At 45.9% G+C, this 68,914-nt stretch overlaps 7 protein-coding genes across 17 annotated transcripts; 5 read left to right on the top strand and 2 right to left on the bottom strand.

Annotated features, from left to right (window-relative positions):
* Positions 1-9,067: 9,067 nt before the first annotated feature.
* LOC112241830 (zinc finger matrin-type protein 4-like) lies at positions 9,068-25,977 on the top strand. The gene is made up of 4 exons (XM_042316239.1): positions 9,068-9,111; positions 9,293-9,522; positions 13,299-13,395; positions 25,563-25,977. Exons 1-4 carry the CDS (start codon positions 9,068-9,070, stop codon positions 25,570-25,572), a joined length of 381 nt encoding a protein of 126 aa, XP_042172173.1. The 3' UTR covers positions 25,573-25,977.
* A 4,049-nt stretch (positions 25,978-30,026) lies between these two features.
* On the top strand, positions 30,027-33,630 carry avpi1 (arginine vasopressin induced 1). The gene is made up of 3 exons (XM_042316229.1): positions 30,027-30,250; positions 31,390-31,887; positions 32,673-33,630. The coding sequence occupies exons 2-3, from the start codon at positions 31,517-31,519 to the stop codon at positions 32,899-32,901; spliced, it is 600 nt and encodes a 199-aa protein (XP_042172163.1). The 5' UTR covers positions 30,027-30,250; positions 31,390-31,516; the 3' UTR covers positions 32,902-33,630.
* Positions 33,631-33,835: 205 nt separating this feature from the next.
* On the bottom strand, positions 33,836-41,778 carry pi4k2a (phosphatidylinositol 4-kinase type 2 alpha). 3 transcript variants are annotated; one of them, XM_042316228.1, is made up of 10 exons: positions 41,279-41,778; positions 38,780-38,980; positions 38,240-38,371; positions 36,898-37,051; positions 36,710-36,768; positions 36,409-36,508; positions 36,083-36,216; positions 35,922-35,981; positions 35,187-35,284; positions 33,836-34,047 (listed from the first exon to the last, which is right to left on the bottom strand). In XM_042316228.1, exons 1-10 carry the CDS (start codon positions 41,615-41,617, stop codon positions 33,984-33,986), a joined length of 1,341 nt encoding a protein of 446 aa, XP_042172162.1. In that variant the 5' UTR covers positions 41,618-41,778; the 3' UTR covers positions 33,836-33,983. The 3 variants fall into 3 exon arrangements, with proteins under 3 accessions (XP_042172162.1, XP_042172161.1, XP_042172160.1); XM_042316227.1 differs by lacking the exon at positions 33,836-34,047 and adding an exon at positions 38,675-38,716 and having other exon boundaries at positions 34,189-35,284; positions 38,822-38,980; positions 41,279-41,776; XM_042316226.1 differs by lacking the exon at positions 33,836-34,047 and having other exon boundaries at positions 34,189-35,284; positions 41,279-41,775.
* Positions 41,779-42,154: 376 nt separating this feature from the next.
* Positions 42,155-49,319, top strand: cdc25d (cell division cycle 25 homolog d). The gene is given in 13 exon segments (XM_042316225.1): positions 42,155-43,576; positions 43,775-43,956; positions 44,171-44,292; positions 44,696-44,738; positions 45,021-45,054; positions 45,195-45,353; positions 45,530-45,637; positions 45,844-45,906; positions 46,252-46,350; positions 47,547-47,839; positions 47,998-48,077; positions 48,080-48,114; positions 49,042-49,319. Coding segments are annotated over 13 exon segments (1,404 nt in total). The 5' UTR covers positions 42,155-43,516; the 3' UTR covers positions 49,168-49,319.
* A 326-nt stretch (positions 49,320-49,645) lies between these two features.
* Positions 49,646-52,520, top strand: pgam1b (phosphoglycerate mutase 1b). Of its 2 annotated transcripts, none has more exons than XM_042316223.1 (4): positions 49,646-49,985; positions 50,600-50,874; positions 51,116-51,296; positions 51,481-51,566. In XM_042316223.1, the coding sequence occupies exons 1-4, from the start codon at positions 49,847-49,849 to the stop codon at positions 51,525-51,527; spliced, it is 642 nt and encodes a 213-aa protein (XP_042172157.1). In that variant the 5' UTR covers positions 49,646-49,846; the 3' UTR covers positions 51,528-51,566. The 2 variants fall into 2 exon arrangements, with proteins under 2 accessions (XP_042172157.1, XP_024295289.2); XM_024439521.2 differs by lacking the exon at positions 51,481-51,566 and adding an exon at positions 51,573-52,520 and having other exon boundaries at positions 49,647-49,985.
* A 465-nt stretch (positions 52,521-52,985) lies between these two features.
* On the top strand, positions 52,986-59,075 carry exosc1 (exosome component 1). 2 transcript variants are annotated; one of them, XM_024439509.2, is made up of 8 exons: positions 52,986-53,180; positions 54,022-54,137; positions 55,023-55,097; positions 55,333-55,421; positions 56,260-56,293; positions 57,085-57,135; positions 57,415-57,499; positions 57,932-59,075. In XM_024439509.2, exons 1-8 carry the CDS (start codon positions 53,153-53,155, stop codon positions 58,036-58,038), a joined length of 585 nt encoding a protein of 194 aa, XP_024295277.2. In that variant the 5' UTR covers positions 52,986-53,152; the 3' UTR covers positions 58,039-59,075. The 2 variants fall into 2 exon arrangements, with proteins under 2 accessions (XP_024295277.2, XP_042172158.1); XM_042316224.1 differs by lacking the exon at positions 52,986-53,180 and adding an exon at positions 53,584-53,688.
* A 1,582-nt stretch (positions 59,076-60,657) lies between these two features.
* On the bottom strand, positions 60,658-66,528 carry knop1 (lysine-rich nucleolar protein 1). 7 transcript variants are annotated; one of them, XM_042316236.1, is made up of 8 exons: positions 66,246-66,528; positions 65,845-65,925; positions 65,531-65,599; positions 64,273-65,267; positions 63,775-64,152; positions 62,588-62,656; positions 61,551-61,628; positions 60,658-61,425 (listed from the first exon to the last, which is right to left on the bottom strand). In XM_042316236.1, exons 4-8 carry the CDS (start codon positions 65,071-65,073, stop codon positions 61,111-61,113), a joined length of 1,641 nt encoding a protein of 546 aa, XP_042172170.1. In that variant the 5' UTR covers positions 65,074-65,267; positions 65,531-65,599; positions 65,845-65,925; positions 66,246-66,528; the 3' UTR covers positions 60,658-61,110. The 7 variants fall into 7 exon arrangements, with proteins under 7 accessions (XP_042172170.1, XP_042172168.1, XP_042172167.1 ...); XM_042316234.1 differs by having other exon boundaries at positions 64,213-65,267; positions 66,246-66,526; XM_042316233.1 differs by having other exon boundaries at positions 63,775-64,212; positions 66,246-66,524.
* Between the last annotated feature and the right edge of the window lie 2,386 nt (positions 66,529-68,914).

Below are 68,914 nucleotides of genomic sequence, written 5' to 3'. Positions count from 1 at the left end.
AACTCAGACTAGAGGGAAGAGGGGATACAACTCAGACTAGAGGGAAGAGGGGATACAACTCAGACTAGAGGAGATACAACTCAGACTAGAGGGAAGAGGGGATACAACTCAGACTAGAGGAAGATACAACTCAGACTAGAGGGAAGAGGGATACAACTCAGACTAGAGGGGGGATACAACTCAGACTAGAGGGAAGAGGGGACACAACTCAGACTAGAGGGGATACATCTCAGACTAGAGGGGATACAACTCAGACTAGAGGAGATACAACTCAGACTAGAGGAGATACAACTCAGACTAGAGGAGATACATCTCAGACTAGAGAGAAGAGGGGATACAACTCAGACTAGAGGGAAGAGGGGATACATCTCAGACTAGAGGGAAGAGGGGATACATCTCAGACTAGAGGGAAGAGGGGATACAACTCAGACTAGAGGGAAGAGGGGATACAACTCAGACTAGAGGGGATACAACTCAGACTAGAGGGAAGAGGGGATACAACTCAGACTAGAGGGAAGAGGGGATACAACTCAGACTAGAGGGAAGAGGGGATACAACTCAGACTAGAGGGAAGAGGGGATACAACTCAGACTAGAGGGAGATACAACTCAGACTAGAGGAGATACAACTCAGACTAGAGAGAAGAGGGATACAACTCAGACTAGAGGGGATACAACTCAGACTAGAGGGAAGAGGGGATACAACTCAGACTAGGGAGAAGAGGGGATACAACTCAGACTAGAGGGGATACAACTCAGACTAGAGAGAAGAGGGGATACATCTCAGACTAGAGAGAAGAGGGGATACAACTCAGACTAGAGGGGATACAACTCAGACTAGAGGGGATACAACTCAGACTAGAGGGAAGAGGGGATACATCTCAGACTAGAGGGAAGAGGGGATACATCTCAGACTAGAGGGAAGAGGGGATACAACTCAGACTAGAGGGAAGAGGGGATACAACTCAGACTAGAGAGAAGAGGGGATACAACTCAGACTAGAGGTGAGAGGGGATACAACTCAGAGTAGAGGGATACAACTCAGACTAGAGGGAGAGGGGATACAACTCAGACTAGAGGGGATACAACTCAGACTAGAGGAGATACAACTCAGACTAGAGGAGATACAACTCAGACTAGAGGAAGAGGGGATACAACTCAGACTAGAGGGAAGATACAACTCAGACTAGAGGGGATACAACTCAGACTAGAGGATACAACTCAGACTAGAGGGGATACAACTCAGACTAGAGACAAGAGGGGATACAACTCAGACTAGAGGAGATACAACTCAGACTAGAGGGGATACAACTCAGACTAGAGGGATACAACTCAGACTAGAGGAAGAGGGGATACAACTCAGACTAGAGAGAAGAGGGGATACAACTCAGACTAGAGGGAAGAGGGGATACAACTCAGACTAGAGGGATACAACTCAGACAGGGGAGATACAACTCAGACTAGAGGAAGAGGGGATACAACTCAGACTAGAGAGAAGAGGGGATACAACTCAGACTAGAGGGGATACAGCTCAGACTAGAGGGGCTACAACTCAGACTAGAGGGGATACAACTCAGACTAGAGGGAAGAGGGATACAACTCAGACTAGAGGGGATACAACTCAGACTAGAGGGGATACAACTCAGACTAGAGGGGATACAACTCAGACTAGAGGGAAGAGGGATACAACTCAGACTAGAGGGGATACAACTCAGACTAGAGGGAAGAGGGGATACAACTCAGACTAGAGGGAAGAGGGGATACATCTCAGACTAGAGGGAAGAGGGGATACAACTCAGACTAGAGGGAAGAGGGGATACAACTCAGACTAGGAGATACAACTCAGACTAGAGAGAAGAGGGGATACAACTCAGACTAGAGAGAAGAGGGGATACAACTCAGACTAGAGGAAGAGGGAATACAACTCAGACTAGAGGGATACAACTCAGACTAGAGGGGATACAACTCAGACTAGAGGAAGGGGGACACAACTCAGACTAGAGGGATACATCTCAGACTAGAGGGGATACAACTCAGACTAGAGGAGATACAACTCAGACTAGAGGAGATACAACTCAGACTAGAGGGGATACAACTCAGACTAGAGAGAAGAGGGGATACAACTCAGACTAGAGGGAAGAGGGGATACATCTCAGACTAGAGGGAAGAGGGGATACAACTCAGACTAGAGGAAGAGGGGATACAACTCAGACTAGAGGGGATACAACTCAGACTAGAGGAAGAGGGGATACAACTCAGACTAGAGGAAGAGGGGATACAACTCAGACTAGAGGAAGAGGGATACAACTCAGACTAGAGAGAAGGGGATACAACTCAGACTAGAGGGGATACAACTCAGACTAGAGGAGATACAACTCAGACTAGAGAAGAGGGGATACAACTCAGACTAGAGGGGATACAACTCAGACTAGAGGGAAGAGGGGATACAACTCAGACTAGGGAGAAGAGGGGATACAACTCAGACTAGAGGGGATACAACTCAGACTAGAGAGAAGAGGGGATACATCTCAGACTAGAGAGAAGAGGGGATACAACTCAGACTAGAGGGGATACAACTCAGACTAGAGGGAAGAGGGGATACATCTCAGACCAGAGGGGATACAACTCAGACTAGAGGGGATACAACTCAGACTAGAGGGAAGAGGGGATACATCTCAGACTAGAGGGAAGAGGGGATACATCTCAGACTAGAGGGAAGAGGGGATACAACTCAGACTAGAGGGAAGAGGGGATACAACTCAGACTAGAGAGAAGAGGGATACAACTCAGACTAGAGGTGAGAGGGGATACAACTCAGACTAGAGGGATACAACTCAGACTAGAGGGGAAGAGGGGATACAACTCAGACTAGAGGGGATACAACTCAGACTAGAGGAGATACAACTCAGACTAGAGGAGATACAACTCAGACTAGAGAGAAGAGGGATACAACTCAGACTAGAGGGAAGAGGGGATACAACTCAGACTAGAGGGGATACAACTCAGACAAGTGGAGATACAACTCAGACTAGAGGGGATACAACTCAGACTAGAGGGGATACAACTCAGACTAGAGGGAAGAGGGGATACATCTCAGACTAGAGAGAAGAGGGGATACAACTCAGACTAGAGGGAAGAGGGGACAACTCAGACTAGAGGGGATACAACTCAGACAGAGTGGAGATACAACTCAGACTAGAGAGAAGAGGGATACAACTCAGACTAGAGAGAAGAGGGGATACAGCTCAGACTAGAGGGGATACAGCTCAGACTAGTGGGGCTACAACTCAGACTAGAGGGGATACAACTCAGACTAGAGGGGAGAGGGATACAACTCAGACTAGAGGGGATACAACTCAGACTAGAGGGGAGAGGGGATACAACTCAGACTAGAGGGGATACAACTCAGACTAGAGGGAAGAGGGGATACAACTCAGACTAGAGGGGATACAACTCAGACTAGAGGGAAGAGGGGATACAACTCAGACTAGAGGGAAGAGGGGATACATCTCAGACCAGAGGGAAGAGGGGATACAACTCAGATTAGAGGGAAGAGGGGATACAACTCAGACTAGAGGAGATACAACTCAGACTAGAGAGAAGAGGGGATACAACTCAGACTAGAGAGAAGAGGGGATACAACTCAGACTAGAGAGAAGAGGGGATACAACTCAGACTAGAGGGGATACAACTCAGACTAGAGGGGATACAACTCAGACTAGAGAGAAGAGGGGACACAACTCAGACTAGAGGGGATACATCTCAGACTAGAGGGGATACAACTCAGACTAGAGGAGATACAACTCAGACTAGAGGAGATACAACTCAGACTAGAGGAGATACATCTCAGACTAGAGAGAAGAGGGGATACAACTCAGACTAGAGGGAAGAGGGGATACATCTCAGACTAGAGGGAAGAGGGGATACATCTCAGACTAGAGGGAAGAGGGGATACAACTCAGACTAGAGGGGATACAACTCAGACTAGAGGGAAGAGGGGATACAACTCAGACTAGAGGGAAGAGGGGATACAACTCAGACTAGAGGGAAGAGGGGATACAACTCAGACTAGAGAGAAGAGGGATACAACTCAGACTAGAGGAGATACAACTCAGACTAGAGGAGATACAACTCAGACTAGAGAGAAGAGGGGATACAACTCAGACTAGAGGGGATACAACTCAGACTAGAGGGAAGAGGGGATACAACTCAGACTAGGGAGAAGAGGGGATACAACTCAGACTAGAGGGGATACAACTCAGACTAGAGAGAAGAGGGATACATCTCAGACTAGAGGAGATACAACTCAGACTAGAGGGAAGAGGGGATACAACTCAGACTAGGGAGAAGAGGGGATACAACTCAGACTAGAGGGGATACAACTCAGACTAGAGGGGATACAACTCAGACTAGAGGGAAGAGGGGATACATCTCAGACTAGAGGAAGAGGGGATACATCTCAGACTAGAGGGAAGAGGGATACAACTCAGACTAGAGGGAAGAGGGGATACAACTCAGACTAGAGAGAAGAGGGGATACAACTCAGACTAGAGGTGAGAGGGGATACAACTCAGAGTAGAGGGGATACAACTCAGACTAGAGGGAGAGGGGATACAACTCAGACTAGAGGGATACAACTCAGACTAGAGGAGATACAACTCAGACTAGAGGAGATACAACTCAGACTAGAGAGAAGAGGGGATACAACTCAGACTAGAGAGAAGAGGGGATACAACTCAGACTAGAGGAGATACAACTCAGACTAGAGGGGATACAACTCAGACTAGAGGGGATACAACTCAGACTAGAGGGGATACAACTCAGACTAGAGAGAAGAGGGGACACAACTCAGACTAGAGGAGATACAACTCAGACTAGAGGGGATACAACTCAGACTAGAGGGGATACAACTCAGACTAGAGGGAAGAGGGGATACAACTCAGACTAGACGGGATACAACTCAGACTAGAGGGGATACAACTCAGACTAGAGGGAAGAGGGGATACATCTCAGACTAGAGAGAAGAGGGGATACAACTCAGACTAGAGGGAAGAGGGAGACAACTCAGACTAGAGGGGATACAACTCAGACAAGTGGAGATACAACTCAGACTAGAGAGAAGAGGGGATACAACTCAGACTAGAGAGAAGAGGGGATACAGCTCAGACTAGTGGGGATACAGCTCAGACTAGTGGGGATACAACTCAGACTAGAGAGAAGAGGGGCTACAACTCAGACTAGAGGAGAGGGGATACAACTCAGACTAGAGGGGAGAGGGGATACAACTCAGACTAGACGGGATACAACTCAGACTAGAGGGGATACAACTCAGACTAGAGGGAAGAGGGGATACAACTCAGACTAGAGGGAAGAGGGGATACAACTCAGACTAGAGGGGATACAACTCAGACTAGAGGGAAGAGGGGATACAACTCAGACTAGAGGGAAGAGGGGATACAACTCAGACTAGAGGGAAGAGGGGATACAACTCAGACTAGAGAGAAGAGGGGATACAACTCAGACTAGAGGGGATACAACTCAGACTAGAGGAGATACAACTCAGACTAGAGGGAAGAGGAGATACAACTCAGACTAGAGGGGATACAACTCAGACTAGAGGGAAGAGGGATACAACTCAGACTAGGGAGAAGAGGGATACAACTCAGACTAGAGGGGATACAACTCAGACTAGAGAGAAGAGGGATACATCTCAGACTAGAGGAGATACAACTCAGACTAGAGGGAAGAGGGGATACAACTCAGACTAGGGAGAAGAGGGGATACAACTCAGACTAGAGGGGATACAACTCAGACTAGAGGGGATACAACTCAGACTAGAGGGAAGAGGGGATACATCTCAGACTAGAGGGAAGAGGGATACATCTCAGACTAGAGGAAGAGGGGATACAACTCAGACTAGAGGGAAGAGGGGATACAACTCAGACTAGAGAGAAGAGGGGATACAACTCAGACTAGAGGTGAGAGGGGATACAACTCAGAGTAGAGGGGATACAACTCAGACTAGAGGGGAGGGGATACAACTCAGACTAGAGGGGATACAACTCAGACTAGAGGAGATACAACTCAGACTAGAGGAGATACAACTCAGACTAGAGAGAAGAGGGGATACAACTCAGACTAGAGGGAAGAGGGGAGACAACTCAGACTAGAGGGGATACAACTCAGACAAGTGGAGATACAACTCAGACTAGAGGGGATACAACTCAGACTAGAGGGGATACAACTCAGACTAGAGGGAAGAGGGGATACATCTCAGACTAGAGAGAAGAGGGGATACAACTCAGACTAGAGGGAAGAGGGGAGACAACTCAGACTAGAGGGGATACAACTCAGACAAGTGGAGATACAACTCAGACTAGAGAGAAGAGGGGATACAACTCAGACTAGAGAGAAGAGGGGATACAGCTCAGACTAGTGGGGATACAGCTCAGACTAGTGGGGCTACAACTCAGACTAGAGGGATACAACTCAGACTAGAGGGGAGAGGGGATACAACTCAGACTAGAGGGGATACAACTCAGACTAGAGGGGAGAGGGGGATACAACTCAGACTAGAGGGGATACAACTCAGACTAGAGGGAAGAGGGGATACAACTCAGACTAGAGGGGATACAACTCAGACTAGAGGAAGAGGGGATACAACTCAGACTAGAGGGAAGAGGGATACATCTCAGACCAGAGGGAAGAGGGGATACAACTCAGATTAGAGGGAAGAGGGGATACAACTCAGACTAGAGGAGATACAACTCAGACTAGAGAGAAGAGGGGATACAACTCAGACTAGAGAGAAGAGGGGATACAACTCAGACTAGAGAGAAGAGGGGATACAACTCAGACTAGAGGGGATACAACTCAGACTAGAGGGGATACAACTCAGACTAGAGAGAAGAGGGGACACAACTCAGACTAGAGGGGATACATCTCAGACTAGAGGGGATACAACTCAGACTAGAGGAGATACAACTCAGACTAGAGGAGATACAACTCAGACTAGAGGAGATACATCTCAGACTAGAGAGAAGAGGGGATACAACTCAGACTAGAGGGAAGAGGGGATACATCTCAGACTAGAGGGAAGAGGGGATACAACTCAGACTAGAGGGAAGAGGGGATACAACTCATACTAGAGAGAAGAGGGGATACAACTCAGACTAGAGGGGATACAACTCAGACTAGAGGAGATACAACTCAGACTAGAGGGAAGAGGAGATACAACTCAGACTAGAGAGAAGAGGGGATACAACTCAGACTAGAGGAGATACAACTCAGACTAGAGAGAAGAGGGGATACAACTCAGACTAGAGGGGATACAACTCAGACTAGAGGGAAGAGGGGATACAACTCAGACTAGGGAGAAGAGGGGATACAACTCAGACTAGAGGGGATACAACTCAGACTAGAGAGAAGAGGGGATACAACTCAGACTAGAGGAGATACAACTCAGACTAGAGGGAAGAGGGGATACAACTCAGACTAGGGAGAAGAGGGGATACATCTCAGACCAGAGGGGATACAACTCAGACTAGAGGGGATACAACTCAGACTAGAGGGAAGAGGGGATACATCTCAGACTAGAGGGAAGAGGGGATACATCTCAGACTAGAGGGAAGAGGGGATACAACTCAGACTAGAGGGAAGAGGGGATACAACTCAGACTAGAGAGAAGAGGGGATACAACTCAGACTAGAGGTGAGAGGGGATACAACTCAGAGTAGAGGGGATACAACTCAGACTAGAGGGGAGAGGGGATACAACTCAGACTAGAGGGGATACAACTCAGACTAGAGGAGATACAACTCAGACTAGAGGAGATACAACTCAGACTAGAGAGAAGAGGGGATACAACTCAGACTAGAGAGAAGAGGGGATACAACTCAGACTAGAGGAGATACAACTCAGACTAGAGGGGATACAACTCAGACTAGAGGGGATACAACTCAGACTGGAGAGAAGAGGGGACACAACTCAGACTAGAGGAGATACAACTCAGACTAGAGGGGATACAACTCAGACTAGAGGGGATACAACTCAGACTAGAGGGAAGAGGGGATACAACTCAGACTAGACGGGATACAACTCAGACTAGAGGGGATACAACTCAGACTAGAGGGAAGAGGGGATACATCTCAGACTAGAGAGAAGAGGGGATACAACTCAGACTAGAGGGAAGAGGGGAGACAACTCAGACTAGAGGGGATACAACTCAGACAAGTGGAGATACAACTCAGACTAGAGAGAAGAGGGGATACAACTCAGACTAGAGAGAAGAGGGGATACAGCTCAGACTAGTGGGGATACAGCTCAGACTAGTGGGGATACAACTCAGACTAGAGAGAAGAGGGGCTACAACTCAGACTAGAGGGGAGAGGGGATACAACTCAGACTAGAGGGGAGAGGGGATACAACTCAGACTAGAGGGGATACAACTCAGACTAGAGGGGAGAGGGGATACAACTCAGACTAGAGGGGATACAACTCAGACTAGAGGGGAGAGGGGATACAACTCAGACTAGAGGGGATACAACTCAGACTAGAGGGAAGAGGGGATACAACTCAGACTAGAGGAGATACAACTCAGACTAGAGAGAAGAGGGGATACAACTCAGACTAGAGGGAAGAGGGGATACAACTCAGACTAGAGGGAAGAGGGGATACAACTCAGACTAGAGGGAAGAGGGGATACAACTCAGACTAGAGGGGATACAACTCAGACTAGAGGGAAGAGGGGATACAACTCAGACTAGAGGGGATACAACTCAGACTAGAGGGGAGAAGAGAAGACAAGTTGAAGGGAATAAAATAGTTGTTGTTATCTATCTTCTCCTCTCACTCTCCTTCTCCTCTCCTTTTTCTGCCTGCCTGCCTGCCTGCCTGCCTGCCTGCCTGCCTGCCTGCCTGCCTGCCTGCCTGCCTCTGCCTGCCTCTGCCTGCCTCTGCCTGCCTGCCTGCCTGCCTGCCTGCCTGCCTGCCTGTCTGTGTACAGATGAAGTGGGTAACAGGTGTGTGTGATGGTGGTCTCTTCACAGAGAGCTACTGTAACATCTGCAATGCTCAACTCATCTCAGAGTCTCAACGTGTGGCACACTACGAGGTTAGTCTCTCTCACACACACACACACACACACACACACACACACACACACACACACACACACACACACACACACACACACACACACACACACACACACTTTCCTTAATAAACATGTTTCATGAATACATATATGAATATATGTGAATCCTTATTTCCTGTGACACAGACTCCTCCCCCAGTTCATCCGACACGCACTCTCTGCCAATGCCGCCTCCCCCAGCCCCTCCCATTACCTGGCTAGTGACCAATGTCAACACAGCATGTAGGTCGTGCTTCCTGTGTGGGGCATGGTTCAACAACCCAGCGATGGCCCAGCAGCACTACGAGGGGAAGAAGCACCGGCGGAACGCAGCCAGGAGACAACTACTGGAACAACTAGCTGATAACCTGGACAGCAACCAGAACACAGGTTAGAGCTCAGGGGTTAGAGGTCAAGGATTAGAGGTCAGGAATACAGCCAGGGCACGACTTCTGGAACAACTGACTGATCATTTGGATATGAAGCAGAACACATGTTAGAGGTCAGCTGTTAGAGGTCAGAGGTTTGGGAGATTAGAGGTCAAACTAGGGTCAAAGGTTATGGCAGGTGAAGCTAGGCTCAGGGTCTAAGATTATATAAAGTATGATTACAGGACCGGTGTTATGGTGGATTTAGGGGGCGTGGCCCACCCTACCATACCCTGCCATACCTCCTTGACCGACCAAATAAAATATTTAAATATAGATGATTTATTTGACCTAGATGCACGCCGACAGAGACAAATACATCTCAGATAAAGCATCGGAGCGAAACAGCGACTGATATTATATAAGAACGGCTAATAGTAGGTTAACACCATCTGCTTTAAGTCACTCAGGAAACAGTCTTTCAAGAAGATCTAAACGAATGTTCCCATGAAACTGATTGACATCAAATTATTGACGTGCAGTTTGGACATTTCACCTGTAAAACGTGAAGAATTATCATTAAAGCAGACGGTGTTAACTATTAGCTGTTCTTCTCTGATATCAGGCTGTTTCCTGAGTGGATTAAAGCAGATGGTGTTAACTATTAGCTGTTCTTCTCTGATATCAGGCTGTTTCCTGAGTGGATTAAAGCAGACGGTGTTAACTATTAGCTGTTCTTCTCTGATATCAGGCTGTTTCCTGAGTGGATTAAAGCAGACGGTGTTAACTATTAGCTGTTCTTCTCTGATATCAGGCTGTTTCCTGAGTGGATTAAAGCAGACGGTGTTAACTATTAGCTGTTCTTCTCTGATATCAGGCTGTTTCCTGAGTGGATTAAAGCAGACGGTGTTAACTATTAGCTGTTCTTCTCTGATATCAGGCTGTTTCCTGAGTGGATTAAAGCAGATGGTGTTAACTATTAGCTGTTCTTCTCTGATATCAGGCTGTTTCCTGAGTGGATTAAAGCAGATGGTGTTAACTATTAGCTGTTCTTCTCTGATATCAGGCTGTTTCCTGAGTGGATTAAAGCAGATGGTGTTAACTATTAGCTGTTCTTCTCTGATATCAGGCTGTTTCCTGAGTGGATTAAAGCAGACGGTGTTAACTATTAGCTGTTCTTCTCTGATATCAGGCTGTTTCCTGAGTGGATTAAAGCAGACGGTGTTAACTATTAGCTGTTCTTCTCTGATATCAGGCTGTTTCCTGAGTGGATTAAAGCAGACGGTGTTAACTATTAGCTGTTCTTCTCTGATATCAGGCTGTTTCCTGAGTGGATTAAAGCAGACGGTGTTAACCAGGCGGACTGAAACAATAATTCAGGATTCCACATTACAAAATACAAACATTTGGGACTGATCAACAAGTAGCCTATCCGAACACTGAGTTTGCATGCTTAGCAACAATATAAGCTCAAGAAACTCCTGTACTCTCTGATGGGCATGTTTCCAGGCCTGCATGCCTCCTTTGACAAATGCACTATCACTGGCTGAAGCTTTTGCGAATGCAAGACAAACTGAGCAGAACAAGTAGTGAGTTAATTCATAGAATGTCAGCCATTTTCTGTTTGTGACATCTTTGGAGTGGAATACATTGGGAATGACTCTTTGAGGGGTTTGTTTTGGGTGGTACTGAAAAAATAAGTCAAAATCCTTGGACTGAGGACAGGAAAAATAATCAAATGTATTTTCAGTGCTTTCACTGTCCCTTTCTATATTTCCATGTACTGGGCTCTGAACCTCTCTCTCTCTCTCTCTCTCTGCACATCTGGTTGCTCTGCAGAATGAGATTAACATTGTAAATAACCTAAACTTAAACTTGTATTACTTGTGCAGTCATCGATTGTCTGCCCCCCGATTACAGTCCTACAGATAATCTCATAAATAAAGAACATATGAATCTAAAATCATAGCCTACATGTTTAGGTTTATGCTCTTACGTTGTACCTGAAGGTTCCTGCTCTGAGTCTGACTCTGAACTGACCACCACCTCCAGTTCTGCAGGAGCACCTGAAGCTCTAGTGCTGCTGCTGCTTCCTTCTCCACCTTTACAAAGAAAATACTCTATTATCATACTCACTATCATTAGTGTATCAGTAGGCTACATGAATACAGCTCTGGAAATAACTAAGAGTGGTGTCTTGAATTTTCCCAGAGCTGTATATTATTGTAGTAATGCTGGTACTAATGGCGCTAATGATCTTTGTCATTGCCTGCGCTGTGTCACACAGGCTACTGGGTTACGTTCATGGTTAGGTTACTGTAGCCTGTTTCGCTGTACAGTGTATGTGCACTTTCCCTAGCTGATGTGGCATGAGTCATGACACAATGCTGGCAAGTCCAGTCCAGGTTTACCATTTTTTTTACTAGTTGAAAGATATTGCCTTCAATGTCATAATGCTATGTTGCACTCATTGCTATGATATAACTCATCCACGAAGACGTGCAAACTGTTTAGCCGACCGGCCGTTGTGCCACTATTATTAGCTGGGCTACTTAGCTAACCATGCTGGGTGTGTGTGTTTTAGCTAGTGTTTTTGACTGACCTGGTCCCTTACTGGCGAACATGTCACTTATTTTTGCAGCATTTAGCTGCGTCTGTGGCAAGGGCCTTTCTCTTTTAATTCTCTCCCTCTCTGCTCCACCTTTCCTTTTCGTCCATTTCGCCGTGCGACTTGTCTGAAATGTTGTTGGTAGGGAAGCAGGTAGACCGTTGCTATGCGCGTCGCGGACAGGTCTGACGTCATGTTTGGCCCGCAACCTCGCGCGGGGACACTGCAGCGAGAGAGTGAGAGTGTCCCTGATGACTGTATTCTCCTCAATTTATTCCTGCTTGCTGTATTATGGCTCGTCAAATGGACTATTGACGGTAAGAGCCAAAACAAGCCTCAGGCCACCGGGACATGTCCCGGTGCGCCCGACAGCGTTAACCTACTATTAGCCGTTCTTATATGATATTATGCGTGGTTTTCCTGAGTTAATTAAAGCAGATTGTGTTAAATAACTATTAGCCGTTCTTCTATGATTTCAGACGCTGTTTCCTGAGTGAATTAACACTTGTCAGTGATGATGGCCTATTTTGAAATGAGGTATGCCTAACTTGGTGTTTGAGGGTAACATTTGAAGATAAATGCCTGTTCTACAATGACATCTGTCGGTACAAACTTTAATTGAGAAATTAGGATGTCGTTTAAAAAAGTATATTTTGCGCTCCCTCACCTAAAAACATAGCACTACACCACTGAAATTGAAGGAAAGGTGACAGGTGCACAGTGCGCTGTTCGGATCGTGGGATTATATTGGACATAAGTGTGAAGGTAACCTACTTTTTGAAGTGATTTGTTTGACAGTCAGATTGTGTTCGTGCCACATTAAAAAGGGAATACATTTGTACAGTTAAATTACACCTAGTTCGCACATAGGAGGTCCTGTGGAACAAAGTTGCCCCCAATGGAAATCAAATGCCCGTCCAACTGATTAGTTCTGGCCGGCCCTGTATGAATAGACAGAGATCATATCACAGGAGTCCAGGACGTGTCCATAGGAGACAGGTGTTCCAATCATTTGATTCAGTTCCATTGTGATCAAATTACAATCATTTGATTCAGTTCCATTGTGATCATGTTCCGATAATTTGATTCGGTTCCATTGTGATCCATTTCCAATCATTTGATTTGGTTCCATTATGATTCATTTCCAATCATTTGATTCAGTTCCATTGTGTGTTCCTGTGTACCTCCAGGTTTGAGGAGCAATTACAGCTGCAGTGTGTGTGATGTCACTCTGAACTCAATAGAACAGTACTACGCGCATCTCCAGGGCTCCAGACACCAAAACAAGTGAGTGAGTCTGTCTATCTGTCAGTCAGTTGGTCAGTCTATACCTCTATCTTTACCTTTAATCCTGACATCTACCCCCCCCCGCCCCCCACCACACCCACACACACACACACACACACACACACACACACACACACACACACACACATAGTTTGGGAAGGGAAAGGCTGCCTGGGTTGCCAAATTGGGTAGAGAGAGGCTGGCTGGGTTGCCAGATTTTTAATGGAGATGCTGGCTGGCTGGGTTGCCAAATTGGGCAGGGAGAGGCTGGCTGGGTTGCCAGATTGGTAATGGACATGCTGGCTGGTTGGGTTGCCAAATTGGGCAGGGAGAGGCTGGCTGGGTTGCCAGATTGGGAATGGAGAGGCTGGCTGGTTGGGTTGCCAAATTGGGCAGGGAGAGGCTGGCTAGCTGGCTTACTAGCTGAAGGGTTGGTTAACATATTATGTAAGAACAGGGTCACTGCTGGGTTGCCAGATTGTGAGTGGCATGCTGGCTGGCTAGATTGCCAGGTTGGTGAGGTTCTAACACACACACAAAGTGGTTCAGAGGGCTAAATGGACTGGAACCAGCTGCCTGAGAATGGAATGCAACACTGCATTCTGTCCATCTACATTATAGAGTAACGCCGGGCGGTCGGTCCATGTATTGATTGGTGTTGGTTTCTGAAAGGCTCCGAGTGATTCCATTGAGTTTAATCTCTCGGGTGTCTAATCTGCCTCAGCCAATTCCTCTCTCCTTTCTCTTTGTAACCACACTGGTATTGTGCCCTAAATAGCATGGCACCCTATTCCCTATATAGTGCACGACATTTGACCAAAGCCCTATAAGCCCTGGTCAAAAGAAGTGCACTATATAGGGAATAGGGTGCCATTTAGGGTGCATTTTGTCCCGACTCCTCAGCCAATCTCTCTCTCTGTAATGACACAATGCCTAATGAATTATAGGCGGTGGGTCTGAATGTTTTATTAGTAGAAATATTACGTGATTAAGGCCACTGTTCTGTTTACCTCTCTTAGTCTCCTCCATCTTTATGTTGGTATTGTTATCTTTTATTATGTCTTGTTGTTGTTGCATTGTCCAGAAGGAACCTGCCAGTTAGCATTTAGTTGGATGGTGTAGACCATGTGTATCCTGTACATACCACTAATAAAACATGAAACACTGCTGCCTCCTCAATACACACAGCGCTAATGGAACTCTCCTCCTCTCCTCCTCTCCTCCTCTCCTCAATACACACAGCGCTAATGGAACTCTCCTTCTCCTCCTTCTTCTCTCCTCTCCTTCTCCCCTCCTCCTTCTCTCCTCAATAATCACAGCACTAATGGAATTGAGTCCTAGAAACTGTGTGTGTGTGTGTGCGTGCGTGTGGGACTATTTCTCTTTCCATCAGAGTTTGGTAACAACAGTCCATGACAACACATGCAGTAACACTAATCAAATATAATTACAGAAATGGAACAGGGCGAAGCTCTGGACTTTATGCCAGGACATGATTAATATAGACACAATATTAAGTCCCAGAATCCATACCAAATGGCACCCTATCCCTATATAGGGCCCATAGGGTTCTGGTCAAAAGTAGTGCACTATATAGGGAATAGGGTGCCATTGAGGATGCTTCCCAAGTTGAGAGCAAATTGTAGTTGTTATTGATATTAATCTTATGAATCGTGAAAAATGTCATAATAATTGTTATTGATTCAATTAGGAGGCTTGGTTAACGAGCTGCATATTTCTCCATTTCTGACTTTAATCAGATCATTCTTTCTTTTTCAAAGAAGAACATTGTTAGTTTCTCTCCCTCTTCTCTCTCTCTCCTCTCTCTCTCTCCTCTCTCTCCTCTCTCTCTCCTCTCTCTCCTCTCTCTCTCCTCTCTCCTCTCTCTCTCCTCTCTCTCTTCTCTCTCTCCTCTCTCTCCTCTCTCCTCTCCCTCTCCTCTCTCTTCTCTCTCTCTTCTCTCTCTCCTCTCTCCTCTCTCTCTCCTCTCTCTCTTCTCTCTCTCCTCTCTCTCCTCTCTCTCTTCTCTCTCTCCTCTCTCTCCTCTCTCCTCTCCCTCTCCTCTCTCTTCTCTCTCTCTTCTCTCTCTCCTCTCTCTTCTCTCTCTCCTCTCTCTCTCCTCTCTCTTCTCTCTCTCCTCTCTCTTCTCTCTCTCTCCTCTCTCTTTCTCCTCTCCCTCTTCTCTCTCTCTCCTCTCCCTCTTCTCTCTCTCTCCTCTCTCTCTCTCCTCTCTCTCCTCTCTCTCTCCTCTCTCTCCTCTCTCTCTCCTCTCTCTCCTCTCTCTCTCCTCTCTCTCTCCTCTCTCTCTTCTCTCTCTCCTCTCTCTCTTCTCTCTCTCCTCTCTCTCCTCTCCCTCTCCTCTCTCTTCTCTCTCTCTTCTCTCTCTCCTCTCTCTTCTCTCTCTCCTCTCTCTCTCCTCTCTCCTCTCCCTCTCCTCTCTCTTCTCTCTCTTCTCTCTCTCCTCTCTCTTCTCTCTCTCTTCTCTCTCTCCTCTCTCTTCTCTCTCTCCTCTCTCTCTCTCCTCTCTCTTCTCTCTCTCCTCTCCCTCTCCTCTCTCTTCTCTCTCTCTTCTCTCTCTCCTCTCTCTTCTCTCTCTCTTCTCTCTCTCCTCTCTCTTCTCTCTCTCCTCTCTCTCTCCTCTCTCTCTCCTCCCTCTCCTCTCTCTCTTCTCTCTCTCCTCCCTCTCCTCTCTCTCTTTTTCAAAGAAGAACATTGTTAGTTTCTCTCCCTCTTCTCTCTCTCTCCTCTCTCTCTCTCCTCTCTCTCCTCTCTCTCTCCTCTCTCTCCTCTCTCTCTCCTCTCTCTCTCCTCTCTCTCTCTCTCTCTCCTCTCTCTCTCCTCTCTCTCTTCTCTCTCTCCTCTCTCTCTCTCTCCTCTCCTCTCTCTTCTCTCTCTCTTCTCTCTCTCCTCTCTCTCTCTCTCTCTCCTCTCTCTCTCCTCTCTCCTCTCCCTCTCCTCTCTCTTCTCTCTCTCTCTCTCTCTCCTCTCTCCTCTCTCTCTTCTCTCTCTCCTCTCTCTTCTCTCTCTCCTCTCTCTCTCTCCTCTCTCTTCTCTCTCTCCTCTCCCTCTCCTCTCTCTTCTCTCTCTCTTCTCTCTCTCCTCTCTCTTCTCTCTCTCTTCTCTCTCTCCTCTCTCTTCTCTCTCTCCTCTCTCTCTCTCTCTCTCTCTCTCCTCCCTCTCCTCTCTCTCTTCTCTCTCTCCTCCCTCTCCTCTCTCTCCTCTCCCTCTCCTCTCTCTCTCCTCCCTCTCCTCTCTCTCTTCTCCCTCTTCTCTCTCTTCTCTCTCTCCTCTCTCTCTCCTCTCCCTCTTCTCTCTCTCTTCTCTCTCTCTTCTCTCTCTTCTCCCTCTTCTCTCTCTTCTCTCTCTCCTCTCTCTCTCCTCTCCCTCTTCTCTCTCTCCTCTCCCTCTTCTCTCTCTCTTCTCTCTCTCTTCTCTCCCTCTTCTCTCTCTCCTCTCTCTCTTCTCTCATGTCTCTTTTGTCTCTCCAAGTCATACTTATATGTAGCTCTCTCTGGGGGTATAATTGAATGATTCTTAGTGTAATAGAATGATTCTTAGTGTAATAGAATGATTCTTTGTGTTATAGAATGACTCTTACTGTAATAGCATGGTTCTTAGTGTAATATAATGATTCTTACTGTAATAGAATGGTTCTTAGTGTAATAGAATGATTCTTAGTGTTATAGAATGATTCTTAGTGTTATAGTGTAATAGAATGGTTCTTAGTGTAATATAATTATTCTTAGTATAATATAATGATTCTTAGTGTAATATAATGATTCTTAGTGTAATAGTGTAATAGAATGGTTCTTAGTGTAATAGAATGATTCTTAGTGTGATACAATGATTCTTAGTGTAATAGAATGGTTCTTAGTGTAATAGAATGGTTCTTAGTGTAATAGAATGGTTCTTAGTATAATATAATTATTCTTAGTGTAAAAGAATGATTCTTAGTGTTATAGAATGATTCTTAATTTAATGGAGTGAGTTAGGTCTGCTCTATGCTAAATTAGCATACCCCCTGAGTCCCTTCCCTGTTTCACACCTGGTAGTTTGGTGGATGAGACGACCAGCTCTCTGTAACCTAGAGGGTAACCAGTGGGTCCATCTCCTCTGTACCATGTTTCTTGTAGGATGACAATGTCTGTATTTCTGATTTATTTGATGAAGTCCAGGTTTCTTCTCTTTAGGCCAAAGGCAGATGACCTCAGGCCTTGGATATTCCAGGATGATATAGTGAAGGCTTTGTGTTCCAATAAAGTGTCCAATGTTGTTGGTTGTGTGGTTTGGCCTCAGGCTAGTAAGTGTGAGCAGAGCCTGCTGAGCATCTGGTACATGCCATTGGCTTGGGCTAGTGTAAGAGTGGGGGTTTGGGCCTGTTTGCCTGCTCACTGCCTGGGCGTATGTGTGACTTCCATGTTGAGGTTCTTTGCGGGGGTGGGGTGCATGGGATGTGCAGGAGGGGCATAGATCTGATCTGAGGGGGCCTAAATGTAATGAAACATGTAAAACAAGGTAGGCAGAATCAGAATGTGGACAAGATCAGGACACACTTTGGTGTGTGTGTGTGTGTGTGTGTGTGTGTGTGTGTGTGTGTGTGTGTGTGTGTGTGCAACAGCAAATGTCCATTCAGGCACAAACTTTTTCTGCAAAGAGAGTTCAATGATGTCAGTCACCCACAGAAATTGACAAGAACACTTCTCACACTTTGTCATCTGACACACACACACACACACACACACACACACACACACACACACACACACACACACACACACACACACACACACGCAGACAGTTGTGCCAGAGTTGATTGAGTTGATTCACGTCATTAAAGCACTTTGAAACATATTTCTGTGTATCTGTCCTCACTTTTGTCGCGATTAGATGCATGTTGGATCCTTACCAGACACATGGGCATCCATCCATGTGTGTGAGAAAGAGAGAGAGAGAGACAGCAAGAGAGAGATGAAGGGGGAGAGAGAGGGGGAGATATAGAGAGAGAGAAAGAGAAGGGTGGGGGAGAGAGAGGGGAGATATAGAGAGATAGAAAGAGAAGGGTGGGGAGAGAGAGGGGGAGATATAGAGAGATAGAAAGAGAAGGGTGGGGGAGAGAGAGGGGGAGATATAGAGAGAGAAGGGTGGGGGGGAGAGAGGGGGAGATATAGAGAGAGAGAAAGAGAAGGGTGGGGGGAGAGAGAGGGGGATATAGAGAGAGAGAAGGGGGAGAGAGAGGGGAGATATAGAGAGAGAGAAAGAGAAGGGTGGGGGAGAGAGAGGGGGAGATATAGAGATAGAAAGAGAAGGGTGGGGGGAGAGAGAGGGGGAGATATAGAGAGAGAGAAAGGGGGAGAGAGAGGGGAGATATATAGAGAGAGAGAAAGAGAAGGGTGGGGGAGAGAGAGGGGGAGATATAGAGAGAGAGAAAGAGAAGGGTGGGGGAGAGAGAGGGGAGATATAGAGAGAGAAAGAGAAGGGTGGGGGAGAGAGAGGGGAGATATAGAGAGAGAAAGAGAAGGGTGGGGGAGAGAGAGGGGGAGATATAGAGATAGAAAGAGAAGGGTGGGGGAGAGAGAGGGGGAGATATAGAGAGAGAGAAAGAGAAGGGTGGGTGGAGAGAGAGGGGGAGATATAGAGAAAGAGAAGGGTGGGGGAGAGAGAGGGGGAGATATAGAGATAGAGAGAGAAGGGTGGGGAGAGAGAGGGAGAGATATAGAGAGATAGAAAGAGAAGGGTGGGGGGAGAGAGAGGGGGAGATATAGAGAGAGAGAAAGAGAAGGGTGGGGGGAGAGAGAGGGGGAGATATAGAGAGAGAGGAAGGGGGAGAGAGAGGGGGAGATATAGAGAGAGAGAAAAAGAGAAGGGTGGGGGAGAGAGAGGGGGAGATATAGAGAGAGAGGAAGGGGAGAGAGAGGGGGAGATATAGAGAGAGAGAAAGAGAAGGGTGGGGGGAGAGAGGGGGAGATATAGAGAGAGAAAGAGAAGGGTGGGGGGAGAGAGAGGGGGAGATATAGAGAGAGAAAGAGAAGGGTGGGGGAGAGAGAGGGGGAGATATAGAGAGAGAAAGAGAAGGGTGGGGAGAGAGAGGGGGAGATATAGAGATAGAGAGAGAAGGGTGGGGGGGAGAGAGGGGGAGATATAGAGAGAGAAAGAGAAGGGTGGGGGGAGAGAGAGGGGGAGATATAGAGATAGACAGAGAAGGGTGGGGGGAGAGAGAGGGGGAGATATAGAGATAGAAAGAGAAGGGTGGGGGAGAGAGAGGGGGAGATATAGAGAGAGAGAAAGAGAAGGGTGGGGGAGAGAGAGGGGAGATATAGAGATAGACAGAGAAGGGTGGGGGAGAGAGAGGGGAGATATAGAGATAGAAAGAGAAGGGTGGGGGGAGAGAGGGGGGATATAGAGAGAGAGAAAGAGAAGGGTGGGGGGAGAGAGAGGGGGAGATATAGAGAGAGAGAAAGAGAAGGGTGGGGGAGAGAGAGGGGGAGATATAGAGAGAGAGAAAGAGAAGGGTGGGGGAGAGAGAGGGGGAGATATAGAGATAGACAGAGAAGGGTGGGGGAGAGAGAGGGGAGATATAGAGATAGAAAGAGAAGGGTGGGGGGAGAGAGGGGGGAGATATAGAGAGAGAAAGAGAAGGGTGGGGGAGAGAGAGGGGGAGATAGAGAGAGAGAAGAGAAGGGTGGGGGAGAGAGAGGGGGAGATATAGAGAGAGAGAAAGAGAAGGGTGGGGGGAGAGAGAGGGGGAGATATAGAGAGAGAGAAAGAGAAGGGTGGGGGAGAGAGAGGGGGAGATATAGAGAGAGAGAAAGAGAAGGGTGGGGGAGAGAGAGGGGGAGATATAGAGAGAGAGAAAGAGAAGGGTGGGGGGGAGAGAGAGGGGGAGATATAGAGAGAGAGAAAGAGAAGGGTGGGGGGAGAGAGAGGGGGAGATATAGAGAGAGAGAAAGAGAAGGGTGGGGGAGAGAGAGGGGGAGATATAGAGAGAGAAAGAGAAGGGTGGGGGAGAGAGAGGGGGAGATATAGAGATAGAGAGAGAAGGGTGGGGGGAGAGAGAGGGAGAGATATAGAGAGATAGAAAGAGAAGGGTGGGGGAGAGAGAGGGGGAGATATAGAGAGAGAGAAAGAGAAGGGTGGAGGGAGAGAGAGGGGGAGATATAGAGATAGAAAGAGAAGGGTGGGGGGAGAGATGTAATGTTCTGCCCTGTGAACGGTTATTTTACACACAGCCCGCAGGTCCAGTGGCACGTAAAACCTTTAGCTGTTGACTTCAGTAGACCTGAATGGACATTTGCTGTTGCACACACACACACACACACACACACACACACACACACACCAAAGTGTGTCCTGATCTTGTCCACATTCTGATTCTGCCTACCTTGTTTTACATGTTTCATTACATTTAGGCCCCCTCAGATCAGATCTATGCCCCTCCTGCACATCCCATGTACCCCACCCCCGCAAAGAACCTCAACATGGAAGTCACACATACGCCCAGGCAGTGAGCAGGCAAACAGGCCCAACCCCCACTCTTACACTAGCCCAAGCCAATGGCATGTACCAGATGCTCAGCAGGCTCTGCTCACACTTACTAGCCTGAGGCCAAACCACACAACCAACAACATTGGACACTTTATTGGAACACAAAGCCTTCACTATATCATCCTGGAATATCCAAGGCCTGAGGTCATCTGCCTTTGGCCTAAAGAGAAGAAACCTGGACTTCATCAAATAAATCAGAAATACAGACATTGTCATCCTACAAGAAACATGGTACAGAGGAGACAGACCCACCGGTTGCCCTCTAGGTTACAGAGAGCTGGTAGTCCCATCCACCAAACTACCAGGTGTGAAACAGGGAAGGGACTCAGGGGGTATGCTAATTTAGCATAGAGCAGACCTAACTCACTCCATTAAATTAATCAAAACAGGAACATTTTACATTTGGCTAGAAATTCAAAAGGAAATTATCTTAACAGCGAAAAATGTCTTCCTGTGTGATACCTATATCCCCCCACTAGAATCCACATACTTTAATGGAGACAGCTTCTCCATCCTGGAGGGGGAAATCAACCATTTCCAGGCCCAGGGACATTTACTAGTCTGTGGCGACCTAAATGTCAGAACCGGACAAGAACCTGACACCTTCAGCACACAGGGGGACAAACACCTGCCTGCAGGTGACAGCATTCCCTCCCCCATATACCCCCTAGGCACAACTATGACAACATAACCAACAGAAACGGGTCACAACTCCTGCAGCTCTGTCGCACGCTGGGTATGTACATAGTCAACGGTAGGCTTCGAGGGGACTCCTATGGTAGGTACACCTATAGCTCATCTCTTGGCAGTAGTACTGTAGACTACTTTATCACTGACCTCAACCCAGAGTCTCTCAGAGTGTTCACAGTCAGCCCACTGACACCCCTATCAGACCACAGCAAAATCACAGTCTACCTGAACAGAGCAAAACTCAATCATGAGGCATGATGTGTGTCTGTGTGTCTGTGTGTGTGTCTGTGTGTGTGTGTCTGTGTGTCTGTGTGTTTGTGTGTAAAAAGTAAATCCAAGTAAACACACGTCCTGTTATTAAGCCAATGCTGATCATGTCTCCATACACAACTTTCCAAGTTCTGCACAGTACCTTCAGTGAAACTTTTGAAATTAAAGAAATGATTTGTCCAAAACACTTCTGCTTTTCAGAGGGATGCATTATCTGCTGGGAAAGACTCTTTTCATTAGGTTCTATCCACACGGACCTGGTTAACAGGGTCCTTATTCATCGTACATTTAGAAGGAAATCTCATTAAAGCTCTGGAATCAGCTCTTCCCTGACTGATGCTGGGTCTCGGCGGGTGACGGCGCTAGCTGATTAAATAACTTCCTTGTTTACAACCCCAAACACTCTCATTAACAACTTAGTTTACTGACAGTTTATAATACCAAATTAGAGATAAAGAGGGAATGAACGATTTACTGTGGAACTGCTGGAGATCATTGACTAGGAGAGGTGTGTCTACCAGACAGTGAGTGGTTTACTGTGGAACTGCTGGAGATCATTGACTAGGAGAGGTTTGTCTACCAGACAGTGAGTGGTTTACTGTGGAACTGCTGGAGATCATTGACTAGGAGAGGTGTGTCTACCAGACAGTGAGTGGTTTACTGTGGAACTGCTGGAGATCATTGACTAGAAGAGGTGTGTCTACCAGACAGTGAGTGGTTTACTGTGGAACTGCCGGAGATCATTGACTAGGAGAGGTGTGTCTACCAGACAGTGAGTGGTTTACTGTGGAACTGCTGGAGATCATTGACTAGGAGAGGTGTGTCTACCAGACAGTGAGTGGTTTACTGTGGAACTGCTGGAGATCATTGACTAGGAGAGGTGTGTCTACCAGACAGTGAGTGGTTTACTGTGGAACTGCTGGAGATCATTGACTAGGAGAGGTGTGTCTACCAGACAGTGAGTGGTTTACTGTGGAACTGCTGGAGATCATTGACTAGGAGAGGTGTGTCTACCAGACAGTGAGTGGTTTACTGTGGAACTGCTGGAGATCATTGACTAGGAGAGGTGTGTCTACCAGACAGTGAGTGGTTTACTGTGGAACTGCTGGAGATCATTGACTATGAGAGGAGTGTCAACCAGACAGTGAGTGGTTTACTGTAACTGCTGGAGATCATTGACTAGGAGAGGTGTGTCTACCAGACAGTGAGTGGTTTACTGTGGAACTGCTGGAGATCATTGACTAGGAGAGGTGTGTCTACCAGACAGTGAGTGGTTTACTGTGGAACTGCTGGAGATCATTGACTAGGAGAGGTGTGTCTACCAGACAGTGAGTGGTTTACTGTGGAACTGCTGGAGATCATTGACTAGGAGAGGTGTGTCTACCAGACAGTGAGTGGTTTACTGTGGAACTGCTGGAGATCATTGACTAGGAGAGGTGTGTCTACCAGACAGTGAGTGGTTTACTGTGGAACTGCTGGAGATCATTGACTAGGAGAGGTGTGTCTACCAGACAGTGAGTGGTTTACTGTGGAACTGCTGGAGATCATTGACTAGGAGAGGTTTGTCTACCAGACAGTGAGTGGTTTACTGTGGAACTGCTGGAGATCATTGACTAGGAGAGGTGTGTCTACCAGACAGTGAGTGGTTTACTGTGGAACTGCTGGAGATCATTGACTAGAAGAGGTGTGTCTACCAGACAGTGAGTGGTTTACTGTGGAACTGCCGGAGATCATTGACTAGGAGAGGTGTGTCTACCAGACAGTGAGTGGTTTACTGTGGAACTGCTGGAGATCATTGACTAGGAGAGGTGTGTCTACCAGACAGTGAGTGGTTTACTGTGGAACTGCTGGAGATCATTGACTAGGAGAGGTGTGTCTACCAGACAGTGAGTGGTTTACTGTGGAACTGCTGGAGATCATTGACTAGGAGAGGTGTGTCTACCAGACAGTGAGTGGTTTACTGTGGAACTGCTGGAGATCATTGACTAGGAGAGGTGTGTCTACCAGACAGTGAGTGGTTTACTGTGGAACTGCTGGAGATCATTGACTAGGAGAGGTGTGTCTACCAGACAGTGAGTGGTTTACTGTGGAACTGCTGGAGATCATTGACTATGAGAGGAGTGTCAACCAGACAGTGAGTGGTTTACTGTAACTGCTGGAGATCATTGACTAGGAGAGGTGTGTCTACCAGACAGTGAGTGGTTTACTGTGGAACTGCTGGAGATCATTGACTAGGAGAGGTGTGTCTACCAGACAGTGAGTGGTTTACTGTGGAACTGCTGGAGATCATTGACTAGGAGAGGTGTGTCTACCAGACAGTGAGTGGTTTACTGTGGAACTGCTGGAGATCATTGACTAGGAGAGGTGTGTCTACCAGACAGTGAGTGGTTTACTGTGGAACTGCTGGAGATCATTGACTAGGAGAGGTGTGTCTACCAGACAGTGAGTGGTTTACTGTGGAACTGCTGGAGATCATTGACTAGGAGAGGTGTGTCTACCAGACAGTGAGTGGTTTACTGTGGAACTGCTGGAGATCATTGACTAGGAGAGGTGTGTCTACCAGACAGTGAGTGGTTTACTGTGGAACTGCTGGAGATCATTGACTAGGAGAGGTTTGTCTACCAGACAGTGAGTGGTTTACTGTGGAACTGCTGGAGATCATTGACTAGGAGAGGTGTGTCTACCAGACAGTGAGTGGTTTACTGTGGAACTGCTGGAGATCATTGACTAGGAGAGGTTTGTCTACCAGACAGTGAGTGGTTTACTGTGGAACTGCTGGAGATCATTGACTAGGAGAGGTGTGTCTACCAGACAGTGAGTGGTTTACTGTGGAACTGCTGGAGATCATTGACTAGGAGAGGTGTGTCTACCAGACAGTGAGTGGTTTACTGTGGAACTGCTGGAGATCATTGACTAGGAGAGGTGTGTCTACCAGACAGTGAGTGGTTTACTGTGGAACTGCTGGAGATCATTGACTAGATTTTTAACTCAACATAGTGTGAAATAAGCTTATAATTAATAGCCTAAGAGTAGTTTCATTTTGCTGGGGTGCAATGAGGAGATTCGGGATCTTTCCCCCCATGCGTTTCCATGGCAATTAGATTCTTTGGGTCAAGTTCCATTGAACTCTTCACCTCATCTATATTCCATTCTCTACAGATGAATGGATCCAGATCAGCTATTCTGTGTGTTCCAACAGTTCTGCCCTGACAACCCAACCTGACAACCCAACCTCACAACCCAACCTGACAACCCAACCTCACAACCCAACCTGACAACCCAACCTCACAACCCAACCTCACAACCCAACCTCACAACCCAACCTCACAACCCAACCTGTCACAACCCAATCCCAACCGAACAACCCAACCTGACAACCCAACCTGACAACCCAACCTGACAACCCAACCTCACAACCCAACCGACAACCCAACCTGACAACCCAACCTCACAACCCAACCTGACAACCCAACCCAACCCAGCCCTCCATTCACCATAGGGCCAATCCCATTTAGGGTACAGCTAATCACACCAAATTGCACTAAATCACATTCAATCACATTCCATCACACTAAATCACAATAAATCACAGTAGCCAACTAGCTAGCTTTATGGGTGTTTTGACATGAGTATGACATTGTAATTCTGATTGTTTAATGTTTTAGGGACTCCTGAAGCAACCAGCAAACCAGGCTGTCGTCTTGTGAAACAGTGGACGTAAAGAATCTAGCTAGCTAAAGCATTTACTGCAAATTGAATGTACTGTTTGCCTTGCTGTTATTTGCCATGCAATGTAGTGAGATGACATAACGTAGCTAGCTATGTTCTTGTTTTTGGGCAGTGGGGGATAAAAATCCCTGTATGCCTATGGATGTGTAGCTGTCTAGCAGGTCTGTGTATGGACCCAAACGTTTGGTATACATATTAGTTCAGAACCTAGATATGAACTTAAGCTATCATAGCCGGTTGTATCAACTTCAAAACAGTCTGAATGACATTAATGAAGCCTATGGATTGAGTAGAATTTAATATAACTTTTTGCCAAGGATGCAAGTCGTATATACATGTAGCATGAGATCCCCACATTGTAGCCTGTACATTTAATATTTTCACTGATCATGTACTCTACCTTGGCAAATAAAGGTGCGGTTCAGGTATGAATGTCTGTGAGATTCTTTTTCAGTCATATCCAATACCAGGAGTATCAACTTCCAGTCTTTGAATGATGCTGTGTCTGCATGTATGTATTACAATTATACACTTCAACAGTGTTTACCAATCTTGGTCCTGGGACATCAATGGTTACACATTGTAACTAATAGACTATAAACATGATTTAACTAGTTAAAGGATGATTTGTAATTCATATATACATAAATAAAATTTATAAAACAGTACACAAAAAAATATCTGTTTTAATTTTATAGAAATACATCAAATCTATAAAATGCCATTTTCAACTGTATAAATCATTCATTAATTCACAGTTGCCACAGAAACATCAAACTAGATATGATTTATTCTATAAATGTCTAACATACTTTTACAACCTTTTACAACCTTTGTTTTGAACACAAATTCCAGATTTGATTTGATAGAAATACATAAAATCTGTAAAATGCCATTAAAAGAGGTATAAATCAATAACTAATTCACTGTTTGTCACAGCAACATGAAACTAAGTATGAGTTATTCTATAAATGTCTAGCATACTTTAACATCCTTTTGTTTTGAGTAAACATTCAAGTTTTGATTTGATAAAAATACATTAAATCTATAAAATGCCCTTTAAAGCGGTATAAATCAATAATTAATTCACCGTTTGTCACAGAAACATCAAACTAGGTATGATTTGTTCTACACATGGTTGATGATATTACTAGTTTATCTAGCGTGTCCTGCGTTGCATATAATCGATGCGGTTGGTATCATTGCTCCAATGTGTACCTAACCATAAACATCAATGCCTTTCTTAAAATCAATACACAGAAGTTTATATTTTTAAATCTGCATATTTAGCTAAAAGAAATCCAGGTTAGCAGGCAATATTAACCAGGTGAAATTGTGTCACTTCTCTTGCGTTCATTGCACGCAGAGTCAGTGTATATGCAACAAGGAGAGCGAGCACACATTGACACGGTGACAGGTGCGCGCCATAAGGAGCAGCCTGGTGATCTAGAGGCCGGAGAGCGAGCACACATTGACACGGTGACAGGTGCGCGCCATAAGGAGCAGCCTGGTGATCTAGAGGCCGGAGAGCGAGCACACATTGACACGGTGACAGGTGCGCGCCATAAGGAGCAGCCTGGTGATCTAGAGGCCGGAGAGCGAACACACGTGACAGAAATGGCATCTTATAGATGTTATGTATTTCTATCAAGTCAGACCTTGAATGTCGACTCAAAGCAAAGGTTGTAAAAGTATACTACACATTTATAGAATAAATCATATCTATTGTTATGTATCTGTGACAAACGGTGAATTAGTTATTGATTTTTACAATTTTAAATGACTTTTGGCAAATGTCTGAATGTTTGATTAATATCTGTTGAATGTTTGATGAATGTCTGTTGAATATCCGAACGTGTGAATATAAAACCAACTTTACCTTGGTTTCCATGTTTGGGCGTGTTGTCACTTTCTTGTTCGGCCGTAGATGGCTATTTGAAGAGATCCAGAAAGGCTATTCAAGAAATGTACACTGCTCAAAAAAATAAAGGGGGCACTTAAACAACACAATGTAACTCCAAGTCAATCACACTTCTGTGAAATCAAACTGTCCACTTAGGAAGCAACACTGATTGACAATAAATTCCACATGCTGTTGTGCAAATGGAATAGACAACAGGTGAAAATTATAGGCAATTAGCAAGACACCCCCAATAAAGGAGTGGTTCTGCAGGTGGTGACCACAGACCACTTCTCAGTTCCTATGCTTCCTGGCTGATGTTTTGGTCACTTTTGAATGCTGGCGGTGCTTTCACTTTAGTGTAGCATGAGACAGAGTCTACAACCCACACAAGTGGCTCAGGTAATGCAGCTCATCCAGGATGGCACATCAATGCGAGCTGTGGCAAGAAGATTTGCTGTGTCTGTCAGCGTAGTGTCCAGAGCATGGAGGCGCTACCAGGAGACAGGCCAGTACATCAGGAGACGTGGAGGAGGCCGTAGGAGGGCAACAACCCAGCAGCAGGACCGCTACCTCCGCCTTTGTGCAAGGAGGAGCAGGAGGAGCACTGCCAGAGCCCTGCAAAATGACCTCCAGCAGGCCACAAATATGCATGTGTCTGCTCAAACGGTCAGAAACAGACTCCATGGGGGTGGTATGAGGGCCCGACATCCACAGGTGGGGGTTGTGCTTACAGCCCAACACCGTGCAGGACGTTTGGCATTTGCCAGAGAACACCAAGATTGGCAAATTCGCCACTGGCGCCCTGTGCTCTTCACAGATGAAAGCAGGTTCACACTGAGCACATGTGACAGACGTGACAGAGTCTGGAGACGCCGTGGAGAACGTTATGCTGCCTGCAACATCCTCCAGCATGACCGGTTTGGCGGTGGGTCAGTCATGGTGTGGGGTGGCATTTCTTTGGGGGGGCCGCACAACCCTCCATGTGCTCGCCAGAGGTAGCCTGACTGCCATTAGGTACCGAGATGAGATCCTCAGACCCCTTGTGAGACCATATGGGGCAGCAGCGTAGCCTTGTGGTTAGAGCGTTGGACTAGTAACCGGAAGGTTGCGAGTTCAAACCCCCGAGCTGACAAGGTACAAATCTGTCGTTCTGCCCCTGAACAGGCAGTTAACCCACTGTTCCCAGGCCGTCATTGAAAATAAGAATGTGTTCTTAACTGACTTGCCTGGTTAAATAAAGGTTAAAAAAAAAATTTAAAAAAAAAAAAAAAATATGCTGGTGCGGTTGGCCCTGGGTTCCTCCTAATGCAAGACTATGCTAGACCTCACGTGGCTGGAGTGTGTCAGCAGTTCCTGCAAGAGGAAGGCATTGATGCTATGGACTGGCCCGCCCGTTCCCCAGACCTGAATCCAATTGAGCACATCTGGGACATCTCGCTCCATCCACCAACCCCACGTTGTGCCACAGACTGCTTTAGTCCAGGTCTGGGAGGAGATCCCTCAGGAGACCATCCGCCACCTCATCAGGAGCATGCCCAGGCATTGTAGGGAGGTCATATAGGCACGTGGAGGCCACACACACTACTGAGCCTCATTTTGACTTGTTTTAAGGACATGACATCAAAGTTGGATCAGTTGTAGTGTGGTTTTTCCACTTTAATTTTGAGTGTGACTCCAAATCCAGACCTCCATGGGTTGATAAATTTGATTTCCATTGATAATTTTTGTGTGATTTTGTTGTCAGCACATTCAACTATGTAAAGAAAAAAATATTTAATAAGAATATTTCATTAATTCAGATCTAGGACGTGTTATTTTAGTGTTCCCTTTATTTTTTGGAGCAGTGCATTTTGAGTGCATGGGACCACACTAGTTCGGTTCGCCTAACTGACTTCGGCTAGACGCAGGCCGAACTGACGCATGCGGACGCATTTACCCTGTCTTACACAATTTGTTACACACTGTTATGGTGATGATTATAGATATGTCTGTGGAGGAGGAATGGCACATGGATGAATTACACTCCTGATGGTTTCTTCCCCGCTGCTTTGAGCAGGGTTGCCAGGTCCATATGAAATAACAATAACCTCTCAAAAACCCTCCCACAGGTTCAGAAAACTAGGTCAACATTTCTGTTGCAGCAAGAGATGATTTGACACATTTCTCTAATAAACCCTTTTCCCCAACAACGTTAGCTAGCGAATTAAGAAGGAATATCGACGTAATTTGTAACGACAGAAGAAAAGTTTTCCATGAAAATGATTATTATTGGGTGCTTAATAATATGCTCCATGACATGGCAACCCTGGCTTTGAGGTAAGCACACGCGCCGATGACGTCAATGTCAGATCACACCTTGTACACTGTGTGATCTAAACAGTTGCTGACGCGTCTCTCTCAAAGCCTGTGATTGGTCAGAAAGGGGTCGCCCCGGTCGAATAGGACGGGAGTGGTGTGTCCCAAGTGCTGCTATTGGTTGTCGAGAGAGCGAGCGAGACAAAGAGAGAATGAGATAGTGAGAGAGAGAGTTCATTGTGAGGGCTCAAGCGCACACTACACAGAAAAACTTTGTTTGCTTCTCGTCTTTGACAGCAGAAGAAGGCTACTATAAAGTAGCGGAGAATGTCAATTTCCATATGGAATTCCATATCTGCGCAGTAGGCTACATCTCCTCAGAGCCTGAGCAGGTGTCAGATTTTACTGCGTTCACTTGCTGAAGGGGTAAGAGTTTATAATCTCTATGATGCTGTCACGCAGCAAATCCGCTTGACTAATAGCTCATTGATTTTGTTGTGCAGGTAACGTTATATGTTGATTTACAACATGTCATGCTATTTTATAAGCATTATTTGTACGTTATTGGTAGGCATACTATAAGCAAATATGTTCGATCGTGAAACATCTTGCGGCCCGCAGCAAACTGTTCGCCAAAATGCGCGCCTATGGAGCAGATTGCGCTTCGCTGCTGGGTGGGAAGGTCAATTATAATTCCAGGCATAACTAGGCATTCCCGCATTTCAGTGGCTGCCCCTGTGACTGTCAAGCATAATAATGATTGTTGGTACTTGATGTAGGCTATTATCTATGATATTCATCAAGTTACTCATTATGTAAACAATTGGTCATTTTATATACTACTTATAATTACATGATTTTACACTAGGTTTACTAATCTTAGCGCATCAGACAGTGTCATGCTTCATTGTATCTGTGGCCAGCCCTGTGTCTATGAAAATGAAGCCATGACCTCCGCCTGATAGACACCACCCTCTCTCATTAAACGTTGCTTTGTTTAACCTTTGCTTTCACTTTTTTCTGTCAACATCAGTGTTTCAGACAGTGCCAGTGTTATACTAATACAAGTGCCTTGTAATATAGTTGAACTGTAAGATAATGTCTCACTGTTGCTTAGTAACAACACAAAGGGCCTCAGTCCAACATCCACTCTTTATCCCTTGTTGGAGTCAACAACCAGCTTTTAAACGTTCTGTTCTCCCCTCCTCTCTCTCTCTCCCTCTTTCCCTCGCTCCCCCCATCCCCTCTCTCTCTCCTTCCTCTCCCTCCTCTCTAAGCAGGCTTAAACTGCATGTGTGCGTGTGTTTCCTTGACAACCTACAGAGTGTCTTTGGCTACATCCCAAATGGCACCCTATTCTCATGTAGTGCACTACTTCTAACCAGGACCCAGAGTGCACTATATAGGGAATAGGGTGCTATTTTGGGATGCAGACATTGTGTGGTCTGAGGCTCAAGGATAATGCTGTCATCCCACAAACAGACTATCTAGGTTGCTGGGCAGTTGCCAGCCCAGGTCAGGGGCTAGCGACATTTAGCTAATGATTGATGTCTGTTTGTTTGCAGGTGCTGACAGAGTTGTCTTGGAATCCCTCTATTCTTTCAATCCATCTCTCATCAACCTGATCCCTCCTACTACCTCATCCCTACCTCTCTCCTCCTCACCCCTCCATCTCCCCTCTCTCAGAGGGTTATGGAGGACCCGGAACCCCCCTCTGTGGTGGATGGTCCGTCCCTGCTCTGGCAGCCTGAAAAGAGGCGAAGCAGGAAGTCGGGATGTTCCAACATCTTCGCGGGGGTAAATCTGCGTCAGCTGAGACGGCTGTTCCATGTGGCCGGGGACCGGGACGCAGAGCAGCGGGCAAGACTGGTGTGGGGCAGAGAAGAGCGAGACAGAGGGAGAGAGGGAGGAGGGGAAGAGGAGGAGGAGGAGGAGGAGGGAGAGCTGGATGCAGGGCTGGCCCAGGCGTTGGTGGGGTTCAGGGTGAGAGCCAGAAGCAGGAGTGGTATCAGGACGGAGGGACACAGAGAACCCAAGTTGCTGAAAGCATTTGGACACCTCAGGTAAGAGAGAGAGGAGGGATAGAAGGGAGAGAAAGGAGTTAGAGACAGATGGAGAGAGAGAGCACAACGAGAGAAGGAAAGAGGAGACAGAGAGACAGATAATTAAAGAGAGTGGAAACCAGGTCAAGGGTATTTGGTCTGGCATCAACAGACAGATCAGCTCAAATCCTTTAACTACATCCTCCACCTGACTAGATAGACTCTCCACATTTAACTTACGTTTAACTGACAGATCGATTAGATTAGTGGTAGTCAGGCTTCTAATGGTCTCTTCTTCTATCCCATGTCAGTGTTTGCACATCTGAGGCCCTTATGTATCAAGCATCTCATAGTAGAAGTGCTGATCTTGGATCAGATCCCCCATGTCCATCTAATCTTATTCTTTGTGATCCAAAAGGCAAAACTTGATCCTAAATCAGCACTACTACTTTGAAAGCTTTGATACATACAGGCCCTGAAGCAACCGCATAGGTAGAAGCAGGGTTGGGCCTAAAATACCACTTCCAGATATGTTTCCACTGTGACTTTGTTTTAAAGAGACGTCCCTCTCTCCTTCCCTCCCACTTTCCCTTCTCTCCTTCCCTCCCACTTTCCCTTCTCTCCTTCCCTCACACTTTCCCTTCTCTCCTTCCCTCACACTTTCCCTTCTCTCCTTCCCTCACACTTTCCCTTCTCTCCTTCCCTCACACTTTCCCTTCTCTCCTTCCCTCACACTTTCCCTTCTCTCCTTCCCTCACACTTTCCTTCCTTCTCTCCCATTTATGCTTTCCCTCCTCTCCTTCCAGGATTAAGGAGGGTTTGGACCACCCTGAGGAGGACAATGAAGAGGAGGACCCCAGTGATATTGGAGAGCTGGACCCCCTCCCTGGAGGGTCGACAGGTGCAGAGGGGGGCGCCCAGTTGACGGACGCACAGAAGCCCTCAGAGAGACCCCATCTGGAGAGGCTGGGGGCTGCGACGAGGCAGGAGGGAACCAGGGACCCAGAACGCTACCTCCATCGCATTCTACACTGAGCCAATGGAGAGAAATGAGCGCTGGCCTGCTGAACTTAAAACATGTCGTAAAGCTGCTCTGTGATTGGTCCTTTTTCCATTCCCACCAATCAGAGCGAGGTGTCGTTCAATACAGAGTTGCCATGTGTGGAGTTAAATGAAGTACGTTTTCGACCATACTGTCAACCTAACCTTACTTGTCGAGACGTTGTCACTTTAACCAAAGGAAGGGAGAGAACTGGCAACATCACAATGACTGTTTGAGAGCATTATCAATCCTGCTCAGTCACTGTTCACTGACTGATCAGAGCAGACAGACCGATCTACAACACTATCGGCAGGTGACTATGGCTGTGTTCGAGAGCATCAAAACGACTGCAGGCGACTGTCGAATCCCCTTGCATCAAATAACTCATCATTTGTAGTTCAGTCGGTCAGTTTGCCCATGATACATTGCGGTTTTGATCCTCTCGAACACGGCCTGTGTGTGGTCCAAAAATCCCAAAGGCATGGACTTCGTAGAAAAGCCAGTAACACTAGAAATGGTTCTCTCTATAACAAAGCTATACCTGGTAGATCGCCTACAACTAAACCTGAAAGGACTTGGACAGGTGTAAACAACATGGGAAGACATTTACACAGCATTAACTGTGATGTAAAACACGGGACAGTTATCACTCTGTACTGAAAGTGGTCCAACAGTGGACTAATGAATAAAACTAAGATTTAGTTTGAGTGAACTATCCGCTTAAGGGTTATGGTTGACACATAAACATGCAAATCAAAAGTAGTGCACTAGGGAATAGGGCTCCTTTTGGGACAACTCCATAGAAAGGGAGTTTACTAAGCCCATCATATAGACTCCATTCCTTATAGGAAGATATATCATCATCTTTGACATCCACACAAGGCACAGAGACAAACAGACGGAGGGATATGAGTTCTCTTCCTTTTGTCCTCAGTCCTCCTCGTCTTCCTCAGTCATTCTCAATACCGTCTGTGTCCGTTGGGGGTAGGAGGGCGGGGGGCGGAGAGACTCCTCACTCGTTTGCCCTTTACACACATATATTTGACGTACACACTTGCTCACTCCTCCTCCTCCTCTACCACCAGGTGAAGAAGGGTCTCCTGCACTGGAAGCTCTGTGTGTAAGACTCACTGTTGGCCCTCTGTGGTGCTCTGGCTGTTTCTACTACAACTGGCAAAGTAAACTTGCCTATATGTATTTGTGTGCATAGGTTTGTCTAACAAATAGATGAATGTCCTCACCAAATAAAGTGAGGGGGAAAATAAGAATAAAGTCTTCTCTCTAAATAAAAACACATTTATCAAAACAAACGAGAAGATACATGGTATTAATGTAATACAGTTTTGTTATAATCTTTCATTAAATATATTACATACAAATTATACAGTGCAAATGTCACAATACATTTCAGGTCAGTTAGAATCTGTGGCAACAGGAAGTCCTGATAGTGTGTTTTCAAAAAAACGTGTCCATCTTTCTCCCACAAGAATGAAAAATTATAAAAAGAATTACCAGAAATCAAAGTAAACAGAAGCAATGGGAGACATCTTAAATGTATTTGACTACAGAATGGCGGAGAGGAAAATCTGATCTACTTTTCCCCTGTTATTTTCAGAAAGGGGGAAAAGTAGTCGTTTCTCCAAATGTGGCCCCCTAAAACGTCAACGCGCTGCAGTACCTTGCAGTTCCTCATCTGAAGACAAAGGGGGCAGTAGAGAGCCATGAGAGCAATGAGTCCGCATGGCTGCTGCTGTCCACAGAGTGGCCGTCATAAGGAATGCAACACCACCTCTCACCCAAACTGGGGGAGAGAGAGAGAGAGGCTTTAAAACTGCAGTGGCTGAGTTAAGTGTCTGTCTCCCAAATGGAACCTTATGGGCCCTGGTCAAAAGTAGTGCACTAGGGAATAGGGCTCCTTTTGGGACAACTCCATAGAAAGGGAGTTTACTAAGCCCATCATACAGACTCCATTCCTTATAGGAAGATATATCATCATCTTTGACATCCACACAAGGCACAGAGACAAACAGACGGAGGGATATGAGTTCTCTTCCTTTTGTCCTCAGTCCTCCTCGTCTTCCTCAGTCATTCTCAATACCGTCTGTGTCCGTTGGGGGTAGGAGAGGGTGGGGCGGGGGGCGGAGAGACTCCTCACTCGTTTGCCCTTTACACACATACATTTGACGTACACACTTGCTCACTCCTCCTCCTCCTCTACCACCGGGTGAAGAAGGGTCTCCTGCTCTGGAAGCTCTGTGTGTAAGACTCACTGTTGGCCCTCTGTGGTGCTCTGGCTGTTTCTACTATAACTGGAGGCATCTGGACCAGCTGGAGGGGGGTCTTACTGTTCTTCAGAGCCTGGCTGAGGTTCAGGATCTAGGCCACCAGAGAGGGGGGTGAGAGTGAGACCGACAGGTTGGATACTCTCCATAAGGGCATGACATCTGTGATGCATTGTGGGTCAATTGTGACTGACTGATCTACAAAGAATGAGACGTTATTTCTACATGGTTATTTCCAAGTTAACTTCAATTAACAGCCCAACATTTATTAGCTTCAATCACTGAACACGACCGGCGCTTATTAGAGCCAGGCTTCTATTTCCTTAATGCGCACAGCTTTTGCCCAATAAAAAGGTTGAGAAGACTACCACGCGGTTTATTGTGACCAGTATAAACAGAGTAACACATCCATCGCAGGTTAGACTTGCAGAGACTAGACTGCCTAGTAACCCCAGAGTTCATGTTTCTGCACCATTCTCTCGCTCCTTCAGTCTCTCGTATCGGCTGTAGTTGAGCCGACCACGTCAAACCACACTGCTGTCTCATCCAATGACGTTACTCACCGACTTTCACTTGTAAACAATTCATCTAGACCCGGCTTTTATTTGCTGAAATGTGTGCCGATTCCCAGGCTATTAAAAATGGACAGGCGGCGTTTTGAGACTCTGTGTTTAATTGAAGTTTTCCTGGATATATTATTTAAAAAGAGGCATGGTGTATTTAAAACATACCTGTCCTCTCATAACAGCTATCTGCCTGTGGAACTGCCCTCTGTCGAAGCCTGGGTCTTTCTGCAACACACAGGTCAAGGGTCAAAAATAATCAAAATAGAAACACCATCAAAGATTGGATAATCAATTCTGTTTGAAGTTGTCTCCCTCCTCCTCCTCACCTTAAACAGTTCGTACAGGTCTTCCTCCAGATCTTTGATAAAGTTGGGATCAGCCAGTTTGGGAAGAACCAGCTCTCTTATCTCCTGGGAGAATGGAACCTTGGCTTGGGACAGCCACGCCCAGTAGAACGGGTCTACGATTGGTCAAAAAATTAACAAACTTTAGTGAGAAATGCAATGATTGGTCACAGAGAAGGTGCATTTCTATAGGGGGCTCTGTGATTGGTCAGTGGGAAAGTGCATCTCTACAAACTGCTCTGTGATTGGTCAGAGCATCTCTACAAGCTGTTCAGTGATTGGTTGAGGAGGCAGAAGGCGATGCTTACAGGCTCTCCAGGAGTCGGGGTGTTTGAGAGGGAAGGCCAGTCCATTGTCTATAGCAGCTAGTTGGATGATAGGATCCTTCACTACTACCCAGTCTGTGTCCTGGACAGAGAGAGTGGAGCGGAGAGGAGGGAGAGAGGAGGGGTGATAGACAGGGGGGTAGACAGAGAGGTGGAAAGAGAGCACTCTGAGTCAGACATAAGTGCATAAGAGTACACCCCCCCCCCCGAACAGACACCGAAAAAGGAACACACACACAAGGTTTCAGTGCCTGTTCTGGTGTGTGGGTGTGTGTGTGCTTACCCGGTTTCCCTGGTCCATGGGACAGTCATATTTTAGAAGCCAGTTATCGTTTCCCCGATCTGTGGAGACAGAGAGAGACAGAGAGGTGTTAGAGTTTAATGCACCTTCCACATCACTATTTCACATATTCACACAGGTGTCAGCCGGCCTGCTTGTCCTTCTTCACCGTCATTGCCTTGGTTACGTACCTGTGTTCCTGATGATGTAATCGAGGACCACCAGCCTCTCAAACTGTAGTTGCATCTGTCTATTGGTGTTCTCTGGCAAGGGGTCTGCCTCAAACCTCCGCAGCCAGAAGTCTGCATCCTTAAAGCCCTCAACGAAGATCTGGAACGAACCCAACTGGAGGACAGGAGGGAGAGAGCGAGAGAGAGAGAGAGAGAGAGAGAGAGAGAGGGTGGGAGAGACAGAGAGAGAGGGTGGGGGAGAGAGAGCAGAGAAAGAGAGAGGGTGGGAGAGAGAGAGAGAGAGGGTGGGAGAGAGACAGAGAGAGAGAGAGGAGGGTGGGAGAGAGAGAGAGAGACAGGAGAGAGAGTGGGAGAGAGAGAGAGAGAGAGAGAGAGTGGGAGAGAGAGAGAGAGAGAGAGAGAGGTGGGAGAGAGAGAGAGAGAGAGGGAGAGAGCAGAGAAAGAGAGAGAGTGGGAAAGAGAGAGAGAGAGAGGTGGGAGAGAGCAGAGAAAGAGAGAGGGTGGGAAAGAGAGAGAGAGTCATCAGAGAGGAGAATGGAGAAGTTTTAGAGAAAGTCTCAGGATTCACTTTAAAAACCCTTCATCCTGCATTTCCCTCTGGGCGGCCTGTAGTTCAAGAATAGTATGTGAACTAAGTAATGTACTATAAAGGGAATAGTGTACCCTTTGGAACACAACCAGGAAGCAGCAGATGTACCTTGGGAGAGGCCGATCCTGGGAGAGAGTCCCAGGGTACCTTCTCCAGAGCCAGAGAGAGAGGACTTGACCCGAGAGCGTTATAGTTAAACGAGACTGGCCAGAGACAACCTAGAGGAGAGATGGGGTGGGGGGCAGAGAGGAGAGGAGAGAGGAGAGGGTGAGAGAAGAGAGAGAGAGAGAGAGGAGAGAGAGAGAGAGAGAGAGTGTGTGAGAGAGAGAGAGTGTGAGAGAGAGTGAAGGAGAGAGAGAGAACCCTGAGAGGATCTCCCAGACCTGTGTGTACCTGCGAGAGAGTGTGGGAACCACTACCTTGGCCCCGGGGACTGTATTTAGTTTCTGAGAGAGAGGCTTCAGAGAGACTGGGTTCAGTGTGTGTGTCTAACCCCTCCCTACCTTGGTCCTGGACTATGTTAGACAGACAGAGAGAGTCCACCAGACTGGTCATCATAAATCTAGAGGAAATCACAGATCCTAATGGAGAAGTTTTAGAGTAAAGTCTCAATTAAGGATTCACTTTAAAAACCCTTCATCCTGCATTTCCCTCTGGGCGGCCTGTAGTTCAAGAATAGTATGTGAACTAAGTAATGTACTATAAAGGGAATAGTGTACCCTTTGGAACACAACCAGGAAGCAGCAGATGTACCTTGGGAGGCAGGCCGATCCTGTGGAAGTGTTGTCCCACTTTGGGTACCTTCTCCAGAGCCAGCCTCTTACCCCTGGACTTGACCCGGTCTATAGCGTTATAGTTAAACGTCTCACTGGCCAGGTACACAACCTAGTGGAGAGATGGGGTGGGGGGCAAGAGAGTGGAGAGAAGGAGAGGGTGAAGAAGATGTAGAGAGAGAGGACAGGAGAGAGAGACAGAGAGAGAGAGAGTGTGAGAGAGAGTGTGTGAGAGAGTGAAGGAAAGCAAGAGAGAACCCTGATGCAGGATCTCCCAGTACCTGTGTGTGTACCTGCGTGCCTAAGTGTGTGTGTCTAACCACTACCTTGGCCCCGGGGACTGTATTTAGTTTCTGATCGCACAGGCTTCAGACAGACTACCCTGGTTCAGTGTGTGTGTCTAACCCCTCCCTACCTTGGTCCTGGGTACTATGTTAAGCTCTAGTTTCTGGTCCACCAGACTGGCCCCAGCCTCAGACAGATAACCCTGGTTCAGTGTGTGTGTCTAACCCCTCCCTACCTTGGTCCTGGGTACTATGTTAAGCTCTAGTTTCTGGTCCACCAGACTGGCCCCAGCCTCAGACAGATAACCCTGGTTCAGGACTAGACAGTCCCGTCCAAAACAGCAGGGACAACACAGCTTCTGGAGCCACTTGGTCCACTTTGGGTTCAGCTGACCATAAGGCTCCTCGTTCTTAGGCTTGAACACACCGATGATCTTCTACAAAGAGAAACAGAGAGTCAGAGAGAGAGAGATTTAGGTGGGCATTTTCTAATTGCAAACTCACCTGTGCTGTGAACAAATGTAACATTGGTAAAAGATGGGATGAGTGAAGTTACAATATGCAGAGGAGACAGGGAGAAATTTCTCCACAGGTGCTGCATGTTAACTACTACCATGCTTCATACTGTACCAACACTGTTCTGTTAACTACTACCATGCTTCATACTGTACCAACACTGTTCTGTTAACTACTACCATGCTTCATACTGTAACACTGTTCTGTTAACTACTACCATGCTTCATACTGTACCAACACTGTTCTGTTAACTACTACCATGCTTCATACTGTACCAACACTGTTCTGTTAACTACTACCATGCTTTATACTGTACCAACACTGTTCTGTTAACTACTACCATGCTTCATACTGTACCAACACTGTTCTGTTAACTACTACCATGCTTCATACTGTACCAACACTGTTCTGTTAACTACTACCATGCTTCATACTGTACCAACACTGTTCTGTTAACTACTACCATGCTTCATACTGTACCAACACTGTTCTGTTAACTACTACCATGCTTCATACTGTACCAACACTGTTCTGTTAACTACTACCATGCTTCATACTGTACCAACACTGTTCTGTTAACTACTACCATGCTTCATACTGTACCAACACTGTTCTGTTAACTACTACCTACTACATGCTTCATACTGTAACACTGTTCTGTTAACTACTACCATGCTTCATACTGTACCAACACTGTTCTGTTAACTACTACCATGCTTCATACTGTACCAACACTGTTCTGTTAACTACTACCATGCTTCATACTGTACCAACACTGTTCTGTTAACTACTACCATGCTTCATACTGTAACACTGTTCTGTTAACTACTACCATGCTTCATACTGTACCAACACTGTTCTGTTAACTACTACCATGCTTCATACTGTACCAACACTGTTCTGTTAACTACTACCATGCTTCATACTGTACCAACACTGTTCTGTTAACTACTACCATGCTTCATACTGTAACACTGTTCTGTTAACTACTACCATGCTTCATACTGTAACACTGTTCTGTTAACTACTCGACTGCCACAGGAGCATGTTTCATGGCAGAGCAGATATCTGCGCTTATACACACAGGGTCGCTACAATACTATAGACAGACCTGGCTGAATTCCGGTAGACAATGTGCTTGTTTGGAATTACACATACAGGAAGTGAAATCTGGTGGATTCCCCCACACTTCCAAAGTCCACAGAGACACTTCCATTTTTAACCAACAAATGTGACCGCATCGTGGAGTTTCAGATGATGATAAATGTTGGGTAAGTTGCTACTCGTACTAGGTCTATGTCTGTGCACCAAGTCACCATAGTTTGCTTCTCCCTCATGTTTCTATCCAAAGATTAGATTTTGGTTAGAATTCTCTAGACTGGAGCTCAATCAAATAGAAAGAGCACTATTTTCCATCCCAACAAACCTCGTGACAATTCATCATTATTACCAAGAGTGTGTGGGTGATTACAACCCCATGAGTTCAGCGCAACAATGACTGATTGCCGATGCAGACGGATAGACTGTGTTGCGTGAAGCTGTGTGGGAGTGTACATGTGTGTTCCGGCTCTGGTCAAAAGTAGTGGACTATATAGGGAATACAGTGCCATTTGTGAGTCATTTGTCCCTGCGTTACACAGACACACACAAAGTCTATCCGCGAGTCGAGGCCAACACATGAGAGTGAGTAGAGGGCACTAGGCTCCTCAGCTGGTGTTGCCACAGTGACACAGCTGTTCCAGATAAGAGATTGGCTAGACTGTAACTGGGTCAACTCTACTGTATGGAAGTACAGTCAATAAACAACACCAGAACGGGGCCACATTGGAGAGAACAAACAGGACAATGGAGGTTGAAGTTAGACACCTGTTTCCCCGGGCGGTTTCTCCGGTGGGAGGATATATTTACAGGTCAAACTGAAGGAAACAAACCAGAGGCCTTGTCCACTTTTAGAGTACAAAGTGAGATGGGAGGAATTTACCTGCAACAGTGTAGCCTTCTGGACAATAAAAAGACGCACAAGACATCATTACTCAAGGATGAGAACTAATGGACTTGTCAATCTCCTTGATGTCATTCATAAACAATAAAACAAAGTGTCGTACTTATCTTTGATATATGCTAGCTAAATATGACGACATGCAATCCATAGCTGTTCAGGTGACCTAGCTAAATCGATCGATTGTGATCTCCTTTCAATGCTTTTCACTCTTTCTTACCCCTTGTGAATCTTTGACAAAGTAGCTGCCGCTGGATCCCTGGTAGATTCTCTCCGGATAGATCCCTTCGTCGATGGCGCGTTCCGCCTTGCGGATGATCTCTCGAAACTCGGGATCCTCCGAGAAGTCGTTTCTATGCGTATCCCGCGGTGAACCTCCTCGGTCCCGGTCCAACAACGGCTGTCTCTCCCGGCTGCGCTCCGGACTCCCGGCCGGGATGCGAACCACCGAGCCCGGCGTGCCTCCAAATCCGCCCCGGGGACTGGTGGGCTCGGTGGGGCAGAAGCTGAAGTCGTTGGAGTCCCGTAGCGGGGAAACCAACGGACTAGTTTCGTCCATACCGGGGTACGCGGAGGAAAGATGGGTAGAGAGAAAAGGGGGAAAGACGAAGGGATGAGCTTTTGTGTTCAGGATATTTACCGATAATGTAACGTCACTGTTGTCAATAAAAACAAATCAGCTGACAGTCAGCTTCCGGGAAGAGGCGGGCCCAGTTGGTGATTGTTGGAGTGTTTGGCCAATCAGAGCTATCATCCGGCCGTCAAGGTTCTTTGTACACGCAACTACTGGCTGGAGTCTTAACACCCCCTTGAAGCACGTAACAAAAAAGTGCCACACGATTTAAATACAAGGCAACGAATCAAAACTCTTTATAAATCAGTGGTATTCAAACGTTTTCATCCGGGACCGATGTCCATCAGATTTTCCACCAATGCTCCTTATATGACACATCACTGTACTCTTCTGTAAACTGGCCGTATCTGTGTACCAGTCGCAAGACCCACTGGTTGATGCTTATTTATAAAACCCTCTTAGGCCTCACTCCCCCCTATCTGAGATATCTACTGCAGCCCTCATCCTCCACATACAACACCCGTTCTGCCAGTCACATTCTGTTAGAGGTCCCCAAAGGACACATCCCTGGGACGTGTTTTTTAATACATTTTGACGACCACACTGCAGGAACACCACTAGGAGTAGCGACCTCGACTTTGAATTTAATTTAATTTAACCTTTATTTAACTAGGCAAGTCAGATGATGGCTTTTGAAAGCACTGAAAATAAGTATTGTATTAATAACATAGCCTTCTATCAATAGCCTACTATCAGTCATGGAAGAAGACTGCTATAAGGTTCACTTAATGCAAAATGTGTATAGCCCTATAATGCATATAGCCCTATAATGCGTATAGCCCTATAATGCATATAGCCCTATAATGTGTATAGCCCTATAATGCGTATAGCCCTATAATGTGTATAGCCCTATAATGCGTATAGCCCTATAATGCGCATAGCCCTATAATAAGCCAACTAGAGGTAGTCATTCTGTAGAGGTGAGATGTTTACATTGTGTGCAAGCAGCATATAGCATAGCCATAGTATAGGGCTATAGATTTTGTAGAATGGCTGCAGATCAATGGACTAGTGGTAAATGATGACCAAATGAATTCATTTCCAGAGGGGGAACAATTAGAATGTAATTTGTTATTTAACCAGGAAGTTGAGAGATAATAAAACAGTGTATAGTTAGTCTCAGATAGGCCTTGTGTCAGAAATGTGATAACATGAAATGCCTAATATCGCATTATATCTTCGTATATCCAAACACCTTTATATCACCAACTTTAGCCTACTATTCAGTGAAGGACATAGGCCACCTTTTGGAAGTCTCAACATTTATTTTTCGTACTTAGCCTGTAGGCAATTGTGTAACTTTTTATTGTTTTTTTATTGTGTAACTTAATATGCCCCATGAGGTGAAGGAGCTCCTCATAATAACAAAAAATGCCGCATCATCCCGCGGATAGGTTACCACGGGAACGAACCACCACCAACACAGTCACCGTGGGTGGCCGCCTGGCCGGTCAGTGTTTTGGGTTGGTGACTCGGCTATGGGTGCGTCCAATCTCCTTTCTACTGAAGTAGAAAAGGTTCACTACTCGTTCACTACTTCCCACAAATCTAAAAGCACTGGATTGGTGGAGGATGGGATAGAGGGAGAGTTTCTATAAGTATTCATTAAAGGACTGTGTGGGTATAGGCTAAACATAACCAACAGTATATGTATTAGTAATTTCCTTTCAAATCAGTGAAGGGTAGTGAACAAGTAAACACTTTGGGAGAAATGAGAGATAAACAGGGCCGCTTGGTTGGTGAGGGTGGCGGGGACGTGCCCCATGCATGCCCGGTCTAGCTGGCTTGTTGTAGCAACCACGGTTGCCACGGGGAAGGGGCTGAATGAAACAGCTCTGCTGTGATGGTAGGATGGAGACCCATAACATAATCATCATCACACAGGTGAGACGTGGGAACACTTTTGGAAAAGCTTTTCGCAAATAGTGTATCTTGATAGTATGCATATTGTGTAGACTTATGTATGTTCGCTGGTTCTAATTTGACGCATGATTGTAGTTTTACGCATGACGTTTAACAGAATTGAGGCACATCTTGATTACTTCTAAATAAGCATAATTCGTTGCTCTTGTTTTGTGATAGAATAGGCGACGAGGAATGGAGACATTCAATGTACTTGGGAATGAAATCTCTCCGGGAGACGCACTACCGGGTCCGTCACACAACGAGACCGTTTGGAGCTTGTCACCTTCACCGGGCACCGGACCCTCACCTGTATCCGAGCTCTCCTTCAGCCTAAAGAGCCTCCGATGCCACGACGGCGCGTGAGTACACACACAATTATCACGGTTACTTAAAAGCTAAAGAAAGCTATGTGTAGGCTAGGAGATGTGGAATAATATAAATAATACAATGTGGGCACTTTGGGACGTTGTGCGTAACAGAGCGACTGGAGACTATCAAATCCAGTTGCTATATAGTTGAAAATCTTTTGATCTTTGTTAGTTAAAAAACAAACTTTAATTTCACACTCCACAGCGACACCCCGCGCAGAAAGCTGCGACTGACGCCGGAGCTAGTGACTCCCAGTCCCCCTGGGCCCACGCCGGGTTCGACTTGTGGCAGAGGGCTTGCCCCCCAGGGAGACGAGACGCCGACAGGTCTGGGCAAGCTCTGGATGACAGACGGGGAAATATCCTAATGAATGATTAGCGGTTCCTCGTGGCTTGATGACGCTGGGTAGAGTTAGAGTGCATCAGAGGCAGAACTATTGGGTCAATCCCAAATGGGACACTGTTCCCGACATAGTGCACTACTTCTGACTAGAGCCCTATGTAGGCCCCTGTCAAAGGTAGTGCACTATATAGAGAACAGGGTGCAATTTGGGACAAAAATATTGAGATTTAAATCCAGGTTGTCCAGAATTTAAATCTCTGTATATCTTATGTTGAGCATGACTTTTCAGTTTGTGAATCATTTACATGTGTAGCTTCCCTTTTGATAAATAAATTATTCTCAAAGATTTTAAGTCAGATTTTTCCCCACAATATTCTCTCTATGTAGGTAATGTCCTAACAGACTCCGGGAACAGGAGAAGGGGAGAGAGGTGAGGACACATGGATTCTATTAGCAAAAATTGCAAAGTGATTATTAGGTGCCTACAAATAACATGAGTCTGATGACCCCTTAATTTGGACAGGACGGCTCATAGTAATGGCTGGAACGGAATGAATGGAATGGTATGGAACACATCAAACACATAGTTTCCATGTGTTTGATATCATTCCATTGACTCCATTCCAGACATTATTAGGAGCCGTCCTTCCCTCAGCACATCCTGTCTGCTGTCTGAATTACATTTTCAATCCTTGTACCATTTACTTTATAGGTTTCTCTCCCCTGCATGTTCTGCTCCCAAAATGGTGAGTATTTACACAGAAACTGAGGGAATAATAATCAATAAGGTCCTGGAATTGGAACAGAGTGACCTGACTGGAACAACTCTGGGCTCTAACTATATTCAGGAACATCATCATGTGATGTTCTGGTTCTGGTTGTCCAGAAGCGTCTGCGTGTGAAGCTGTCGACCCGGTTCTGCAGCGCTGCAGTTCAGAGGTCAGACCCAGGGGTCAGGGGTCTCAGATGTCAAGGTCAGAGTTCCCCGCCAGGAGGCGGAGCCTTGCGTGTCTGTCAGGGTGATGTGGAGCTGCCAGATGTTGAGGTGAGATCCATTTGCAGTGTTCCACCATGCTCCCTGAAGTTTGCACCCCTACATACAAGTGCACACGTCAGGAGGAGGGTAGAGAATGATAAACATAGGATCCCCCTATAAACCTGGGGCCCATTTGTGCCATATTAGTTTCATGAAGTCTGGTTAAAAACAATGTATCTCATCAGGCATTGCTCTCTGTACGGCGGGTCAGGGCCAGGAGGCGGCATTTCCCTCCCAGTAGCCTCCTGGGTTCTACCATGGAGGACCACACCCTGACAGGAGATTACAGCAAGGTGTGCAACCTCACATCAACATTTTCACAACGTTGTAAAAAATGTTTTTTTTCCCCCCAGCTGGGTGATAGTAGGCTAGGACACGCCCTTGATTGGCTGAATCTGGTGTGTTAGTGCTGTGCTAGAACAATATGTTTAATGTGTGTGTGTGTGTGTGTGTGTGTGTGTGTGTGTGTGTGTGTGTGTGTGTGTGTGTGTGTCCACAGCCACTACTGTTACCAGTAGAGAGAGTGGAACACCAGGATCTTCACTGCGTCTCAGCCCAAACAGCAAGTCCTCTCCTTTCCTCCATCTCTCCTTCCTTCCTTCCTTCCTTCCTTCCTTCCTTCCTTCCTTCCTTCCTTCCTTCCTTCCTTCCTTCCTTCCTTCCTTCCTTCCTTCCCTTGTTTCTCCACTCCCACTCTCTATGTTCTCTCTATATTCTCCTTCATCCTCTTCATCATAATCATAAAGGATATCCACATCCGATACATATGTGGACTACAACACTGCTTATTGGACTTCAACATCCTGTTAGCGATGGTATCTAGAGGGTTGTCTCCTGCTCGTACTGTTGCCAGGTTGTTACCGTTGCTGTGGTAAACTGGAGGTGCATTTCTCCTGTTGGCCTGCAGGTGGCGTCTCTGCTAAGAGGACAGTACAGCGGTACAGTGGGAGACTTCCTCATCATAGACTGTCGCTACCCTTATGAGTACCACGGTGGACACATCAGGGTGATGTTTTTTGAGTAAACCAAATAGAGAAATAAACCAAAACCTTGACCATAATATTGATGAAATGTATTTTATTATACATAATAAGTTAACGACTGACTGGTCTGATAACTTATAACCTATTGTATAGGCCTGCTCATCTGAGTCCTCTACACACACATATATATATATATGTAGAGGACTCAGATGAGCAGGCCCATACAGTAGGTCATAAGTTATCAGACCAGTCAGTCGTTAACTTATTATGTATAATAAAATACATTTCATCAATATTATGGTCAAGGTTTTGGTTTATTATTATATATACACAGTACCAGTCAAACGTTTGGACACACCTACACATTCAAGGGTTTTTCTTTATTTTTACTATTTTCTACATTGTAGAATGATAGTGAAGACATCAAAACTATGAAATAACACATATGGAATCATGTAGTATTGCAGCCCAAATAAATGACACCAAAAATAAGAAGAGACATGCTTGGGCCAAGAAACACGAGCAATGGACATTAGACCGGTGGAAATCTGTCCTTTGATCTGATGAGTCCAAATTTGAGATTTTTGGTTCCAACCGCCGTGTCTTTGTGAGACGCAGAGTAGGTGAACGGATGATCTCCGCATGTTGTTCCCACCGTGAAGCATGGAGGAGGAGGTGTGATGGTGTGGGGGTGCTTTGCTGGTGACACTCTCTGTGATTTATTTAGAATTCAAGGCACACTTACTTAACCAGTATGGCTACCACAGCATTCTGCAGTGATACGCCATCCCATCTGGTTTGCGCTTAGTGGGATTATCATTTGTTTTTCAACAGTACAATGACCCAACACATCTCCAGCTGTGTACGGGCTATTTGACCAAAAAGGAGAGTAATGGAGTGCTGTGGGAACTCCTTCAAGACTATTGGAAAAGCATTCCAGGTGAAGCTGGTTGAGAGAATGCCAAGAGTGTGCAAAGCTGTCATCAAGGCAAAGGGTGGCTACTTTGAAGAATCAAATATATATTTTGATTTGTTTAATACTTTTTTGGTTACTACATGATTCCATATGTGTTATTTTCATAGTTTTGATGTCTTCACTATTATTCTGCAAATATTTTAAAAATAAAGAAAAACCCTTGAATGAGTAGGTGTGTCCAAACCTTTGACTGGTACTATATATACATTTATTTATTTATGTTGTTCTCCATGTGTCCCATAGGGGGCAGACAACCTCCACACCGAGGCTCAGATCCAGGGGGCTTTACTCCAGCTCCCTGCCCTCTACCAGCTCTCCTCCTGGGGCAGAGCTCCCACCAGCCCCCCTGGACAGGCTCCAGATCCAGGCGTCAGTGATACTTCCATGGGTGGAGTGTTACAGAGGTCCAGCTCACAGTCACATTCACCCGGAAGTGGTACCACGCCACCAGAACAGGGGTCACCCATGGAGGGGTCATCGCCACGGAAACTGATTGTGTTCCACTGCGAGTTCTCATCAGAGAGGGGCCCGCGGCTGTAAGAGAACAACACACACACTCGTCTGCACACAAACACACACACAAACAGAGAAACACACACACATTCCCACCCACACGCTGCATGCACCCCCTCATCCCACAAACATACACAACTTCTGGATCCTGATACTGGCTGTTCTCACCTTTCCCCTGTAGATGTCATTACCTGAGAGAGCTGGACAGAGCGCTCCATGCCTCCCTCTACCCTCTGCTCTTCTACCCTGAGCTGTACCTGCTGGAGGGGGCTACAGACACTTCTACTCCTGCTACCCGGTACGGTTCCTAAGTACATCATTGTAGCGAATTCAGGGGTAGCTCCGATCGCTGTCACTACAACAACTTAACCAGCGTTACGCCAAGAGGGTTGTCCAGTCGCTACATTATGAAGCATGTCTTAAACTGAGATGTAATAGGACAGTTTCTTCATAATCAATGTATACTTCCTACTTATAATAGTGTAGCAAATTTTAGGGGGGAGGGATAGTTACGACTGACACTTGAGCCTGGATCCCTGTCAGTCCAACAGCTTCACCTATTGACAAGGTTGCTAGAGGTATTGTACTAAAATCACTACGAAGCGAAACAGTGTCTTCTTCATATTCGATGTCTCAGAGCAGTGAATCACAAACTCTCTTTTAAGCATTTCTCATTTTCCCTTGACTCTCTGAATAAACAAGAGCATTGTTTCTAGTTACAACACAGAGTGTTGTTGACACAACCCTGAAGGTCTCAGCCATGACCCCCACCCCCATGATTTAGACATTTGGGGGGGGGTATTCATTTCCAAATGATCTTCTATTCAGCCTATTCATAAAAGCTTTCAATGCATTTTCCCTCTGTTCCCCTGCCTGCCTGCCTGTCTGCCTGCCTGCCTGTCTGCCTGCCTGTCTGTCTGTCTGTCTGTCTGTCTGTCTGTCTGTCTGTCTGTCTGTCTGTCTGTCTGTCTGTCTGTCTGTCTGTCTGTCTTTCAATCTGTCTGCCTGTTTGTCTGTCTGTCTTTCAATCTGTCTGCCTGTTTGTCTGTCTGTCTTTCAATCTGTCTGCCTGCCTGCCTGCCTGTCTGTCTGTCTGTCTGTCTGTCTGTCTGTCTGTCTGTCTGTCTGTCTGTCTGTCTGTCTGTCTGTCTGTCTGTCTGTCTGTCTTTCAATCTGTCTGCCTGTTTGTCTGTCTGTCTGCCTGTCTATTTATCTGCCTTTCTAGGAGCTGTGTGAGCCGCGTGGCTATGTTCCCATGCTCCACAGGGAGTACAGAGAGCAGCTGGGACGATTCAGACGGAAGACCAAGTCACGACTCCACAGGAGACTGCCGCTCTACAAGACTCACTGATTAGACACTTGCTTGCATACCAAGTTTCTACGGTTCCCTTTAGACAATGGTGACTGCCACCCTTACAGTCTGCTGTCAGATTGGATAGATTGGTATCAGGTGGTTGTTGCAGATCTCTTTTGAAATGAGTTATCAATAAAGTTGTTTCAATACAAAAAGAATGTGTCATTATCATGGCCTTATATTGTGACATAATAAACTTCCTTTTTCATGCAAGGGACAGAGAGAGGACGATATGGAAGCATATTAGTAGCCTATAATACATATAAAAACAAGCAATACAATAATAGGTTACCCATAAAGTATCTCAATACTACGAATACACCAAACATAGGCCTAAAATTTCATCACTGTGATACGATGGTCGCCTAGGCTACTGTGCTTTCTATCCACTGAACATCACTGGCTGACGTGCTCCACTGCGCGTTCGCTTCCTCCGCACCGCACACGAGAGGGTTTCTGATTGGTCTAGCGCGGCAGGAAGTCTGTCGGCATTATTCAGAAGGAGCTTTCAAGTTCACAACAGAACAGCCAGCCTAGGTAACCTCTCGAACCGAATCCTCATTTCATATCAGCCACGACACTACTGCGGGGATTTTCTCCGCATTTGACAACAAGATTGTTGCTCTTAAATTCCCGAAAATACAGCGGAGGTCGATTCAAACGTCACGGATTCGAGATGGCTGCGTACAAGTTGGTTCTGATCCGTCATGGAGAGAGCTGCTGGAACCAGGAGAACCGCTTCTGCGGATGGTTCGACGCGGACCTCAGTGAAACCGGGGAGCAGGAGGCGAAGAGAGGAGGACAGGCGCTAAAAGGTGACCCGGTCTATAATGTTACACAGTATAATGTATCTCTCTTTCGTTCTCTCGTAGGATTAACACGGGGCATGGAGGGCCATAGAGAGTTTTGCTGACAGATCGTAGGGCAGGCTATTCCCGTTACGCAAGGCGCGGCTTGAGGAAACAGGTAGTTGTGTCACTGCGGCATTATCTAAACCATCACTTGAAGGACGGTGGCATAATGTGAACTGTTATCAGCCCCTACAACCTGAAAGCATGTCTGTTCTCTGTAGTGTAGCTGGTCAAATTGAGGTTGTGTTTGGCTTATAGCCTAGCATTATAGCCTAGCCTGGATAGCCTAAAGCAACTCGCCCCCAAAATAAGAAATAAGGGTGCATCTCAATAGTCTGAAGTGGACTCCTCTCCTTGTCTCCTTTCCTTCACCTGCATAAGTAATATGGTGGTGGTGGATGCCTACCAGCTATTTACTGTAACCTGTAATTCTTTCACCTCTGTGCAGATGAAGGAAAGGAGACGAGGAAACCACTTCAGACTTAAGATGTACCCACAAGTAAAGAACCCCCCCCACCCCCAACACACACACACACACACTCTCTCTAAGCCCTACTCTCTCTCTCTCTCCTCCTCAGATGCTGGCTATGAGTTTGATGTGTGCTACACCTCAGTCCTGAAGAGAGCCATCCGGACTCTGTGGTTGGTCCTGGACGGGATCGACCAGATGTGGCTTCCTGTCCACCGCACCTGGCGCCTCAACGAGCGCCACTACGGAGGCCTGACGGGGCTCAACAAGGCAGAGACAGCGGAGAAGCACGGCGAGGCCCAGGTTAAGATCTGGAGGAGGAGCTATGACACCCCGCCTCCTCCCATGGAGGAGGAGCACAACTTCTACAACAACATAAGCCAGGTGAGAGGGATGCGGACACACATACACACACAAGGGATACGGATACAGACAGACAGGCACGCACGTACGCACACAGAGGTACACACACAGAAGCATGCACACAGAAGAATGCACATAGAGGCATACACACATCTACAACATCACTGAACTCATATTCTGTGATTAGACATCATGGTGTCAGCCATACAGACTTGGGCTAACAGGGTTTGACTTTGCAGCACTAACATTCTCTTTCCTGCAGGACCGTCGCTATGGCGACCTGACGGGGGATCAGCTGCCGTCCTGTGAGAGCCTGAAGGACACTATTGCCAGGGCGCTGCCCTTCTGGAACGATGAAATCGTGCCCCAAATCAAGGACGGGAAGAGGGTTCTCATCGCCGCCCACGGCAACAGTCTCAGAGGCATTGTCAAGCACCTGGAGGGTAGGTCACTAAGGGGCAGTGGGGTGGGGATGGATAGAGGAAGGGAGAGAGAGAGGGAGAAAGAACCTCCCTACATCTCAACGCTTACTCATGTTCCAGTGGTCATGCCAGAGTAATGGTATGTTACTGATATTGTTGTTTTTCTGATTGTTATTGTTGACTTGTTCTTGTTATTTACCTCAAGGTATGTCAGAGGAGGCCATCATGGAGTTGAACCTTCCCAGTGTTTAGTTGTATATGTTACTGATTGTTGTTGTTATTGTTGTTGACTTCCAGGTATGTCAGAGGAGGCCATCATGGAGCTCAACCTGCCTACAGGGATCCCCATCCTGTATGAACTGGACAAGAACCTGAAGCCTGTAGGGCCCATGCAGTTCCTGGGAGACGAGGAGACAGTGAAGAAGGCCATGGAGGCTGTGGCTGCCCAGGGCAAGGCCAAGAAATAGACACAGCGCCCCCGCGTGGTCAGGAGGCGTCGGTGCGGCTAGGACACGTTATAATGATAATAATCACTCACACAGTGTGACATTACATTATCATGTTTACACATAGACAGATATGTGTATATAACACACACATACACTTCAAACACACACACACAAACACACACATCACATTACACTATAGGTGGATTTGATAGGTCTTTGTTTTCCTGCACATTGAGATGTCAGTATTACACAGCCAATAGGAATCAGTAATACTGGATTGTATGGATCATCATAATATGAGTTGATCAAGATTGTTTGAGTTGACCAAAAACACATAGGATAGGGACCAGCTAATAGGGTATTTACAGTATCCAAAAACACACAGGATAGGGACCAGCTAATAGAGTATTTACAGTATCCAAAAACACAGAATCAGGACCATCATATATAGTATTTATCTAAATGTGTAAAATGATAGTGTGCTTTCTACTGCCATGTAGTTTTGCACTGAGTGAACATGTATGTAAACATTGACGGGCACGTTTGAAAAAGGAAACATTGAATCTCATTGTTATTGTTGCATCTCTACGGCAACAGTATGTTATCATGGTTCTGGTGGTTATTGTTAAAAGGGGCAGGCGGACTTGTTCTGTACTGTACTGCTGACCATAGGATTAGAATGGGTAGAATGGGCATCCTCATTCAGGAGAGGTTCTATACCCCTTCCAATCATTCTAATTCCATGTTGTTGACCTGTGCTTAGTGTTCTGTGTGGAATAAATACAGATTCATCTTATTATTTATGAGCTGTCAAATGACTGTGTCCCTTGTCTGTTTCACAAGCTGCATATTTCTTGACTTGGCAGAGTTGAGCTGATTACATGTATGCTGCAATTTAGTGCTGGACTTGGACTGATATAGGTGCCAGTACTCATTTTGGGTGCTGGTACTGTTTATATTTAGTTGCAGGAGCTCCACAATACTTTTGTGCTAATATTCTATAAGATGAACAGGAGCTCAGGCAGTAGAAAAATGTAGGTGCTGGTACTCAGCTCCTGCAGAAGTCAAGCTCTGGAGAAATTACAACAAACGTGAGCCCCTGCAGCTGTTCTCTCCTCTTGCCTGTTCGTTTCTGTCTGACATGTCTGGCTGCACTATTTTCTAATTTGCTCTAAAACAAAAACATTTCCATTGATGAACTGGATACATCTCTTGTTCTTTATTCCCTGTCTGCACTCATCTTAAATGAGAGTTCTAATGAGTGTAGGTGAAGGAACGGAGAGAAGATCGCTTTAGACTTGATGCACTCAGTACCAGGACACTGACTTCATCCGGAAAACCACAACAAAGATGGCGGACCAACCTTTCCGTCAAAGACTTGAGCTCCAGGTCACATCCAATCGGCTTGCGTTCTGCTCTTCTTGAAACATGTCGCCCATGAAGCTGTGTGTTCCAGGTGAGTCTGACATTACAAACTTTTAAATGAGTTGATAATGGCATTCTTTTCACATTTGAGACCATTAGACAAATACGTTAGGCAATGTGTTTTTTAAGGTTATATTGATATTTATAGCTTTCTAGCACGGGAAATGCGTGCTGTGCCACCACATGCTCGTTTACGTTCTAGCCTAGCTAGGTAGCTAACTAACTCAGTCTATTTTACTGTTTTCTAGCTAACTAGCGTGACCTAACCTAGTGTATTTATTCCACATTATGTGAAATACAAACGCAATGCATAGTCACTTGGTACATCGTTTGCTAAATTACGAGCTTGTGGGGTCTAGCTAGCGATGTTGGGCTTGAAAAGTACCTAGAAGACATGACATTTTTTTAAGTGCCCTGCCCACCGCCTCGGGGAGGAGCGAACGCGGAGCCCACTAATTCCAAGCGTTCCATCTCTTGTTTTGATCGACTCTACGTGCAAATGTTGAATTAACCCCGGGGACTTCTCATGTCGACTAAATGTCAGTGAAATGTCAACTATAAGGGCAGTGATTTATTTTGATTGTCGTTTGATTTACGCATATGTCTGTCAGGAACTGGGACGAGAAACTCTTGAGTGATTTAGCGATTCTGATGGTTTTTGTCAGACTTATATTCTACTATTGGAAATGTGATAGATCAGCAGGACTCTGTTTACACAAAACATGTCTGTCTTTACTTGTAATGATAGTGGTTGTCTTACCTACCTTAGTTGAAAGCAGCGACTGTAAGTCTCTGGATATCTGCAAAAAGTACAAATGTTTCTCTCCCTGTGTGTGTATACATCTCTCTCTCCCTGTGTGGTGTGTGTGCAGGTGATAGGCTATGCAGCACAGAAGACTGTATGCCCGGTACTGGGGTGTACCTACGACACGGCTACATCTACTCCTCGCTAGCAGGCTACGTACTCAGGAAGAACGAAGGAGAGGAGGTGAGACTGGGACAGCAGGGTGTACCAGGGTGTATTCATTAGTCACAGAACACAAAACATTTGGTCTCTTGCTAAATATTTACTTAAAAAACCTTTTGCATAAAAAAAACAAGTTTCTATTGGACAAATTCAGGTAGTTTCCTCCCCATTCCGTTTGTTTCGTAGAGTAAACACTAAACAGCCAAACATTTTGCTACAGTCTGCCATTAATGAACACACCCCTGTTGCGCTGGTCTTTTAAGCACTAACAACACTTGTCTTTTCTGTCTAGTGCTGATTATATTTGCTTTATTGAGGGGTTTTACTTCTTGTGACTGTGATATGTGGTTGTCTTACATTTTTTAAATAATTTGACTAATTTTAGCACACTTCTCCAGAGCGACTTGAGTGCATCCGTTTTGATATTGGTCCCTCGTGGGAATCAAACCCACAACCCAGGCGTTCCAAGCACCATGCTCTACCAACTGAGCTGCACGGGATCACCTACCTTAGTTGGAAAAAACTGACTGGAAATTGCTCTGGATAAGAGTGTCTGCTTTGAAATGAAATGTGATTTATGAGGTGTGATCAGAAGTGTGACGGGGAGGGACGATGAGAGGAGGTGAAAGGAAGAGGAGGGGATTAGAGGGGAGTGGCTGGTTTATTGGCATGGGGGAAAGCAGTTGGGGCTGGGTTTGGGTGTGGGACTCATGTCAATGGTTATTTATTGTGTAACATTCCTGGAAGTAGAGAAACCACTCCAGGTTTGTTCACTTGGAACCCCTGAGGAATTATGCAGTGTTGTGGGAACGAAATGTACCATGTTCACACCTTAATCCTTCCTTGTCTTTACATTGACACTTCAGTCGTGTGTGTGTGTGTGTGTGTGTGTGTGTGTGTCTGCAGCTACCAGTCATCTCGGTGGTGAGAGAAACCGAGGCTCAGCTACTACCAGATGTAGGAGCCATAGTGACCTGTAAGGTGAGGTTTGGAGAGCTCTTGACGTGCGCGTGTCAACTTCTTGTACACCCTGGTAGTTGTTGTAGACCCACATAGTGCTAAAACGCTGTGCACATCACCTGGATTAAACCGGACAGAATACTTTTGAGGCTTGATAGATGAGGTGCTCTTGTCACTGATCCAAGCTCTCAACAATAGGTGTGTGTGTGTTTAACCTCATTGATAACCGCCCTGATCGGTCTCCCTTCCTGTCCAGGTGACCAGTATCAACCCCAGGTTTGCCAAGGTCCACATCCTCTACGTTGGTTCCACACCACTGAAGGACCGTTTTAGAGGAACCATCAGGTAACAGGGATTGTTTTTTTACTGTTATTCTCATGGAGTGTCCCAAATGCCACTCTAGTCCCTATTCAGTGCACTACTTTTGTCTGGGGTCCAGATGGCAACCTATGGGCTCTGGTCACAAGTAGTACACTACATAGGATACCATTTGGGACTATATATAGGGAATAGGGTGCCATTTTGGGATTATATAGGGAACAGGGTGCCATTTGGGATTATATAGGGAACAGGGTGCCATTTGGGATTATATAGGGAATAGGGTGCCATTTGGGACTATATAGGGAATAGGGTGCCATTTGGGATTATATAGGGAACAGGGTGCCATTTGGGACTATATAGGGAATAGGGTGCCATTTGGGATTATATAGGGAATAGGGTGCCATTTGGGACTATATAGGGAATAGGGTGCCATTTGGGACTATATATAGGAACAGGGTGCCATTTGGGATTATATAGGGAACAGGGTGCCATTTGGGACTATATAGGGAATAGGGTGCCATTTGGGACTATATAGGGAATAGGGTGCCATTTGGGATTATATAGGGAACAGGGTGCCATTTGGGACTATATAGGGAACAGGGTGCCATTTGGGACTATTTATTTTTTATTTCACCTTTATTTAACCAGGTCGGCTAGTTGAGAACAAGTTCTCATTTACAACTGCGACCTGGCCAAGATAAAGCATAGCAGTGTGAACAGACAACAACACAGAGTAGTTACACATGGAGTAAACAATTAACAAGTCAATAACAAAGTAGAAAAAACTATATAGAGAACAGGATGCCATAACCTTCAAATCTGATCAAAACTAATCTACTGTTTACTACACTAATATACACAGGAAAGAAGATGTACGAGCAACAGAAAAAGACAGGGTATGTTTTTGAATCAATCTAAAGTTCCCCACTGTTTGACCACCAAATATCATGTTTGGTATCATATAGACCCTTCTGTTACTGTTAATCATGATGTCATACCGTCTGTTGCTGTTTGTCATGACGTCATACCGTCTGTTACTGTTAGTCATGACGTCAAATCGTCTGTTGCTGTTAGTCATGACGTCATACCTACTGTTAGTCATGACGTCATACCGTCTGTTACTGTTAGTCATGACGTCATACCTACTGTTAGTCATGACGTCATACCGTCTGTTACTGTTAGTCATGACGTCATACCTACTGTTAGTCATGACGTCATACCGTCTGTTGCTGTTAGTCATGACGTCATACCTACTGTTTGTCATGATGTCATATCGTCTGTTGCTGTTAGTCATGACGTCATATCGTCTGTTGCTGTTAGTCATGACGTCATACCGTCTTACTGTTTATCATGACGTCATACCGTCTGTTGCTGTTTGTCATGACGTCATACCGTCTTACTGTTTGTCATGACGTCATACCGTCTTACTGTTTATCATGACGTCATATCGTCTGTTACTGTTTGTCATGACGTCATACCGTCTGTTGCTCATGACGTCATACCGTCTGTTACTGTATGTCATGGCGTCATACCGTCTGTTACTGTATGTCATGGCGTCATACCGTCTGTTACTGTTTATCATGACGTCATACCGTCTGTTACTGTATGTCATGGCGTCATACCGTCTTAGCTCATTTTTTAATTGTAATAGACTGGGAACCACTATAACCTTTGACCTCTGTTGCAGGTGGAGACGTATAAAAGCTTCCGTCCTGGAGACATCGTCCTGGCTAAAGTCGTATCCTTCCATTTGACAGTCTTTCCAGTTCAGTAACTAGGTAGTAACACAGGGACAGTCAACCAGTGACTGATATTGGGCTCGTTCTATTCCCTTAGTGCAGTGTAGCTTTCACCATATTGCTTAAATGTTAAATTGTGAATGTTCGAGATCAGCCAGACACGCACAAAACCACTGATCTATGAATCACCTTGCATCCCAAATAACTACTCATTATGTGATCAAGATGACTGATTCTGTGCCTTTCCAAGTGTTGCCCTTTAACCTCCTGACCCCCAGATCTCCCTGGGAGACGTCCAGTCCAACTACCTGTTGACCACAGCAGAGAACGAGCTGGGGGTGGTGGTAGCCCACAGTGAAGCAGGTGAGACTGGTCACATGACAACAACACTGCTGTTCTTAGCCCAGGGCTGTCCTTAACCCTAGGTTACCCTGCTTAACACAAGCCTTGGTTAACTGAAACCAACTGACACTTTTGTCAAGTAGTATATTTCTGTTTCCCTCCTCTCAGGAGCCCAGATGGTGCCTATCAGTAGTATATTTCTGTTTCCCTCCTCTCAGGAGCCCAGATGGTGCCTATCAGTAGTATATTTCAGGAGCCCAGATGGTGTCTATCAGTAGTATATTTCTGTTTCCCTCCTCTCAGGAGCCCAGATGGTGCCTATCAGTAGTATATTTCTGTTTCCCTCCTCTCAGGAGCCCAGATGGTGTCTATCAGTAGTATATTTCTGTTTCCCTCCTCTCAGGAGCCCAGATGGTGCCTATCAGTAGTATATTTCTGTTTCCCTCCTCTCAGGAGCCCAGATGGTGCCTATCAGCTGGTGTGAGATGCAGTGCCCACGGACGCACGCCAAAGAGTTTCGCAAGGTGGCCAGGGTGCAACCTGAGTACCTGCAGGCCTGAGCAGGGACCAGTGGGCGGCGTGCACCCCTCCAGCCCCCCCGGCAGGGACCCCTTTCCCTTCCTCAAGGAACACACAGCTTCCCTATCTCTGATAGAGACAAACACACTCACACTTGGATTGTGAACGATACATTGTGAGTACAAAGGACCAAATACTTTAGAGGTCATGTAGATGCTTGGACATGAGTACACGGGTCATTGACTTGACACACACACACACACACACACAGAGCCTTGTGTTCAGAGATACCTCAACACACTCACACACACAGAACCTTATGTTCAGGGGGGATACCTCAACAGTAGATTCCTCCCTCTACAACCTACAGCAAGGCAGCCTTTTTCTCCTCCTGGTTCTGGAGGGCTACAGTAGAGGTGCAGGATTTTGTTCCAGCCCAGCACTAGGACACCTGATTCAACTGAGGGCCTTGATTGGCTGAATCAGTCTTGTTAGTGCTGGGTTGGAACAAAAGCGTGCACCCCATCTAGCCCTTTAGAAGCAGAAATAAATAACACTGATCTGGGGTCACCTTCTGATCCCATACCCTTCTCCCTGAACTGTGCTCTCATGTATCCCCCATGGATTTACTAGCATCTCTCCTCCACCAGTCCTTTCAAATCCATGAGGGGTAGTGAATGAGTGCACACTTTGGGGGGGGGTTATAGAATCAGACCACAGCCCTGGGGTGACAGTCACCAGTACAGACAGGCCCAATTCCAAATCGACCCTTATACCCTACATGCTAGTGAGTAGGGCTTGATTTGGGATTGGGCCTTAAGACGGCTAACAGTTGGGGATGTTGAAGCGAAGAGCTGGAATTGAAAGTGTCGTTTTGTGGCGGCACCGTTGGACTCATACGACCACGTGGACCTTTCTGCACCAAGTCAGAGAAACGGAGACGTCTAGTTGGTTCTCTCCGAGTTGTTTCTTCTGTCGTTTCTAAACAATACCACTTGTTTCTTCGTCTCTCTCATTTCTTCCTGTACTTGTCAGCAGAGGCAGAGTCAAATAAAGTGTATCATGTATGAACTACTCACCCTGTTCCAATGTTACTTATTTACCTGTTATCAGAAAGGTTCATTTTAAAGATGTCTTTTTTTTAAATGAAATCCTTCATATAAGAGAGCCCCAACTGACCATCATTCATCATGTCCACTTGTTGACTGTGTGTAAACAATCCTATGCTGTTTAAATGTGTCTAATTGACAGCTTATCAACTGCCAGTTTTTATCATGTCATGTTCAGTTAAGGCATTAGTTGACCGTACTAGACTATTACCTATATAGTGCACTACAGGGCCGCTGGTCAAGAGTAGTGCACTACAGGGCCGCTGGTCAAGAGTAGTGCACTACAGGGCCGCTGGTCAAGAGTAGTGCACTACAGGGCCGCTGGTCAAGAGTAGTGCACTACAGGGCCGCTGGTCAAGAGTAGTGCACTACAGGGCCGCTGGTCAAGAGTAGTGCACTACAGGGCCGCTGGTCAAGAGTAGTGCACTACAGGGCCGCTGGTCAAGAGTAGTGCACTACAGGGCCGCTGGTCAAGAGTAGTGCACTACAGGGCTGCTGGTCAAGAGTAGTGCACTACAGGGCGCATAGGCTGCTGGTCAAAAGTAGTGCACTACAGGGCCCATAGGCTGCTGGTCAAAAGTAGTGCACTATGTAGGGTCCATTCAGGACGCTAACAACCTTCTCATATCATACAGCCAGGAAGCATCACATACTTGGACCAGTCAGAAGGCAGAAACACACACAGCTCTGCTCTCATTGATACCACAGGTGGATAGGTGCAGCTTTCAGTTCAATGTCAGCAGCTTTATGTCACACAGTACTCCTATACACTGAATAAAAATATGAATGTGTTGGTCCCATGTTTCATGAGCTGAAATAAAAGATCCCAGAAATGTTCCATATACACATGTTATTTCTCTCATTGTGCACACATACGTTTACATCCCTGTTAGTGAGCGTTTCTCCTCTGCCAAGATAATCCATCCACCTGACAGGTGTGGCATATCAAGAAGCGGATTAAACCGCATGATCATTACACAGGTGCACCTTGTGCTGGGGACAAAAGGCCACTAAAACGTGCGGGTTTGTCACAACACAATGCCACAGATGAAGTTCTGAGGGCGTGTGCAATTGGCATCCTGACTGCAGGAATGTCCACCAGAGCTGTTGCCAAAGATTTGAATGTTCATTTCTCTACCATAAGCCGCCTCCAATGTCATTTTCGGAAATTTGGCAGCACGTCCAAACGGCCTCACAACCACAGACCTCGTGTGACCAAGCCAGCCCAGGACCTCAACGTTCAGTCTTCTTCACCTGCGGGATCGTCTGAGACCATCCACCCCGACAGCTGATAAAACTGAGTTTCTGTCTGTGGGGAAAAGCCTTTTCTGATTGGCTGGACCTGGCTCCCCAGTGGGTGGGCCTATGCCCTCACAGGCCCATCCATGGCTGCACCCTGCCCAGTCATGTGAGATCTATAGATTAGGGCCTAATGGATTTATTTATAACTGTAACTCATTAAAATCATCAAAATTGTTGCATTTATATGTTTGTTACCAGTCAAGTTTGGACACACCTCATTTCAGGATCTTTCTTTATTTTGACTGTTTCCTACATTGTAGAATGATAGTGAAGACATCAAAACTATGAAATAACACATATGGAATCATGTAGTAACCAAAAAAAGTCAAAATATCAACTTAAAATATATTTGCCAAGAGTGTGCAAAGCTGTCATCAAGGCAAAGGGTGGCTACTTTGAAGAATCTCATATAAAATATATTTTTATTTGTTTAACACTTTTTTGGTTAGTACATAATTCCATGTGTTATTTCATAGTTTTGATGTCTTCACTATTATTCTACAATGTAGAAAACAGTAAAAATAAAGAAAAACCCTGTAATGAGTAAGTGTGTCCAAACTACTGACTGGTACCGTATATACATTCATACACACCACATTCACCGACAGACACTCCCAAGACCCTGCAAGAGAAAAGGTACACACACACACTCATCCAAATCCATTTTGGATGCTAGACACACACTCAAGGGTCCGTCCCGACTCAGTCATCGAAGCGCACCGATCGGGTTGTGTTGATGTCAATCGAGAACTTCTTATTGGACGGCGCCGAGAACCCAAGTCCCGCCCCCCTTCCCGTGAAGTCCATGCGGCGCGACTGAGCGCGCTCAAACTCCCCCAGTAGGCCTTGCTGCAAGCTCTGCTGTCCGTCTTTAGTCAGCGCCATGTTGGCCCGCCCTCCCGTCGCACCGCTCGCTGCTATTGGCTGCCCGCTCTTCTTTAAGCCGCCCATCAACCGCAGGAACTTACTATGTTGGTCGGAACTGTCAAACTGGGCAGTGCCCCACTGGCCCAAACCCTGGAAGGGAAGAAGAACACGGTTTGTAATATTTATATTCGACATAATGATTTGTTTCAGAGAAGAGTTGGTATGTGACCCCAAATTTGGGATACACCTTGGTATCCTGACATAAGAGTACTGACCGATGGTACCGGTGCTGCTTTGAGTTGGACTGGATTGGACTTCTGGTCGATCTCATTCTGCAGGGCCAGGCGTCTCCCCTATGGAATATAATAGGACCATCGTTTTATATGAAGGCCATGTTATATAGTACACAACATATACTCTATAGTCCATGTTATAATATACACAACATATACTCTATAGTCCATGTTATACAATACACAACATATACTCTATAGTCCATGTTATACAATACACAACATATACTCTATAGTCCATGTTATACAATACACAACATATACTCTATAGTCCATGTTATACAATACACAACATATACTCTATAGTCCATGTTATACAGTACACAACATATACTCCATGTTATATAGTACACAACATATACTCTATAGTCCATGTTATATAGTACACAACATATACTCCATGTTATATAGTACACAACATACACTCTATAGTCCATGTTATATAGTACACAACATATACTCTATAGTCTATAACATGTGGTTGGTGATTCTATTTACTGTACTCCTAGTCTAAAAAATAAAAATACTCAATCCACATGTGCTTCAATGGCTGCCCATTTGATTTTTTGGCAAAAGATCAGATTATTGGAAAAACAGCAGAATCACTTTGCAATCATTTGGGAGTATCCCTGACACAGACCAGGCACTACTCTGGAGCCAGCGCCACACACAGTCCAGCTTAACGTCCTCGGATGCTTCTAGCGCCATGTATATTATTACAGTCAGAGGGTATTACTTAATCAGTATAGAGCATTTATATTGGTTGGTGTGTGTCCAACATGTCATTGATTAAACACAATGTTACAGTCAAACAACAGCATTCACTAATAAGCATTTGCATAATATAATGCATTCATAATTTATTCATAAATAGTTACATAATCAATATACAATGTTTAATTCAGACCAGGAAGAAATTACATTTCTCTTTCTCACAGTGACAGAGTTGGATTGGTGGACTGACTGGCAAGTGGGATTCACAGGAACCAAATAGATCTAATGGGTCGTTAGCGATCTACCTGATCAATATTGATCTCGAAGGCGTTTCCCCTGGTCTCTGACAGGAAAACCACATCTGTCTGGTCCCTCTGGGGTTTGGAGCAAAACAACATATCAGACAACTACAGACTGATACTGTCAGCGTTTTAATACCTTTAAGTAGAAACAATTAAGTAAGAAAGTCAACACTTTTATCCATATATTCATTTAACAGTTAACTATTCTGTTAGTCGGCACCTCCAGCATTCTGGGTGCGGGTCAGAGCATATATTCATTTAACAGTTAACTATTCTGTTAGTCGGCACCTCCAGCATTCTGGGTGCGGGTCAGAGCATATATTCATTTAACAGTTAACTATTCTGTTAGTCGGCACCTCCAGCATTCTGGGTGCGGGTCAGAGCATATATTCATTTAACAGTTAACTATTCTGTTAGTCGGCACCTCCAGCATTCTGGGTGCGGGTCAGAGCATATATTCATTTAACAGTTAACTATTCTGTTAGTCGGCACCTCCAGCATTCTGGGTGCGGGTCAGAGCATATATTCATTTAACAGTTAACTATTCTGTTAGTCGGCACCTCCAGCATTCTGGGTGCGGGTCAGAGCATATATTCATTTAACAGTTAACTATTCTGTTAGTCGGCACCTCCAGCATTCTGGGTGGGGTCAGAGCATATATTCATTTAACAGTTAACTATTCTGTTAGTCGGCACCTCCAGCATTCTGGGTGCGGGTCAGAGCATATATTCATTTAACAGTTAACTATTCTGTTAGTCGGCACCTCCAGCATTCTGGGTGCGGGTCAGAGCATATATTCATTTAACAGTTAACTATTCTGTTAGTCGGCACCTCCAGCATTCTGGGTGCGGGTCAGAGCATATATTCATTTAACAGTTAACTATTCTGTTAGTCGGCACCTCCAGCATTCTGGGTGCGGGTCAGAGCATTGGTTTTTACAATACTTTCAACAAGGACCTTTCAAATGGCTCTAGAATCAGGGCCACCTTCCAGAGGCAAACATTGTTGACCATTTCAGATAGAAATGTCAGGAATGGAGCCGACATGATTCCTCATTCTACATGTCAGAGAGACATGTTTGTTCTACATCATATATGTCTATCTGAACGTTCCACAACGGTGTACCCTGCTGAAGGAGACCCATGATTTGATAACCTCTTCACCTCTGACCCTTAACACCTTTAACTCACCTCCTGGTATTCAGGGTCGCAGCTCTCCACCTTTATTTTCTTTTTCCCCTTCGTCATAACCTTCTTCCCTTTCTGGTGAGGGGTGCTGTCCTCCATTTCTGTCTCTACCTCAGAGCTCTTCTTCACCTTCTTTTTCCTTCCCTCGCTCTCTCCGTCCTCCACCTGTTCCACTACTCCTGTCATATCCACCCTTTTCATATGTTTGGGCTTCCGCTTGTCCACCACCAACACATCCTCCTCCTCCTCTGTTAGTGCAGAGGCCTTTCTCTTCTTCTTCTTGCCCACCTCCTTTCTCTCCGTGTCCATGGTGGTGTCTGCAGCGCTGCTGGAGGACTTGGGTTTATTCTTCTTCTTTTTGGTGTTATTCTGTTCCTCCTGCTGTACTGCTGCTGTAGCCTCAGCTCCCTTCTTCTTTTTGGTGTTATTCTGTTCCTCCTCCTGTACTGCTGCTGTAGCCTCAGCTCCCTTCTTCTTTTTGGTGTTATTCTGTTCCTCCTCCTGTACTGCTGCTGTAGCCTCAGCTCCCTTCTTCTTTACTACCACTTCTTCCTCTGCCTCTCCGCACTCTTTCTCTTTAGTCTCTCCTTTCTCAGCGACTGCTCTCTTCTTACCCTTCTTTTTCTTCTTCATCTCCCCCTCTTCCTCCTCCTGACTCTCCTCAGTTGGTTCAGCAGCTTTAGGGATCTTTTTCACTTTCTTTCCTTCCTCTGTTTTTCCCTTCTTTTTCTTGCCTTTCTTTATTTCTATCACCTCTCCTTCCTCTTCCTTGACAACACTGATCTCTGTCTCTTCTGCCTGAGACAGCTTCTTCTTTTTCAGCTTCTGCCCATTTTCCACTACTCCTTTCTCATCCTTTAATCCACTGTGTTCTGTCTGTAGCTCCGTTTTAACAGTGTTAACACCTTTCTGCTTCTTCTTCTCCTGGCCGCACCCTCCTCCGTCATTTCCATTAGTCATGACTTCCTCACCGTTGGTGTCAGTCTCAGACGACAACTTCTTCTTCTTCTTTCCTTTCTGTTTCACCTGCTCTCCTTCCGTATTCCCCCATTCCCCATTGGATGACACCTGCTCTCCTTCCGTATTCCCCCATTCCCCATTGGATAACACCTGCTCTCCTTCCGTATTCCCCCATTCCCCATTGGATAACACCTGCTCCCTTCCGTATTCCCCCATTCCCCATTGGATAACACCTGCTCTCCTTCCGTATTCCCCCATTCCCCATTGGATGACACCTGCTCTCCTTCCGTATTCCCCCATTCCCCATTGGATAACACCTGCTCTCCTTCCGTATTCCCCCATTCCCCATTGGATGACACCTGCTCTTCTACCAGAGTCTCTACTTTCGTCTTCTTTTTCTTCTTCACTCCTTCGCTATTCCCCTGGTTTATGGAAGTGTTTTCTGAGATCTCATCCTCAGCATGGGTGTCCTTCCCCCTCTTCTTGTTCGTCTTCTTCATGGTAACGTTCCTGTTGCCTGTGTCGGCTTGGACCATCTGAGAAAAATAAACATCCCACAATATGGATCTGTTTGAAAGAAGCAGTCACTTCCAAGGACATTGTAGAGAATGCATTTTAGGTTTAAAATGGACACGATATTGACAGTGTGTGTCCTAAATGAAACCCTATTTTCTATATAGTGCACTTCTTCTGACCCAATGTGTCCTGGTTCAAAGGTGGTGCACTAAATAGGGGATATGGTGGCATTTGGGATGCAGTCAGTGTCATGTTGGAGAGCAACACAGAACCAGATACAAACCAGTGATCTGACTGAAACCGTGGACTGGGACTCCTTGTCTATCTCCCTCTGTAGGGCCAGACGTTGAGCCTACAGGGGATAAAGCCTGGATTAAAAACTAACAGTAAACTTTTACAGTAGATGTTGGCTAAAGTACTATGTTTCATAGGTTGTCTATCCAAATTGGCAGCCAATCCCAGCACGTGGAGGAAGGGGTCTTAAAATCAGTGATTCACATACACTGACTGGTGATCAATTGATAATGATTGTTGTTTATGTGATTTGATAAATTGATAGTGATTTATTTTGTGGTGATCTCATCTAACGTTAGCTACCTGATCAATAAAGACCGTTTCCACGGTGTTGTATCTTCCTGTCTTCTCGGACACGAAAACCACTTCGTCATGAAAAGCCGTCTGCAGAATCAAACACATCCAGTCCAGTTAACGCAGGTACGTTATACAAAACAATAAACATTTACCAGTCCATTTGCCTTGGTTATGATGTAGTTTACAAAACAGCTTGATCAGTGTAAGTCAAGTTATGCTAGCAAGCTGCATCGATTGAATGTGTGCACGGGGTGTTAGGGTTAGCTAGCTTGCCATGTTAGCTGGCCAAATAACCCGTCACCGGTGATAAAACACTTTGCAACGGGTCAACACAGCAATTCGCTGGAAGACTACCTGAACGCTTCATCATTTCATATTTACAAATAAAGGCATTAAAGTTGACTTACTTTTAAGACTCACGTAGAAACGTGTGTACACCAGTGCTGCACTGCTCCTTGACCCGGAAATACTGTCAGATTCTCTTCTAGGAATCGTCCTCGTGTGTCTATAGCAACAAAGCTCAACGGCACGCTCCTTCTGTTCCTCTCCTATCTCCTGATTCTCTCCCTTCTTTACACCTCGTATTTGTCTTTATCTTTTTCGCTCTCTCATATGCTGTGTGTGTGTGTGTGTGTGTGTGTGTGTGGTTCTCTCTCTCAAAAACGTGCAGAACAACAAAACATATCCAATCAAGCTGCAGAGCTCTGAAAAGCCCATGTGCTTATTGCTCCACTACTTTTGACCGGAGTTCCCATGTGGGATGCGGCTATGCAGTGTGGGCAAACACTCACTCCATAATTTGATCACACACAACATACATTTATACTGACTCTACACACACGCACACCGACTCATATAAAATCATCATATACACTGTTGCTGTTCTGTTGGTCATATATCCAGACACCTAGTCACATTACCCCTATACATATCTACCTCTATAGATCCAGTATCCCTGTATATTATAATATGGTACTGACCCTGTATATAGTATGTTTACCCCTATACATATCTACCTCTATAGATCCAGTATCCCTGTATATTATAATATGGTACTGACCCTGTATATAGTATGTTTACCCCTATACATATCTACCTCTATAGATCCAGTATCCCTGTACATTATAATATGGTACTGACCCTGTATATAGTATGTTTACCACTATACATATCTACCTCTATAGATCCAGTATCCCTGTACATTATAATATGGTACTGACCCTGTATATAGTATGTTTACCACTATACATATCTACCTCTATAGATCCAGTATCCCTGTACATTATAATATGGTACTGACCCTGTATATAGTATGTTTACCACTATACATATCTACCTCTATAGATCCAGTATCCCTGTACATTATAATATGGTACTGACCCTGTATATAGTATGTTTACCCCTATACATATCTACCTCTATAGATCCAGTATCCCTGTACATTATAATATGGTACTGACCCTGTATATAGTATGTTTACCCCTATACATATCTACCTCTATAGATCCAGTATCCCTGTACATTATAATATGGTACTGATCCTGTATATACATATCTACTTTATCATGATCTTCGTATTTTGTCTTTACTGTGTGTTTGTTCTACCTTGTTATTCTCAGATAGATTACTGCAGGTATGGGCCCTGTACATTATAATTTTACTGGTACTGACATTAAAATGTTTACCTCTAGCTATGGAACCCCCTAACAAGGCAGTAACCCACTGTTATAATATGGTACTGACCCTGTATTGAATATTTGTTCTTCACTGACTTTGTCTTTAAATAAAGGTTAAAGAAAAAAAGAAGAAGAAAAAAGAGACTCCAGTATCCCTTGTACATTAAAAGGTACCTCTAAGAGACTCTGTAATCAACAGCAGAGGGCGTTATGCTGAACCCCTAGCCGTTACGTTGGCTGACCCAAAGAGACCTGTACAACAGCAGAGGGCGTTAGGGTGCTGTAGCCTAGCCGTCGAAAGAGACTCTGTAATCAACAGCAGAGGGCGTTGGGTGCTGTAGCCTAGCCATTAAAGTTGGCTGACCCAAAGAGACTCTGTAATCAACAGCAGAGGGCGTTAGGGTGCTGTAGCTGTAGCCTAGCTCTGTTACGTTGGCTGACCCAAAGAGACTCTGTAATCAACAGCAGAGGGCGTTAGGGTGCTGTAGCCTAGCCGTTACGTTGGCTGACCCAAAGAGACTCTGTAATCAACAGCAGAGGGCGTTAGGGTGCTGTAGCCTAGCCGTTACGTTGGCTGACCCAAAGAGACTCTGTAATCAACAGCAGAGGGCGTTAGGGTGCTGTAGCCTAGCCGTTACGTTGGCTGACCCAAAGAGACTCTGTAATCAACAGCAGAGGGCGTTAGGGTGCTGTAGCCTAGCCGTTACGTTGGCTGACCCAAAGAGACTCTGTAATCAACAGCAGAGGGCGTTAGGGTGCTGTAGCCTGGCTGACCCAAAGAGACTCTGTAATCAACAGCAGAGGGCGTTACGTTGGCTGACCCAAAGAGACTCTGTCACCAACAGCAGAGGGCGTTAGGGTGCTGTAGCCTAGCCATTACGTTGGCTGACCCAAAGAGACTCTGTAATCAACAGCAGAGGGCGTTGGGGTGCTGTAGCCTAGCCGTTACGTTGGCTGACCCAAAGAGACTCTGTCACCAACAGCAGAGGGCGTTGAGGTGCTGTAGCCTAGCCGTTACGTTGGCTGACCCAAAGAGACTCTGTAATCAACAGCAGAGGGCGTTAGGGTGCTGTAGCCTAGCCGTTACGTTGGCTGACCCAAAGAGACTCTGTAATCAACAGCAGAGGGCGTTAGGGTGCTGTAGCCTAGCCGTTACGTTGGCTGACCCAAAGAGACTCTGTAATCAACAGCAGAGGGCGTTAGGGTGCTGTAGCCTACCGTTACGTTGGCTGACCCAAAGAGACTCTGTAATCAACAGCAGAGGGCGTTAGGGTGCTGTAGCCTAGCCGTTACGTTGGCTGACCCAAAGAGACTCTGTAATCAACAGCAGAGGGCGTTAGGGTGCTGTAGCAGAGGGCGTTAGGGTGCTGTAGCCTAGCCGTTACGTTGGCTGACCCAAA

Source organism: Oncorhynchus tshawytscha, unplaced genomic scaffold (genome assembly GCF_018296145.1).
Source record: "Oncorhynchus tshawytscha isolate Ot180627B unplaced genomic scaffold, Otsh_v2.0 Un_contig_2871_pilon_pilon, whole genome shotgun sequence".
NCBI lineage: Eukaryota > Metazoa > Chordata > Actinopteri > Salmoniformes > Salmonidae > Oncorhynchus > Oncorhynchus tshawytscha.
Note: the sequence above shows the minus strand (reverse complement) of the source record. Positions and strands in the feature narration are given on the sequence as shown.

Coding starts and splice junctions, on each gene's coding strand:
- pgam1b (XM_024439521.2), top strand. CDS start 49,847: ATGGCTGCGTACAAGTTGGTTCTGATCCGTCATGGAGAGAGCTGCTGG. Junction 49,986..50,599: donor AGGAGGACAGGCGCTAAAAG/GTGACCCGGTCT, acceptor TCTCCTCCTCAG/ATGCTGGCTATGAGTTTGAT. Junction 51,297..51,572: donor CATTGTCAAGCACCTGGAGG/GTAGGTCACTAA, acceptor GTTGACTTCCAG/GTATGTCAGAGGAGGCCATC.
- pi4k2a (XM_042316228.1), bottom strand. CDS start 41,617: ATGGACGAAACTAGTCCGTTGGTTTCCCCGCTACGGGACTCCAACGAC. Junction 38,372..38,779: donor ACATAGTACCCAGGACCAAG/GTAGGGAGGGGT, acceptor TCTCTCCACTAG/GTTGTGTACCTGGCCAGTGA. Junction 35,982..36,082: donor ACCTGTACGAACTGTTTAAG/GTGAGGAGGAGG, acceptor TGTGTGTTGCAG/AAAGACCCAGGCTTCGACAG.
- exosc1 (XM_024439509.2), top strand. CDS start 53,153: ATGTCGCCCATGAAGCTGTGTGTTCCAG. Junction 53,181..54,021: donor CATGAAGCTGTGTGTTCCAG/GTGAGTCTGACA, acceptor GTGTGTGTGCAG/GTGATAGGCTATGCAGCACA. Junction 57,500..57,931: donor GGTAGCCCACAGTGAAGCAG/GTGAGACTGGTC, acceptor CCCTCCTCTCAG/GAGCCCAGATGGTGCCTATC.
- LOC112241830 (XM_042316239.1), top strand. CDS start 9,068: ATGCTCAACTCATCTCAGAGTCTCAACGTGTGGCACACTACGAG. Junction 9,112..9,292: donor AACGTGTGGCACACTACGAG/GTTAGTCTCTCT, acceptor CTCCTCCCCCAG/TTCATCCGACACGCACTCTC. Junction 9,523..13,298: donor GGACAGCAACCAGAACACAG/GTTAGAGCTCAG, acceptor GTGTACCTCCAG/GTTTGAGGAGCAATTACAGC.
- avpi1 (XM_042316229.1), top strand. CDS start 31,517: ATGGAGGACCCGGAACCCCCCTCTGTGGTGGATGGTCCGTCCCTGCTC. Junction 31,888..32,672: donor AAAGCATTTGGACACCTCAG/GTAAGAGAGAGA, acceptor CTCTCCTTCCAG/GATTAAGGAGGGTTTGGACC.
- knop1 (XM_042316230.1), bottom strand. CDS start 65,073: ATGGGGGAATACGGAAGGAGAGCAGGTGTTATCCAATGGGGAATGGGG. Junction 62,657..63,774: donor GCGACCCTGAATACCAGGAG/GTGAGTTAAAGG, acceptor TCCAAACCCCAG/AGGGACCAGACAGATGTGGT. Junction 61,629..62,587: donor TCGAGATCAATATTGATCAG/GTAGATCGCTAA, acceptor TATATTCCATAG/GGGAGACGCCTGGCCCTGCA.